A 69,255-nucleotide genomic window follows, 5' to 3' on the forward strand; every position below is an offset into this window, starting at 1 on the left:
GAGTGAGAGAGTGAGTGAGAGTGTGAGAGAGTGAGAGTGTGAGAGAGTGAGACTGTGAGAGCGAGTGAGACTGTGTGAGAGAGAGTGAGAGAGAGTGAGAGAGAGTGTGAGAGAGAATGTGAGAGAGTGAGACTGTGAGAGCGAGTGAGACTGTGTGAGAGAGAGTGAGAGAGAGTGAGAGAGAGTGTGAGAGAGAGTGTGAGAGAGTGAGACTGTGAGAGCGAGTGAGACTGTGTGAGAGAGAGTGTGAGAGTGTGAGAGAGTGAGACTGTGAGAGCGAGTGAGACTGTGTGAGAGAGAGTGAGAGAGAGTGAGAGAGAGTGTGAGAGAGAGTGTGAGAGAGTGAGACTGTGAGAGCGAGTGAGACTGTGTGAGAGAGAGTGTGAGAGAGTGAGACTGTGAGAGAGAGAGTGAGAGAGAGTGTGAGAGAGAGTGTGAGAGAGAGTGAGACTGTGTGAGAGAGAGTGTGAGACTGTGAGAGAGAGAGTGAGAGAGAGTGAGAGAGAGTGAGAGAGAGTGTGAGAGAGAGTGTGAGAGAGTGAGACTGTGAGAGCGAGTGAGACTGTGTGAGAGAAAGTGTGAGAGAGTGAGACTGTGAGAGAGAGAGAGAGTGTGAGAGCGTGAGAGAGTGAGAGAGAGTGAGAGACAGTGAGAGACAGTGAGAGAGTGAGAGAGTTTGAGAGAGTGAGACTGTGAGAGAGAGTGAGACATGAGAGAGAGTGAGATTGTGTGAGAGAGAGTTTGAGAGAGTGAGTGAGTGTGAGAGAGAGTGAGAGAGTGTGAGAGTGTGAGAGAGAGTTTGAGAGAGTGAGTGAGTGTGAGAGAGAGTGAGAGAGTGTGAGAGAGTGAGACTGTGAGAGAGAGTGAGACTGTGTGAGAGAGAGTGAGAGAGTGAGTGAGAGTGTGAGAGAGTGAGACTGTGAGAGCGAGTGAGACTGTGTGAGAGAGAGTGTGAGAGAGTAAGACTGTGAGAGAGTGAGTCTGTGCGAGAGAGAGTGTGAGAGAGTGAGAGAGTGTGAGAGTGTGAGAGAGTGAGACTGTGAGAGCGAGTGAGACTGTGTGAGAGAGAGTGTGAGAGAGTGAGACTGTGAGAGAGTGAGTCTGTGCGAGAGAGAGTGTGAGAGTGAGACTGTGAGAGAGAGAGTGAGAGAGTGAGAGAGAGTGAGACAGTGAGAGAGACTGTGAGAGAGAGAGTGTGAGACAGTGAGAGAGTGAGACTGTGAGAGAGAGAGTGAGAGAGTGAGTGAGAGTGTGAGAGAGTGAGACTGTGAGTGCGAGTGAGACTGTGTGAGAGAGAGTGAGAGAGAGTGAGAGAGAGTGTGAGAGAGAGTGTGAGAGAGTGAGACTGTGAGAGCGAGTGAGACTGTGTGAGAGAGAGTGTGAGAGAGTGAGACTGTGAGAGAGACTGTGAGATAGAGAGTGTGAGACAGTGAGAGAGTGAGACTGTGAGAGAGAGAGTGAGAGAGTGAGTGAGAGTGTGAGAGAGTGAGACTGTGAGAGCGAGTGAGACTGTGTGAGAGAGAGTGAGAGAGAGTGAGAGAGTGAGACTGTGAGAGAGACTGTGAGAGAGAGAGTGTGAGACAGTGAGAGAGTGAGACTGTGAGAGAGAGAGTGAGAGAGTGAGTGAGAGTGTGACAGAGTGAGACTGTGAGAGCGAGTGAGACTGTGTGAGAGAGAGTGAGAGAGAGTGTGAGAGAGAGTGTGAGAGTGTGAGACTGTGAGAGCGAGTGAGACTGTGTGAGAGAGAGTGTGAGAGAGTGAGACTGTGAGAGAGAGAGTGTGAGACAGTGAGAGAGTGAGACTGTGAGAGAGAGAGTGAGAGAGTGAGTGAGAGTGTGAGAGAGTGAGACTGTGAGAGCGAGTGAGACTGTGTGAGAGAGAGTGAGAGAGAGTGAGAGAGAGTGTGAGAGAGTGAGACTGTGATAGCGAGTGAGACTGTGTGAGAGAGAGTGTGAGAGAGTGAGACTGTGAGAGAGAGAGTGAGAGAGAGTGAGAGAGAGTGTGAGAGAGAGTGAGACTGTGTGAGAGAGAGTGTGAGAGAGTGAGACTGTGAGAGAGAGAGTGAGAGAGAGTGAGAGAGAGTGAGAGAGAGTGTGAGAGAGAGTGTGAGAGAGTGAGACTGTGAGAGCGAGTGAGACTGTGTGAGAGAAAGTGTGAGAGAGTGAGACTGTGAGAGAGAGAGTGAGAGAGTGAGAGAGAGTGAGACAGTGAGAGAGACTGTGAGAGAGAGTGTGAGAGAGAGTGTGAGAGAGTGAGACTGTGAGAGTGAGTGAGACTGTGTGAGAGAAAGTGTGAGAGAGTGAGACTGAGAGAGAGAGTGAGAGAGTGAGAGAGAGAGTGAGAGACAGTGAGAGAGTGAGACTGTGAGAGAGAGAGTGAGAGAGTGAGAGAGAGTGAGACAGTGAGAGAGAGTGAGACAGTGAGAGAGTGTGAGAGGATGAGAGAGAGTGAGACAGTGAGATTGAGAGAGAGAGAGAGTGAGACTGAGAGAGTGAGACTGTGTGAGAGAGAGAGTTTGAGAGAGTGAGTGAGTGTGAGACAGTGAGAGAGTGAGAGAGAGTGTGAGAGAGTGAGACTGAGAGAGAGTGTGAGACAGTGAGAGAGTGTGACAGAGTGAGACTGTGAGAGAGAGAGTGTGAGACAGTGAGAGAGTGAGACTGTGAGAGAGAGAGTGAGAGAGTGAGTGAGAGTGTGAGAGAGTGAGACTGTCAGAGCGAGTGAGACTGTGTGAAAGAGAGTGAGAGAGAGTGAGAGAGAGTGTGAGAGAGTGAGACTGTGATAGCGAGTGAGACTGTGTGAGAGAGAGTGTGAGAGAGTGAGACTGTGAGAGAGAGAGTGAGAGAGAGTGAGAGAGAGTGTGAGAGAGAGTGAGACTGTGTGAGAGAGAGTGTGAGAGAGTGAGACTGTGAGAGAGAGAGTGAGAGAGAGTGAGAGAGAGTGAGAGAGAGTGTGAGAGAGAGTGTGAGAGAGTGAGACTGTGAGAGCGAGTGAGACTGTGTGAGAGAAAGTGTGAGAGAGTGAGACTGTGAGAGAGAGAGTGAGAGAGTGAGAGAGAGTGAGACAGTGAGAGAGACTGTGAGAGAGAGTGTGAGACAATGAGAGAGTGAGACTGTGAGAGCGAGTGAGACTGTGTGAGAGAGTGAGTGAGAGAGTGAGACTGTGAGAGAGAGAGTGAGAGAGTGAGAGAGAGTGAGACAGTGAGAGAGAGTGAGACAGTGAGAGAGTGTGAGAGGATGAGAGAGAGTGAGACAGTGAGATTGAGAGAGAGAGAGAGTGAGACTGAGAGAGTGAGACTGTGTGAGAGAGAGAGTTTGAGAGAGTGAGTGAGTGTGAGACAGTGAGAGAGTGAGAGAGAGTGTGAGAGAGTGAGACTGAGAGAGAGTGTGAGACAGTGAGAGAGTGTGACAGAGTGAGACTGTGAGAGAGAGAGTGTGAGACAGTGAGAGAGTGAGACTGTGAGAGAGAGAGTGAGAGAGTGAGTGAGAGTGTGAGAGAGTGAGACTGTCAGAGCGAGTGAGACTGTGTGAGAGAGAGTGAGAGAGAGTGAGAGAGAGTGTGAGAGAGTGAGACTGTGATAGCGAGTGAGACTGTGTGAGAGAGAGTGTGAGAGAGTGAGACTGTGAGAGAGAGAGTGAGAGAGAGTGAGAGAGAGTGTGAGAGAGAGTGAGACTGTGTGAGAGAGAGTGTGAGAGAGTGAGACTGTGAGAGAGAGAGTGAGAGAGAGTGAGAGAGAGTGAGAGAGAGTGTGAGAGAGAGTGTGAGAGAGTGAGACTGTGAGAGCGAGTGAGACTGTGTGAGAGAAAGTGTGAGAGAGTGAGACTGTGAGAGAGAGAGTGAGAGAGTGAGAGAGAGTGAGACAGTGAGAGAGACTGTGAGAGAGAGTGTGAGAGAGAGTGTGAGAGAGTGAGACTGTGAGAGTGAGTGAGACTGTGTGAGAGAAAGTGTGAGAGAGTGAGACTGAGAGAGAGAGTGAGAGAGTGAGAGAGAGTGAGACAGTGAGAGAGACTGTGAGAGAGAGTGTGAGACAATGAGAGAGTGAGACTGTGAGAGCGAGTGAGACTGTGTGAGAGAGTGAGTGAGAGAGTGAGACTGTGAGAGAGAGAGTGAGAGAGTGAGAGAGAGTGAGACAGTGAGAGAGAGTGAGACAGTGAGAGAGTGTGAGAGGATGAGAGAGAGTGAGACAGTGAGATTGAGAGAGAGAGAGAGTGAGACTGAGAGAGTGAGACTGTGTGAGAGAGAGAGTTTGAGAGAGTGAGTGAGTGTGAGACAGTGAGAGAGTGAGAGAGAGTGTGAGAGAGTGAGACTGAGAGAGAGTGTGAGACAGTGAGAGAGTGTGACAGAGTGAGACTGTGAGAGAGAGTGAGTGAGACTGTGAGAGAGAGTGAGACTGTGTGAGAGAGAGAGTTTGAGAGAGTGAGTGAGAGTGTGAGACAGTGAGAGTGAGAGAGAGTGAGACAGTGAGAGAGTGTGAGAGGATGAGAGAGAGTGAGACAGTGAGATTGTGAGAGAGAGAGAGAGTGAGACTGAGAGAGTGAGACTGTGTGAGAGAGAGAGTTTGAGAGAGTGAGTGAGTGTGAGACAGTGAGAGAGTGAGAGAGAGTGTGAGAGAGTGAGACTGAGAGAGAGTGAGAGAGAGTGTGAGACAGTGAGACAGTGTGAGACAGTGAGGGAGTGTGACAGAGTGAGACTGTGAGAGAGAGTGAGTGAGACTGTGAGAGAGAGTGAGACTGTGTGAGAGAGTGAGAGAGTGTGAGAGAGTGAGACTGTGAGAGAGTGAGTCTGTGCGAGAGAGAGTGAGTGAGAGTGTGAGAGAGTGAGAGAGAGAGTGTGAGAGAGTGAGATAGTGAGAGAGACTGTGAAAGAGAGAGTGAGAGAGAGTGTGAGAGAGAGTGAGACAGAGAGAGTGAGAGAGAGTGTGAGACAGTGAGAGAGTGTGAGACAGTGAGAGAGTGAGACTGTGTGAGAGAGTGAGACTGTGTGAGAGAGTGAGGCTGTGAGAGAGAGTGAGAGTGAGACTGTGAGAGAGAGAGAGAGTGTGAGAGAGTGAGACAGTGAGAGAGTGAGACAGTGAGAGAGAGTGAGACTGTGAGAGAGTCTGTGAGAGTGAGAGAGAGTGTGAGACAGTGAGAGAGAGAGTGAGACTCTGAGAGAGAGAGAGAGTGAGAGAGTGAGACAGTGAGAGAGAGTGAGACAGTGAAAGAGAGTGAGACAGTGTGAGAGAGTGAGTGAGAGTGTGAGACAGTGAGAGAGAGAGAGTGTGAGACAGTGAGAGAGAGTGAGACTGTGAGAGAGAGTGAGACTGTGTGAGAGAGTGAGTGAGAGTGTGAGACAGTGAGAGAGAGTGAGACTGAGAGAGAGAGTGAGAGAGAGTGTGAGGCAGTGAGAGAGTGTGAGAGAGTGAGACTGTGAGAGAGAGTGAGTGAGACTGTGAGAGAGAGTGAGACTGTGTGAGAGAGTGAGAGTGTGAGACAGTGAGAGAGTGAGAGAGTGTGAGACTGAGAGAGTGAGAGAGAGTGTGTGAGAGAGTGAGTGAGAGTGTGAGACAGTGAGTGAGTGAGAGAGAGTGAGACTGAGAGAGAGAGTGAGAGAGAGTGAGAGTGAGTGAGAGAGTGTGAGAGAGTGAGTGAGAGTGTGAGACAGTGAGAGAGTGAGAGAGAGTGTGAGAGAGTGAGAGAGTGAGTGAGAGTGAGACTGTGAGAGAGATTGAGTGAGAGTGAGACTGAGAGAGAGTGAGTGAGAGTGAGAGAGTGAGACAGTGAGAGAGAGTGTGAGAGCGTGAGAGAGTGAGAGAGAGAGAGAGAGTGAGAGACAGTGAGAGAGTGAGACTGTGAGAGAGAGTGAGACTGTGAGAGAGAGTGAGTGAGAGTGAGACTGAGAGAGAGTGAGTGAGAGTAAGAGAGTGAGACAGTGAGAGAGAGAGAGTGTGAGAGCGTGAGAGAGTGAGAGAGAGAGTGAGAGAGAGTGAGAGAGTGAGACTGTGAGAGAGAGTGAGAGTGTGAGAGAGAGTGAGTGAGAGTGAGACTGTGAGAGAGAGTGAGACTGTGTGAGAGAGAGAGTTTGAGAGAGTGAGTGAGAGTGTTAGACAGTGAGAGAGTGAGAGAGAGTGTGAGAGGACGAGAGAGAGTGAGACAGCGAGAGAGAGAGAGTGAGAGAGAGTGTGAGAGAGTGAGACTGTGAGAGAGAGAGTTTGAGAGTGTGAGACAGTGAGAGTGAGTGAGAGTGAGAGAGAGAGAGTGTGAGAGAGAGTGTGAGAGAGTGAGACTGTGAGAGCGAGTGAGACTGTGTGAGAGAGAGTGTGAGAGAGTGAGACTGTGAGAGAGACTGTGAGAGAGAGAGTGTGAGACAGTGAGAGAGTGAGACTGTGAGAGAGAGAGTGAGAGAGTGAGTGAGAGTGTGAGAGAGTGAGACTGTGAGAGCGAGTGAGACTGTGTGAGAGAGAGTGAGAGAGAGTGAGTGAGAGTGTGAGAGAGTGAGACTGTGAGAGCGAGTGAGACTGTGTGAGAGAGAGTGAGAGAGAGTGAGAGAGTGAGACTGTGAGAGAGACTGTGAGAGAGAGAGTGTGAGACAGTGAGAGAGTGAGACTGTGAGAGAGAGAGTGAGAGAGTGAGTGAGAGTGTGAGAGAGTGAGACTGTGAGAGCGAGTGAGACTGTGTGAGAGAGAGTGAGAGAGAGCGAGAGAGAGTGTGAGAGAGAGTGTGAGAGAGTGAGACTGTGAGAGCGAGTGAGACTGTGTGAGAGAGAGTGTGAGAGAGTGAGACTGTGAGAGAGAGAGTGTGAGACAGTGAGAGAGTGAGACTGTGAGAGAGAGAGTGAGAGAGTGAGTGAGAGTGTGAGAGAGTGAGACTGTGAGAGCGAGTGAGACTGTGTGAGAGAGAGAGAGAGAGTGAGAGAGAGTGTGAGAGAGAGTGTGAGAGAGTGAGACTGTGAGAGCGAGTGAGACTGTGTGAGAGAGAGTGTGAGAGAGTGAGACTGTGAGAGAGAGAGTGAGAGAGAGTGAGAGAGAGTGTGAGAGAGAGTGAGACTGTGTGAGAGAGAGTGTGAGAGAGTGAGACTGTGAGAGAGAGAGTGAGAGAGAGTGAGAGAGAGTGTGAGAGAGAGTGTGAGAGAGTGAGACTGTGAGAGCGAGTGAGACTGTGTGAGAGAAAGTGTGAGAGAGTGAGAGAGAGTGAGAGAGAGTGAGACAGTGAGAGAGAGTGAGAGAGAGTGAGAGAGAGTGTGAGACAATGAGAGAGTGAGACTGTGAGAGCGAGTGAGACTGTGTGAGAGAGTGAGTGAGAGAGTGAGACTGTGAGAGAGAGAGTGAGAGAGAGTGAGACAGTGAGAGAGAGTGAGACAGTGAGAGAGTGTGAGAGGATGAGAGAGAGTGAGACAGTGAGATTGAGAGAGAGAGAGAGTGAGACTGAGAGAGTGAGACTGTGTGAGAGAGAGAGTTTGAGAGAGTGAGTGAGTGTGAGACAGTGAGAGAGTGAGAGAGAGTGTGAGACAATGAGAGAGTGTGACAGAGTGAGACTGTGAGAGAGAGTGAGTGAGACTGTGAGAGAGAGTGAGACTGTGTGAGAGAGAGAGTTTGAGAGAGTGAGTGAGTGTGAGACAGTGAGAGAGTGAGAGAGTGTGACAGAGTGAGACTGTGAGAGAGAGTGAGTGAGACTGTGAGAGAGAGTGAGACTGTGTGAGAGTGAGACAGTGTGAGAGAGTGAGTGAGAGTGTGAGACAGTGAGAGTGAGAGAGAGTGAGACAGTGAGAGAGAGTGAGACAGTGAGAGAGTGTGAGAGGATGAGAGAGAGTGAGACAGTGAGATTGAGAGAGAGAGAGAGTGAGACTGAGAGAGTGAGACTGTGTGAGAGAGAGAGTTTGAGAGAGTGAGTGAGTGTGAGACAGTGAGAGAGTGAGAGGGAGTGAGAGAGAGTGTGAGAGAGAGTGTGAGACAGTGAGAGAGTGTGACAGAGTGAGACTGTGAGAGAGAGTGAGTGAGACTGTGAGAGAGAGTGAGACTGTGTGAGAGAGTGAGAGAGTGAGTGAGAGTGAGACTGTGAGAGAGTGAGTCTGTGCGAGAGAGAGTGAGTGAGAGTGTGAGAGAGTGAGACTGAGAGAGAGTGTGAGACAGTGAGAGAGTGTGACAGAGTGAGACTGTGAGAGAGAGTGAGTGAGACTGTGAGAGAGAGTGAGACTGTGTGAGAGAGTGAGAGAGTGTGAGAGTGTGACAGAGTGAGACTGTGAGAGAGAGTGAGTGAGACTGTGAGAGAGAGTGAGACTGTGTGAGAGAGTGAGAGAGTGTGAGAGAGTGAGACTGTGAGAGAGTGAGTCTGTGCGAGAGAGAGTGAGTGAGAGTGTGAGAGAGTGAGAGAGAGAGTGTGAGAGAGTGAGACTGAGAGAGAGTGTGAGACAGTGAGAGAGTGAGAGGGAGTGTGAGAGAGTGAGACTGAGAGAGAGTGTGAGACAGTGAGAGAGTGTGACAGAGTGAGACTGTGAGAGAGAGTGAGTGAGACTGTGAGAGAGAGTGAGACTGTGTGAGAGAGTGAGAGAGTGTGAGAGAGTGAGACTGTGAGAGAGTGAGTCTGTGCGAGAGAGAGTGAGTGAGAGTGTGAGAGAGTGAGAGAGAGAGTGTGAGAGAGTGAGACAGTGAGAGAGACTGTGAAAGAGAGAGTGAGAGAGAGTGTGAGAGAGAGTGAGACAGAGAGAGTGAGAGAGAGTGTGAGACAGTGAGAGAGTGTGAGACAGTGAGAGAGTGAGACTGTGTGAGAGAGTGAGGCTGTGAGAGAGAGTGAGAGTGAGACTGTGAGAGAGAGAGAGAGTGTGAGAGAGTGAGACAGTGAGAGAGTGAGACAGTGAGAGAGAGTGAGACTGTGAGAGAGTCTGTGAGAGTGAGAGACAGTGTGAGACAGTGAGAGAGAGAGTGAGACTGTGAGAGAGAGAGAGAGTGAGCGAGTGAGACAGTGAGAGAGAGTGAGACAGTGAAAGAGAGTGAGACAGTGTGAGAGAGTGAGTGAGAGTGTGAGACAGTGAGAGAGAGAGAGTGTGAGACAGTGAGAGAGAGTGAGACTGTGAGAGAGAGTGAGACTGTGTGAGAGAGTGAGTGAGAGTGTGAGACAGTGAGAGAGAGTGAGACTGAGAGAGAGAGTGAGAGAGAGTGTGAGGCAGTGAGAGAGTGTGAGAGAGTGAGACTGTGAGAGAGAGTGAGTGAGACTGTGAGAGAGAGTGAGACTGTGTGAGAGAGTGAGAGTGTGAGACAGTGAGAGAGTGAGAGAGAGTGAGACTGAGAGAGTGAGAGAGAGTGTGTGAGAGAGTGAGTGAGAGTGTGAGACAGTGAGTGAGTGAGAGAGAGTGAGACTGAGAGAGAGAGTGAGAGAGAGTGAGAGTGAGTGAGAGAGTGTGAGAGAGTGAGTGAGAGTGTGAGACAGTGAGAGAGTGAGAGAGAGTGTGAGAGAGTGAGAGAGTGAGTGAGAGTGAGACTGTGAGAGAGAGTGAGTGAGAGTGAGACTGAGAGAGAGTGAGTGAGAGTGAGAGAGTGAGACAGTGAGAGAGAGTGTGAGAGCGTGAGAGAGTGAGAGAGAGAGAGAGAGTGAGAGACAGTGAGAGAGTGAGACTGTGAGAGAGAGTGAGACTGTGAGAGAGAGTGAGTGAGAGTGAGACTGAGAGAGAGTGAGTGAGAGTAAGAGAGTGAGACAGTGAGAGAGAGAGAGTGTGAGAGCGTGAGAGAGTGAGAGAGAGAGTGAGAGAGAGTGAGAGAGTGAGACTGTGAGAGAGAGTGAGAGTGTGAGAGAGAGTGAGTGAGAGTGAGACTGTGAGAGAGAGTGAGACTGTGTGAGAGAGAGAGTTTGAGAGAGTGAGTGAGAGTGTTAGACAGTGAGAGAGTGAGAGAGTGTGTGAGAGGACGAGAGAGAGTGAGACAGCGAGAGAGACTGTGAGAGAGAGTGTGAGAGAGTGAGACTGTGAGAGAGAGAGTTTGAGAGTGTGAGACAGTGAGAGTGAGTGAGAGTGAGAGAGAGAGAGTGTGAGAGAGTGAGTGAGAGAGAGAGTGTGAGACAATGAGAGAGAGTGAGTGAGAGTGTGAGACAGTGAGAGAGAGTGTGAGACAGTGAGAGAGAGTGAGTGAGAGTGTGAGACAGAGAGAGAGTGTGAGAGAGTGAGACTGTGAGAGTGTGAGAGAGTGAGAGAGAGTGAGTGAGAGTGAGAGAGAGTGAGTGAGAGAGAGTGTGAGAGAGTGAGAGAGAGTGAGTGAGAGTGAGAGAGTGAGTGAGTGAGAGTGTGAGAGAGTGAGAGAGAGTGAGTGAGAGTGAGAGAGAGTGAGTGAGAGAGAGTGTGAGAGCGTGAGTGAGAGAGAGTGTGAGACAGTGAGAGAGAGTGTGAGAGAGTGAGACTGTGAGAGTGTGAGAGAGTGAGAGAGAGTGAGTGAGACAGTGAGAGAGAGTGAGACAGTGAGAGAGAGTGAGACAGTGTGAGAGAGTGAGACTGTGTGAGAGTGAGACAGTGAGAGAGAGTGAGACTGTGAGAGAGTGAGAGAGTGTGAGACAGTGAGAGAGAGAGAGAGTGTGAGAGAGTGAGACAGCGAGAGAGTGAGACTGTGAGAGAGAGTGAGACTGTGAGAGAGTCTGTGAGAGTGAGAGACAGTGTGAGACAGTGAGAGAGAGTGAGAGTGAGACTGTGAGAGAGAGAGTGTGAGAGAGTGAGACAGTGAGAGAGAGTGAGACTGTGAGAGAGAGTGAGTGAGAGAGAGTGTGAGACAGTGAGAGAGAGAGAGAGATCACTTGAACCCAGGTTCGATTCCCGGCTTGGGTCACTGTCTGTGCGGAGTCTGCACGTCCTCCCCGTGTGTGCGTGGGTTTCCTCCGGGCGCTCCGGTTTCCTCGCACAAGTCCCGAAAGATGAGCTTGTTAGGTGGATTGGACATTCTGAATTCTCCCTCTGTGTACCCGAACAGGCGCCGGAGTGTGGCGACTAGGGGGGCTTTTCACAGTAACCGCATTGCAGTGTCAATGTAAGCCTACTGGTGACAATAATGAAGATTATTAGCATTATGCTGGCCCTCCAGCTGAGGGAGCAGGAGGTGGCGAGGGAGATTGGTCGGGTGAAGGACCGTAGGGGTGGGGTGGTACTGGACCCGGTTGGGGTGGTGGGGGGGGGGGGGGGGGGGCGGGGGGGGGGGGGGGGGGGGGGTGGTGAGCGGGGTGTTTGAGGGTTTTTACAGGAGGCTTTATGAATCGGAGCCCTCGGCAGGTGGGGGAAGGAATGGAGCAATCCCTGGAAGGCCTGGACTTCCCCGAGCTGGAGCAAGGGCAGGCAGAGGGGTTGGCGAGGAACCCTCAGTAACGACGCTTAGAGATTAAACGGTCAAGAAGGCTTTATTAGCCTAAGAACTATGTTCGAGCTGAGACGTGCGCTGACTGCTACACGCCCATGAGGCAGCCCTTTATATATGGCTCACAGGTGGGCGGAGCCAGAGGCGGAGTTCCCAGGGTTCCAAGCCCGGTCTTAAAGGGGACATCACCTTACATGATGATAAGGCAGTAACCGTTCATCACTGTTGGGAATGACATACTTGCCTGGAAAGCATTATTGGTTGTCACCAGAGTCACCAGTTGTAACTGGTGATTAAGTCTGAATGGTTGCAGCTTCCAGAATTGGTAACACGGTGATTATCGAATGCCATTGATGTAAAGCGAGCACTCATGTTTTGAAGGGTGTGCAACATTGTTTCGTCCCAACACCGTGGACACGTGTCTTCCCAGAACCTGAAACACATTCTGCAAAGCGAATCCTGCATTCATTTAGCGCCTTCACTCCCTCTCATGGCTCTTGCTGGCCAACGCGGGGCTTTATTAATGTAAAAAAAAATCTTTATTGTCAGGAGTAGGTTTAAATTAACAGCGCAATGCGGTTGCTGTGAAAAGCCCCTAGTCGCCACACTCCGGCGCTCCCTCAGTACTGACCCTCTGACAGTGCGGCACTCCCTCAGTACTGACCCTCTGACAGTGCGGCACTCCCTCAGTACTGACCCTCTGACAGTGCGGCGCTCCCTCAGTATTGACCCTCTGACAGTGCGGCTCTCCCTCAGTACTGACCCTCCGACAGTGCGGCGCTCCCTCAGCACTGACCCTCTGACAGTGCGGCACTCCCTCAGTACTGACCCTCCCACAGTGCGGTGCTCCCTCAGTACTGACCCTCTGACAGTGCGGCACTCCCTCAGTACTGACCCTCCCACAGTGCGGCGCTCCCTCAGTACTGACCCTCCGACAGTGCGGCACTCCCTCAGTACTGACCCTCCCACAGTGCGGCACTCCCTCAGTACTGACCCTCCCACAGTGCGGCGCTCCCTCAGTACTGACCCTCTGACAGTGCGGCACTCCCTCAGTACTGACCCTCCCACAGTGCGGCGCTCCCTCAGTACTGACCCTCCGACAGTGCGGCACTCCCTCAGTACTGACCCTCCCACAGTGCGGCACTCCCTCAGTACTGACCCTCCCACAGTGCGGCGCTCCCTCAGTACTGACCCTCTGACAGTGTGGCGCTCCCTCAGTACTGACCCTCCCACAGTGCGGCGCTCCCTCAGTGCTGACCCTCTGACAGTGCGGCACTCCCTCAGTACTGACCCTCCCACAGTGCGGCGCTCCCTCAGTACTGACCCTCCCCATCCTTCGAACTGCTGTGGCAAGATTTGCGACGCTTGAAACGTCTCACACGGTTCAACGGAATGTTGTGAGACATCGCAATGTGGACCGCGCTCTCGCCGGGCGTGGCCCAGATAAGCATATTTAAAATCTGAAGTCGTCAGATTCGCTCAGGGGCCGGAATCCACTGGCCGCAGCTGTGAGGCCTCGCCAGGGGGCTGTTTACTCCTCGTCCACACAAACGTGGCTCTCCCAGGGTGTAGGACTGCAGGGGCAGGGTGTCCGGTCAGCGATGCCAAGGGCTGGGGCCAGAGCGATGCCATGCCCATGAAGGGGGGGGGGGGGGGGGGGTTGAGTGGGAATATGAACTGGGGGTGGGTGACGGGGTATGAAGGGACCTCATAAAATTTGGAAGATGAAGTGGCGGGGGGAGGGGGGGGGGATTTTGAAAGGAGGGGAGGGGGCCAGAAAATGACGGGGGTCTCCTCACTTCGAGTGGGGGTGGGGGGGGTTAATGCCCATGCGTGCGCACTGGGGATGGGGGGTTGGGGGGTGACATTACCCGTCGGTGGGGGCTGGTGGGATGGGTGGAGGGGATATGAGGGGGGCCCTAAAGCTCACTTAGAGGGTGGGGCCCCCTCTGATAATGTAGGCCGGACCTCGGAGGAGCCGGTCTCGCCGGTGGTGAAAGCATTTCCACTGTGTTGCTAACTTTGGTTGGCTCTTAATTCATTGCCCGTTGGGTCTTCACTGAATTTTCTCTGTTTCTATAACCTTTGCTCTCGAGTCGCCAGGTATCTTTATGATACCGCCACAAGGTTCAAGTTCAAGTACTGATCAATAACTCAACACACCAATTGGTAAGATTCAAATCAAAACACATTTATTATACACGGTAAACCACTATTCATGCATAAACTCTACTTTCCAAACTATCTCTATCGCTACAAGGCCTATACTTAGCTTCGGAACTGGCCCACCAGGTCAGGGGAACAAATGGCCTTTCGTTCGATTCTGAGTCTGCGGGATTCAAAAGCTGGTCTGGACTGGTAGCTCAGAGCGCCTATCTCGTAGCGTGCGTTGACTGGAGACTTACTTGGTTGATGCGGCAGCTTGGGCAGTTCACTCTCGAGGGTTGATTCGAGTTGCTGAGTGACCCTGCCAAGAAGACCGATTTGAACTTGGGGGCTCTACCTTATAGTCCCCAGGGGCTTCCCGCCCTTCGGGGCGGACCCCGTACCTGGTTCCAAGTGATTGGACTGCGTTCCGATCACTTGGATCGATTTCTCCAATACTGGAGTTGTTCCCTGATCGCTGGGCGGTCCCTGAGTGTCCGTCGGCCTTCCTTTGTCTTGGCTCCTGCTGGCGCCGAGGAGTCTGGCTTGGCTTTATTCACCTTAAGTGTTTCAATTGTGCCCGGGGATCGCTCATTAATATGCAGATGACTGTGAGTTTCAGTGCTGTCTGGGCTTTTGCAAGTTCTAATACACAGGAGATTTTGCACTTGCTAGTTTTTCCTGGCTTGGCTGAATTTCCCTGCAGTCTTTGCGGACCTCCATTTTAAGTCGGGAAGTGGCCACCCCAGCTGGCCACACGCGCGCGGGCTGGGCCCGGGAGAATGCCAGCGTGGGTGACACCCAAGAAGCCGGCGCAAGACTTATCGATAGTTTCACAGACCAGCGTCCAACCGCAGAGCGCGGACTCCGCTTCGAGGCCTCTGCCGCCGTTCCGTTTCGCTCGGGCGGTCGAGTCATAACGCTTTGAACTGAACTCCTCCACTGTGTCTTGCGGCGTTTTGCTTTGTGTGCGTGTGAGGGAGTTTCCAGTGTTTCGATTCACGGTGCCAGGGACCCGGGTGTTATATTACGCTGTGTAATATCTTGTTACTCATTTGCTTTCAGGCATAATGGTCGTTGCCTGTTCAGTAACACTCGAAGTCTTGGAATAAAGCAAATACTGTTTATTGAGTAACGATAATAATTTATCTAAGAGTTTGTTCACCCTTCAATAGTTATAACTATTACTACAGATAATATTAACAAGATTAAATATATATAATAATGATTAACTACACCTGCGCACTAAGCTGTCTCTCTCGAACTCTATTCACTGTCACTCCCTTTTTTTAAAAAGAAATGTTTATTCAAAGTTTTTCAATAATTTTTACAAAACACTCCAAAAGAAAATATACAAAAGAAAAGTAGAATGGGCAATTCGCCCACAAACAAAGCAACTTAATCCTCTTACCCTTAAACGATTTAGCAAATTAAGAACAAAATGGGACAAACGCCCCTTACAAAAACCAAAAATAGCCCGCCCCCAGGTTGCTGCTGACCTCCAGCTAATGTGTAGTCCAGGAACGACTGCCACCGCCCGGGGAACCCCTGCAAGGACCCCTCGCGAGGCAAACTGTATCTTCTCCAGCCTGAGAGTCCCCGCCATGTCGTTGATCCAGGCCTCTACGCTTGGGGGCTTCGCGTCCCTCCACATTGCTAAGAACCTTCTCCGGGCTACCAAGGAGGCAAAGGCCGGAATTCCGGCCTCTTTCGGCTCCTGCTCTCCCGGCTCGTCCGACACCCCAAATATCGCTATCCCCCAGCTGGGTTTCAACCCGACTATCCAAGACCTTGGACACAGCCTTTGCAAAGCCCTTCCAAAATTCCACAAGTGCCCGGCACGTCCAGAACATATGGGTGAGGTTTGCTGGGCTCTCCAAACACCTCACACACCTGTCCTCTACCCCAAAAAACTCGCCCCTGTCATATGCGCCCTGTGCACCACTTCAAACTGGACCAGGCTGAGCCTGGCGCAAGACGAGGAATTAACCCTGCCCAAGGCGTCAGCCCACAGGCCCTCACCCAGCTCCTCCTCCCACTTGGCCTTCAGCTCCTCCACCGAGCCTTCCTCCGCCTCCTGCAGCTCCTGGTAAATCGCCGAGACCTTACCCTCCCCGCCCACACACGCCCAAAACCACCCTGTCCTGTACCCTCCGGGCCGGCAGCTGCGGGAAGTCCCCTACCTGCCTCCTCACGAACGGCCCGAACCTGCAGATACCTGAAGGCATTCCCCGGGGGTAACCCAAATTTCTCCTCCAGCGCCCTCAGACTGGCAAAAGTCCCGTCAATGAATCATAGAGTCATAGAATTTACAGTGCAGAGGGAGGCCATTCAGCCCATCGAGTCTGCACCGGCTCTTGGAAAGAGCACCCTACCCAAGGTCAACACCTCCACCCTATCCCCATAACCCAGTAACCCCACCCAACACTAAGGGAAATTTTGGACACTAGGGGCAATTTCTCACGGCCAATCCACCTAACCTACACATCTTTGGACTGTGGGAGGAAACCGGAGCACCCGGAGGAAACCCACGCACACACGGGGAAGGACGTGCAGACTCCGCACAGACAGTGACCCAAGCCGGGAATCGAACCTGGGACCCTGGAGCTGTGAAGCAATTGTGCTAACCACCGTGCTACCGTGCTGCCCCCTAATGGAGGGGGTTGGTCCGGGGAGGGGAGGAGCATCGGGTCCCATTATATGCGGATGACCTGCTTTTGTATATCGCGGATCCAGTGGCGGCGAGCCCCCACATGATGGGGAATAAATCCCCCATCCTTATAATTCCCGCCCGATGCCAACTCAGGAATCCGCCATCCACCCTGCCTGGTGCCAACCTATGGTGGTTCCGTATCGGGGACCAGATTGAGGCCCCCACCTCCTCCCTGTGCCGCCTCAACTGCCCCCAGATCCTCAATGTCGCCGCCACCACCGGGCTCGTGGTGTACCGCGTCGGCGGTAGCGGCAACGGTGCGTCACCAGTGCCCCCAGGCTGGTACCTACACATGACGCCGCCTCTAGTCTTTTCCACGCCTCTCCCTCCATTACCCATTTCCAAATCAGTGCCACATTTGCTGCCCACTAATACCTACACAAATTCGACAGCGCCAGCCGCCCCCCACCCCCGCGACTGCGCTCCAAGAACAGTCTCTTAACCCTCGGGGTCTTACTCGCCCATACGAACCCCATAATGCTCTTGCTCACTCGCTTGAAAAAGGCCTTAGTGATGAGAATGGGCAGGCACTGGAACACGAACAAGAACCGAGGGAGGACCGTCATCTTAACGGACTGCACCCTCCTCGCCAGGGAGAGTGGCAACACGTCCCACCCCCTAAAGTCCTCCTCCATCTGGCCACCAACCGCACCAAGTTGAGCTGGTGCAGGACCCCCCAACTCCTGGCCACCTGGATACCCAAATACCGGAAACTCCTCTCCGCCCTCTTGAGCGGCAGCTCCTCCAGCCTCCTCTCCTGGCCCCTCGCATGCACCACAAAGAGCTCGCTCTTCCCAACATTGAGCTTGTAGCCCGAGAAGTCTCCAAACTCCCCAAGGGTCTGCATGACCTCTGCCATCCTCTCCACTGGATCCGCGATATACAAAAGCAGGTCATCCGCATGTAACGAGACCCGATGCCCCTCCCCTCCCCGGACCAACCCCCTCCAGTTTCTAGACTCCCTTAGTGCCATGGCTAGCGGCTCAATTGCCAGAGAAACAGCAGGGGGGACAGGGGGCACCCCTGTCTCGTCCCGCGGTACAGTCTGAAGTACTCTAACCTCAGCCCATTTGTCGATACGCTCCCCACGGGGCCTGGTACAACAATTTGACCCACCCAATGAACCCCTCCCCTAACCCAAATGTGCCCAGCACTTCCCACAGGTACTCCACTCCACCCGATCAAAGGCCTTCTCCGCGTCCATTGCCGCCACCACTTCCGCCTCCCCCCCCCCCCCCCCCCCCCCCCCGCCTCCGAGGGCATCATGATCACATTCAGGAGCCTCCGCACATTTGCATTCAACTGCCTGCCCTTCACAAACCCCGTCTGGTCCTCGTGTATCACTCCCGGGACACAGTCCTCAATCCTAGTGGCCAGGACCTTCGCCAGCAACTCAGCGTCCACATTGAGGAGCGAAATCGGCCTATACGGGCCACACTGCAGCGGGTCCTTGTCCCGCTTGAGGATCAGCGCCCGAGACATCGTCGGGGAAGAATCCCTTCTCCCTTCGCCTCGTTGAAGGTTCTCACCAGCAACGGGACCCAACAGTTCCACAAACTTCCTATAGAACTCGACCGGAAACCCTCCCGGCCCCGGGGCCTTGCCCGCCTGCATGCTCCCCAACCCCTGAACCAGCTCCTCCATCCCGATCGGGGGGCCCCCACACCTGCGACCTGTCCCTCCTCCACCCTCGGGAACCTCAATCGGTCCAGGAACCGCCGCATCCCCTTCCCCCCCCCCCCCCCCCCCCCCCCCCCCCCCCTCGAGGGTTCCCATAGAGATCCCTAAAGACCTCATTTATTTTGGCTGGATTCCGCACTCCGTTTGGAGGCTCCGGCTCTCCTTCAGGGGATTCCACGTATCTCCTATCCACCCTCAGTATCTCCCCCACCAATCTCTCCCTCTCCATCCTCTCCCTCTTCTCCCTGTGAGCCCTGATTGAGATTAGCTCCCCCCTGACCACCGCCTTCAGCGCCCTCCCAGACCACACTCACCGACACCTCCCCATTATCATTGGCCTCTATGTACCTTCGAATGCAGTCCCGGACCCGCCCACAGACCTCCTCATCCGCCAGCAGTCCCACATCCATGCGCCACAGCGGGCGCTGGCCCCTCTCCTCCCCCAGCTCCACCCAGTGCGGGGCGTGATCCGAAATCGCTATGGCTGAGCACCCCGTCCCCTCCACTCTCGGGATCAGTGCCCTGCTTACCACGAAGAGGTCTATCCGTGAATAGGCCTCGTGCACATGGGGAGAAGAAGGAGAACTCTCTCGCCGCTGGCCTGGCAAACCTCCACGGGTCCACTCCCCCCCGTCTGATCCATAAACCCCTCGGACCCTTGGCCGCAGCCGGCCTCCTGCCCGACGTCGACCTAGATCGATCCAGTGCCGGGTCCAGTACGGTATTGAAGTCCTCCCCCCCCCCCCCCACCATTATCAGGTTCCCCGCCTCCAGATCCGGGGTCCAGCTCAGCGTGCATTTCATGAACCCTGCATCGTCCCAGTTCGGGGCATAGACATTCACCAGCACCACCCGGGCCCCCTGCAGCCTACCCCTCACCATCACATAACGGCCCCCTTTATCCGCCTCAATTCTCGCCGCCTCGGAAGTCACCCGCTTGCTCACCAGGATTGCGACCACCCCCCCCCCTTGTTCTTCGCATCCAGCCCAGAGTGAAAGACCCGCCCCACCCATCCCTTCCTCAGCCTGATCTGATCCGCCACCTTCAAGTGCGTCTCCTGCAACATAGCGACGTCTGACTTCAGTCCCTTTAAGCGCGGAAACACCCAGCAGAGGACAGTAGAGCAGAGCTGCTGATTGGCTGTTGCGGGGGAAATTTGCATGCGTGCATTGTGGTCACCCTAACTTGAAGGTGTACCTGTGCAAGGGACCTTAGCTGTTCAAGTGAAGGCAAGCCTCCAGCAGAGGGCAGTAGAGCGGAGCTGCTGATTGGCTGTTGCGGGGGTAAGCTTTCTTTCTTTTTCTTTTGTTATCTAGAGGGGATGAAATGAAATGAAATGAAAATTGCTTATTGTCACAAGTAGGCTTCAAATGAAGTTACTGTGAAAAGCCCCTAGTCGCCACATTCCGGCGCCTGTTCGGGGAGGCTGTTACGGGAATCGAACCGTGCTGCTGGCCTGCCTTGGTCTGCTTTCAAAGCCAGCGATTTAGCCCTGTGCTAAACAGCCCCTGTTAGATAGAACAACGAACAAAGAACAAAGAAATGTACAGCACAGGAACAGGCCCTTCGGCCCTCCAAGCCCGTGCCGACCATGCTGCCCGACTAAACTACAATCTTCTACACTTCCTGGGTCTGTATCCCTCTATTCCCATCCTATTCATGTATTTGTCAAGATGCCCCGTAAATGTCACTATCGTCCCTGCTTCCACCACCTCCTCCGGCAGCGAGTTCCAGGCACCCACATACCCTCTGTGTAAAAAACTTGCCTCGTACATCTCCTCTAAACCTTGCCCCTCGCACTTTAAACCTATGCCCCCTAGTAATTGACCCCTCTACCCTGGGGAAAAGCCTCTGACAATCCAACATGGCAGGGATGACAGGGAAAGGCAGTGCAATGTTCTTCCTGCAGAATGTTTGAGGTGAGGGACGCCGTCAGTGTCCCTGCTGATTAGTGCACCCACCTCCAGCTCCTCAGAAACTGCGTTAGGGAACCGGAGCTGGAGCTGGATGAACTTCAGATCATTCGGGAGGCAGAGGTGGTTTTAGATAGAAGCTTCAGGGATGTAGTTACTCCGAAGAATAAAGGTAGATGGGTGACGGTGAGAGGGGCTGGGAGGAAGCAGTCAGTACAGGGATCCCCTGTGGTCGTTCCCCTTAGTAACAAGTATACCGCTTTGGATACTGTTGGGGCGGGGGACTTACCAGGGGTGAGCCATGTAGGACAGGTCTCTGGCACAGAGTCTGTCCCTGTTGCTCAGAAGGGAAGGGGTGAGAGGAGTAGAGCATTAGTCATTGGAGACTCCATAGTTAGGGGGATAGATAGGAGATCCTGTGGGAACGAGAGAGACTCGCGGTTGGTGTGTTGCCTCCCAGGTGCCAGGGTGCGTGATGTCTCGGATCGTGTTTTCGGGATTCTTAAGGGGGAGGGGGAGCAGCCCCAAGTCGTGGTCCACATAGGTACCAACGACATAGGTAGGAAAAGGGATAGGGATATAAGGCAGGAATTCAGGGAGCTAGGGTGGAAACTTAGATCTAGGACAAACAGAGTTATTATCTCTGGGTTGTTACCCGTGCCACGTGCTAGCGAGACGAGGAATAGGGAGAGAGAGGAGTTGAACACGTGGCTACAGGGATGGTGCAGGAGGGAGGGTTTCAGATTCCTGGATAATTGGGGCTCATTCTGGGGTCGGTGGGACCTCTACAAACGAGATGGTCTACACCTGGACCAGAGGGGTACTAATATCCTGGGGGGGGGGGGATTGCTAATGCTCTTCGGGAGGGTTTAAACTAGTTCAGCAGGGACCTGGGAACCTGAATTGTAGCTCCAGTATACAGGAGGTTGAGAGTAGTGAGGTCATGACTAAGGTTTTAAAGTTGCAGGAGTGTACCGGCAGGCAGGAAGGTGGTTTAAAGTGTGTCTTCTTCAATGCCAGGAGCATCCGGAATAAGGTGGGTGAACTTGCAGCATGGGTTGATACCTGGGACTTCGATGTTGTGGCCATTTTGGAGACATGGATAGAGCAGGGACAGGAATGGTTGTTGCAGGTGCCGGGGTTTAGATATTTCAGTAAGATCAGGGAAGGTGGTAAAAGAGGGGGTGGGGTGGCATTGTTAGTCAAGGACAGTATTACGGTGGCAGAAAGGACGTTTGATGAGGACTCGTCTACTGAGGTAGTATGGGCTGAGGTTAGAAACAGGAAAGGAGAGGTCACCCAGTTCGGGGTTTTCTATAGGCCTCTGAAAAGTTCCAGAGATGTAGAGGAAAGGATTGCAAAGATGATTCTGGATAGGAGCGAAAGCAACAGTGTAGTTGTTATGGGGGACTTTAACTTTCCAAATATTGACTGGAAACGCTAAAGTTTGAGTACTTTAGATGGGTTTGTTTTTGTCCAATGTGTGCAGGAGGGTTTCCTGACACAGTATGTAGATAGGCCAACGAGAGGCGAGGCCATATTGGATTTGGTACTGGGTAATGAACCAGGACAGGTGTTAGATTTGGAGGTAGATGAGCACTTTGGTGATAGTGACCATAATTCGATTACGTTTACTTTAGTGATGGGAAAGGATAGGTATATACCGCAGGGCAAGAGTTATAGCTGGGGGAAAGGCAATTATGATGCGATTAGGGCATTACTTAGGATGCATCGGATGGAGAGGAAAACTGCAGGGGATGGGCACAATGGAAATGTGGAGCTTGTTCAAGGAACAGCTCCTGCATGTCCTTTATACGTATGTACCTGTCAGGCAGGGAGGAAGTGGTCGAGCAAGGGAACCGTGGTTTACTAAAGCTGTCGAAACACTTGTCAAGAGGAAGGAGGAGGCTTATGTAAAGATGAGACATGAAGGTTCAGTTAGGGCGCTCGAGAGTTACAAGTTAGCTAGGAAGGACCTAAAGAGAGAGCTAAGAAGAGCCAGGAGGGGACATGAGAAGTCTTTGGCAGGTAGGATCAAGGATAACCCTAAAGCTTTCTATCGATATGTCAGGAATAAACGAATGACTAGGGTAAGAGTAGGGCCAGTCAAGGACAGTAGTGGGAAGTTGTGCTTGGAGTCCGAGGAGATTGGAAAGGTGCCAAATGAATATTTTGCGTCAGTGTTCACACAGGACAAAGACAATGTTGTCGAGGAGAATACTGAGATGCAGGCTACTAGACTAGAAGGGCTTGAGGTTCATAAGGAGGAGGTGTTAGCAATTCTGGAAAGTGTGAAAATAGATAAGTCCCCTGGGCTGGATGGGATTTATCCTAGGATTCTCTGGGAAGCTAGGGAGGAGATTGCTGAGCCTTTGGCTTTGATCTTTAAGTCATCTTTGTCTACAGAAATAGTGCCAGAAGACTGGAGGATAGCAAATGTTGTCCCCTTGTTCAATAAGAGAAATAGAGACAACCCCGGTAACTATAGACCAGTGAGCCTTACTTCTGTTTTGGGCAAAATCTTGGAAAGGTTTATAAGAGATAGGATGTATAATCATCTGGAAAGGAATAATTTGATTAGAGATAGTCAACACGGTTTTGTGAAGGGTAGGTCGTACCTCACAAACCTTATTGAGTTCTTTGAGAAGGTGACCAAACAGCTGGATGAGGGTAAAGCAGTTGATGTGGTGTATATGGATTTCAGTAAAGCGTTTGATAAGGTTCCCCACAGTAGGCTACTGCAGAAAATACAGAGGCATGGGATTCAGGGTGATTTTGCAATTTGGATCAGAAATTGGCTAGCTGGAAGAAGACAAAGGATGGCGGTTGATGGGAAATGTTCAGACTGGAGTTCAGTTACTAGTGGTGTACCACAAGGATCTGTTTTGGGGCCACTGCTGTTTGTCATTTTTATAAATGACCTAGAGGAGGGTGTAGAAGGATGGGTGAGTAAATTTGCAGATGACACTAAAGTCGGTGGAGTTGTGGACAGTGCGGAAGGATGTTACAAGTTACAGAGGGACATAGATAAGCTGCAGCGCTGGTCTGAGAGGTGGCAAATGGAGTTTAATGCAGAAAAGTGTGAGGTGATTCATTTTGGAAGGAATAACAGGAAGACAGAGTACTGGGCTAATGGTAAGATTCTTGGCAGTGTGGATGAGCAGAGAGATCTCGGTGTCCATGTACATAGATCCCTGAAAGTTGCCACCCAGGTTGGGAGGGTTGTTAAGAAGGCGTACGGTGTGTTAGCTTTTATTGGTAGAGGGATTGAGTTTCGGAGCCAAGAGGTCATGTCGCAGCTGGACAAAACTCTGGTGCGGCCGCATTTGGAGTATTGCGTGCAATTCTGGTCGCCGCATTATAGGAAGGATGTGGGAGCATTGGAAAGGGTGCAGAGGAGATTTACCACAATGTTGCCTGGTATGGAGGGAAGATCGTATGAGGGACTTGAGGCTATTTTTGTTCGAGAGAAGAAGGTTAAGAGGTGACTTAATTGAGGCATACAAGATGATCAGAGGATTGGATAGGGTGGACAGTGAGAGCCTTTTTCCTCGGATGGTGATGTCTAGCACGAAAGGACATAGCTTTAAATTGCGAGGAGATAGATATAGGACAGATGTCGGAGGTAGGTTCTTTACTCAGAGAGTAGTAAGGGTGTGGAATGCCCTGCCTGCAACAGTAGTGGACTCGCCAACACTAAGGGCATTCGAATGGTCATTGGATAGACATATGGACGATAAGGGAATAGTGTAGATGGGCTTTAGAGTGGTTTCACAGGTCGGCGCAACATCGAGGGCTGAAGGGCCTGTACTGCGCTGTAATGTTCTATGTTCTATGCGGGGATTCTACGATTGGACAACAGTGACCGCACTTTGAAAGAGTAAGTGCCTGACTGAGTATAAAGCTCTTTGGGACCTCCCAAGGCCACAGTAGGTGCTATAGAAATGCAAGGTCTTTGGGTGGTTGGTGTGAAGGACGTGTCGGGGGTGACAGAGGGATTTGTGTCCAGGGATACCGATTGGACAATTGTGAAGTCATAGTGAGGCTGACGGCCTGTGACCTCGCCACGAGGTGCTGTGATTGGTCAGAAGGCTGGCACAGCCCCAGCAAGCCCGTGGCTGGCGGTCAGTCTGAAGTGACCGTCAGCGAGGATTCAGGCCTCCTGCGCTGCTGAACGATGCCGCTGAACTGTGGCCCCAGAGAGGGCGCCCACTCAGGGCACGGGGTCTCCCCCAAGCCCTCCTGCTGTGCCACCCACGGGTCGGGGTCGCGGTCGGGGTCGCGGTCGGGCTCGACCTCGGACGCCAGTCCGGTCTGCGACTTCCGCTGCAAGTGGAACAAAGTGACGGATTGCAGCTTCCACCGCTGGTACACAGCAGCTTCAGATTCGGGTGAGGAGGGGCCTACATCCACGTGAGGCCTCCCCCGGGGGCCACCCCGAGGAGGGGCCTACATCCTGGTGAAGCCTCTCCCGGTGGGCCACCCAGAGGCGGGGCCTACATCCCGGTGAAGCCTCTCCCGGTGGGCCACCCCGAGGAGGGGCCTACATCCTGGTGAAGCCTCTCCCGGTGGGCCACCCAGAGGCGGGGCCTACATCCTGGTGGAGCCTCTCCCAGTGGGCCACCCCGAGGCGGGGCCTACATCCTGGTGGAGCCTCTCCCAGTGGGCCACCCCGAGGAGGGGCCTACATCGTGATGAAGCTCTCCCCCCGGGGGCCACCCCTCACCCTGTTGGCTGGCCCAGGCCTGGCGGCTGATTGTCCCAGGCTGCTCCCACCCCACAGGCTTCTCAATCCAGCCCCTTTCCAGAAACAATCTGCCGAACCCGGATCCCACGCTCGCCCGTACTGTCACACTCACACACTCACTCACGCTCACTCACGCTCACACACTCACACCAACATTCATACACACACCCACACATCCACACACATGCTCACACACACTCCCTCACTCACACAGTCACACTCTCACACACAGACACATACTCACACACACTCTCAAACACACACACTTATAACACACATTCTGACACACATACTTACACACACTCACATACGCACACTCAGACACACACACATACAGACACACACAGTCAGACACACACAGTCAGACACACACAGTCAGACGCACACACAGTCAGACACACACACAGTCAGACACACACACAGTCAGAGACACACAGTCACACACACACAGTCAGACGCACACACAATCAGACACACACACAGTCAGACACACACACAGTCAGAGACACACAGTCAGAGACACACAGTCAGAGACACACAGTCACACAGTCACACACACAGTCAGACGCACACACAGTCAGGCACACACAGTCAGACACACACACAGTCAGACACACACACAGTCAGACACACACACAGTCAGACACACACAGTCAGGCACACACACAGTCAGGCACACACACACAGTCAGGCACACACACACAGTCAGGCACACACACACAGTCAGGCACACACAGTCAGGCACACACAGTCAGAGAGACACACAGTCAGACACACACACAGTCAGACACACACACAGTCAGACACACACAGAGTCAGACACACACAGAGTCAGACACACACAGAGTCAGAGACTCACACAGTCAGACACACACAGTCAGACACACACAGAGTCAGAGACACACATGCACATCCACCTCTGGCAACACCTGCAATCGTGGATTTACGTTATTAATTCCCGGGAAGTGGGCGTCGCTCGCCGGACCCAGCATTTTTGCCCCCTCCCTAATTGCCCCTCGAGGAGGTGGTGGGTGAGCCGCCACCTTGAACCCGCTGTGTGGTGTAGGTGCACCCACCGTGCTGTTAGGGAGGGAGTTCCGGGATTTTGACCCCGGCGACAGCGAAGGAACGGCCGATATATTCCCGAGTCGGGATGGCGAGCGGCTCGGAGGGGGGGGAACTTGCAGGTGGGGGGTGAATGGGCCTGGTCCCTGCAGCCTGAGTCACGGTGAGAGTTGCTGATTTTGAAGAGTGTGGGGCTGGGGGGGGGGGTGAATGATTGTAGCTTCCAGTTTCCACTCGTCTAAAACAAGAGGTCCCCCTCAGAGCTCTGCTACCCCCCTCCCTCCCGCCCCCCAGCCGCGTTCCCCCCTATCGCCCCGCTAGGGGGGGCGTCGTAGCCGTCGTCCCTGGATTAGAAATCCGCAGATGAGTAGTGCTGACTCGGTCTTTAATTTCTCTCCTCCCCCACCCCCCCCCGCCCTCCCCCTCCCCTCCCCTCCCCTCTTCCCTCCTCCCCTCCCCTCCCCTCCGACTCCCGCCCCGCCAGAGAGGAGATCCGTCATCAACTTCCTGGGCCGGGTATCCGCGGGGAAGGAGACGTTCAAGAGGCAGCTGCAGGCCGCCATGGAGAAGCCCGTCGAGGACCCCACCGTGATGCCGGGCCAAGCCGTCCGCCGGGTTTACGAGTAAGAATTAAATCGAGGAGATCAAATTAACGGAGGGGTAAACGAGAGCGGGGGGGGGGGGGGGGGGGCGAGGGGGCCGGCGACCCCAGCCCCTGCGGGGCCCACTCAGCACGGGAGGTTTCGAGAGTGCCCGAGGACCAAGGCCCACTCCCGGCTCCAGGGCGGGGTGTTGGCGGCGAGGGCGGAGGATCGGGAGGGCACGGCGACAATGAGGGGGCGGGGAAGGAAAGGGCGCTTCAGAAAATACAAAATGGGGAGGATTGGCCTTTACCGAGGCTGCCATGTGGTCGGGATTGAGGGCCAACGTCTGCCCCAAGCTTGGGCAGTTCTGGGCAGTGCATCTCACGAAAGATACACCACCTCCCCCAGCCCCGACACCCCCTCCCTATCTCTGTAACCTCCTCCAGCCCCTACACCCCCTCCCTATCTCTGTAACCTCCTCCAGCCCCGACACCCCCTCCCTATCTCTGTAACCTCCTCCAGCCCCCTACACCCCCTCCCTATCTCTGTAACCTCCTCCAGTCCCTACACCCCCTCCCTATCTCTGTAACCTCCTCCAGCCCCTACACCTCCTCCCTATCTCTGTAACCTCCTCCAGCCCCTACACCCCCTCCCTATCTCTGTAACCTCCTCCAGCCGCTACACCCTCTCCCTATCTCTGTAACCTCCTCCAGCCCCTACACCCCCTCCCTATCTCTGTAACCTCCTCCAGCCCCCACACCCCCTCCCTATCCCTGTAATCTTCTCCAGCCCCGACACCCCCTCCCTATCACTGTAACCTCCTCCAGTCCCCTACACCCCCTCCCTATCTCTGTAACCTCCTCCAGCCCCGACACCCCCTCCCTATCTCTGTAACCTCCCCCAGCCCCGACACCCCCTCCCTATCTCTGTAACCTCCTCCAGCCCCGACACCCCCTCCCTATCTCTGTAACCTCCTCCAGCCCCTACACACCCTCCCTATCTCTGTAACCTCCTCCAGCCCCTACACCCCCTCCCTATCTCTGTAACCTCCTCCAGCCCCGACACCCCCTCCCTATCTCTGTAACCTCCTCCAGCCCCTACACACCCTCCCTATCCCTGTAACCTCCTCCAGCTCCCTACACCCCCTCCCTATCTCTGTAACCTCCTCCAGCCCCTACACCCCCTCCCTATCTCTGTAACCTCCCCCAGCCCCTACCCCCTCCCTATCTCTGTAACCTCCTCCAGCCCCTACACCCCCTCCCTATCTTTGTAACCTCCTCCAGCCCGTACACCCCCTCCCTATCTCTGAAACCTCCTCCAGCCCCTACACCCCCTCCCTATCTCTGTAACCTCCTCCAGCCCCTACACCCCCTCCCTATCTCTGTAACCTCCTCCAGCCCCTACACCCCTCCCTATCTCTGTAACCTCCTCCAGCCCCTACACCCCCTCCCTATCTTTGTAACCTCCTCCAGCCCGTACACCCCCTCCCTATCTCTGAAACCTCCTCCAGCCCCTACCCCCCTCCCTATCTCTGTAACCTCCTCCAGCCCCTACACCCCCTCCCTATCCCTGTAACCTCCTCCAACCCCTACCCCCTCCCTATCTCTGTAACCTCCTCCAGCCCCTACACCCCCTCCCTATTCCTGTAACCTCCTCCTACCCCTACCCCCTCCCTATCTCTGTAACCACCTCCAGCCCCTACACCCCCTCCCTATCTCTGTAACCTCCTCCAGCCCCTACCCCCTCCCTATCTCTGTAACCTCCTCCAGCCCCTACACCCCCTCCCTATCTCTGTAACCTCCTCCAGCCCCGACACCCCCTCCCTATCTCTGTAACCTCCTCCAGTCCCTACACCCCCTCCCTATCTCTGTAACCTCCTCCAGCCCCTCCACCCCACCCTGTCTCTGTAATCTCCTCCAGCCCCTACACCCCCTCCCTATCTCTGTAACCTCCTCCAGCCCCGACACCCCCTCCCTATCTCTGTAACCTCCTCCAGCCCCGACACCCCCTCCCTATCTCTGTAACCTCCTCCAGCCCCTACACCCCCTCCCTATCTCTGTAACCTCCTCCAGCCCCTACACCCCCTCCCTATCTCTGAAACCTCCCCCAGCCCCTATACCCCCTCCCTATCTCTGTAACCTCCCCCAGCCCCTACACCCCCTCCCTATCTCTGTAACCTCCTCCAGCTCCTACGCCCCCTCCCTATCGCTGTAACCTCCTCCAGCCCCTACAGCCCCTCCCTATCTCTGTAACCTCCTCCAGCCCCGATACCCCCTCTCTATCTTTGTAACCTCCTCCAGCCCCTACACCCCCTCCCTATCTCTGTAACCTCCTCCAGCCCCTACACCCACTCCCTATCTCTGTAAACCTCTCCAGCCCCTACAACCCCTCCCTATCTCTGTAACCTCCCCCAGCCCCTATACCCCCTCCCTATCTCTGTAACCTCCCCCAGCCCCTACACCCTCTCCCTATCTCTGTAACCTCCTCCAGCCCCTACACCCTCTCCCTATCTCTGTAACCTCCTCGAGCCCCTAGACCCCCTCCCTATCTCTGTAACCTCCCCCAGCCCCTACACCCCCTCCCTATCTCTGTAACCTCCCCCAGCCCCTATACTTCCTCCCTATCTTTGTAACCTCCTCCAGCCCCTACACCCCCTCCCTATCTCTGTAACCTCCTCCAGCCCCTATACCCCCTCCCTATCTCTGTAACCTCCCCCAGCCCCTATACCCCCTCCCTATCTCTGTAACCTCCTCCAGCCCCTACACCCCCTCCCTATCTCTGTAACCTCCTCCAGCCCCTCCCTATCTCTGTAACCTCCTCCGGCCCCTACACCCCCTCCCTATCTCTGTAACCTCCTCCAGCCCCGACACCCCCTCCCTATCTCTGTAACTTCCTCCAGCCCCTACACCCCCTCCCTATCTCTGTAACCTCCTCCGGCCCCTACACCCCCTCCCTATCTCTGTAACCTCCTCCAGCCCCTACACCCCCTCCCTATCTCTGTAACATCCCCCAGCCCCTACACCCCCTCCCTATCTCTGAAACCTCCTCCAGCCCCTACACCCCCTCCCTATCTCTGTAACCTCCCCCAGCCCCTATACCCCCTCCCTATCTCTGTAACCTCCCCCAGCCCCTACACCCCCTCCCTATCTCTGGAACCTCCTCCAGCCCCTACACCCGCTCCCTATCTCTGTAACCTCCTCCAGCCCCGACACCCCCTCCCTATCTCTGTAACCTCCTCCAGCCCCGACACCCCCTCCATATCTCTGTAACCTCCTCCAGCCCCTACACCCCCTCCCTATCTCTGTAACCTCCTCCAGCCCCTACACCCCCTCCCTATCTCTGTAACCTCCCCCAGCCCCTATACCCCCTCCCTATCTCTGCAACCTCCCCCAGCCCCTACACCCCCTCCCTATCTCTGTAATCTCCTCCAGCCCCTACACCCCCTCCCTATCGCTGTAACCTCCTCCAGCCCCTACAGCCCCTCCCTATCTCTGTAACCTCCTCCAGCCCCTACACCCCCTCCCTATCTTTGTAACCTCCTCCAGCCCCTACACCCCCTCCCTATCTCTGTAACCTTCTCCAGCCCCTACACCCACTCCCTATCTCTGTAACCCTCTCCAGCCCCTACACCCCCTCCCTATCTCTGTAACCTCCCCCAGCCCCTACACCCCCTCCCTATCTCTGTAACCTCCTCCAGCCCCTACACCCCTCTCCCTATCTCTGTAACCTCTTCCAGCCCCTCCACCCCCTCCCTATCTCTGTAACCTCCTCCAGCCCCTACACCCCGTCCCTATCTCTGTAACCTCCTCCAGCCCCTATACCCCCTCCCTATCTCTGTAACCTCCTCCAGCCCCTATACCCCCTCCCTATCTCTGTAACCTCCCCCAGCCCCTACACCCCCTCCCTATCTCTGTAACCTCCCCCAGCCCCTACATCCCCTCCCTATCTCTGAAACCTCCTCCAGCCCCTACACCCCCTCCCTATCTCTGTAACCTCCCCCAGCCCCTACACCCCCTCCCTATCTCTGAAACCTCCTCCAGCCCCTACACCCCCTCCCTATCTCTGTAACCTCCCCCAGCCCCTATACCCCCTCCCTATCTCTGTAACCTCCCCCAGCCCCTACACCCCCTCCCTATCTCTGTAACCTCCTCCAGCCCCTACACCCCCTCCCTATCTCTGTAACCTCCTCCAGCCCTGACACCCCCTCCCTATCTCTGTAACCTCCTCCAGCCCCGACACCCCCTCCCTATCTCTGTAACCTCCTCCAGCCCCTACACCCCCTCCCTATCTCTGTAACCTCCTCCAGCCCCTACACCCCCTCCCTATCTCTGTAACCTCCCCCAGCCCCTATACCCCCTCCCTATCTCTGCAACCTCCCCCAGCCCCTACACCCCCTCCCTATCTCTGTAACCTCCTCCAGCCCCTACACCCCCTCCCTATCGCTGTAACCTCCTCCAGCCCCTACAGCCCCTCCCTATCTCTGTAACCTCCTCCAGCCCCTACACCCCCTCCCTATCTTTGTAACCTCCTCCAGCCCCTACACCCCCTCCCTATCTCTGTAACCTCCTCCAGCCCCTACACCCACTCCCTATCTCTGTAACCCTCTCCAGCCCCTACACCCCCTCCCTATCTCTGTAACCTCCCCCAGCCCCTATACCCCCTCCCTATCTCTGTAACCTCCCCCAGCCCCTACACCCCCTCCCTATCTCTGTAACCTCCTCCAGCCCCTACACCCCTCTCCCTATCTCTGTAACCTCCTCCAGCCCCTATACCCCCTCCCTATCTCTGTAACCTCCCCCAGCCCCTATACCCCCTCCCTATCTCTGTAACCTCCTCCAGCCCCTACACCCCCTCCCTATCTCTGTAACCTCCTCCAGCCTCTATACCCCCTCCCTATCTCTGTAACCTCCCCCAGCCCCTATACCCCCTCCCTATCTCTGTAACCTCCTCCAGCCCCTACACCCCCTCCCTATCTCTGTAACCTCCTCCAGCCCCTACACCCCCTCCCTATCTCTGTAACCTCCTCCAGCCCCTCCCTATCTCTGTAACCTCCTCCGGCCCCTACACCCCCTCCCTATCTCTGTAACCTCCTCCAGCCCCTATACCCCCTCCCTATCTCTGTAACCTCCCCCAGCCCCTATACCCCCTCCCTATCTCTGTAACCTCCTCCAGCCCCTACACCCCCTCCCTATCTCTGTAACCTCCTCCAGCCCCTCCCTATCTCTGTAACCTCCTCCGGCCCCTACACCCCCTCCCTATCTCTGTAACCTTCTCCAGCCCCGACACCCCCTCCCTATCTCTGTAACCTCCTCCAGCCCCTACACCCCCTCCCTATCTCTGTAACCTCCTCCGGCCCCTACACCCCCTCCCTATCTCTGTAACCTCCTCCAGCCCCTACACCCCCTCCCTATCTCTGTAACATCCCCCAGCCCCTACACCCCCTCCCTATCTCTGAAACCTCCTCCAGCCCCTACACCCCCTCCCTATCTCTGTAACCTCCCCCAGCCCCTATACCCCCTCCCTATCTCTGTAACCTCCCCCAGCCCCTACACCCCCTCCCTATCTCTGTAACCTCCTCCAGCCCCTACACCCCCTCCCTATCTCTGTAACCTCCTCCAGCCCCGACACCCCCTCCCTATCTCTGTAACCTCCTCCAGCCCCGACACCCCCTCCCTATCTCTGTAACCTCCTCCAGCCCCTACACCCCCTCCCTATCTCTGTAACCTCCTCCAGCCCCTACACCCCCTCCCTATCTCTGTAACCTCCCCCAGCCCCTATACCCCCTCCCTATCTCTGCAACCTCCCCCAGCCCCTACACCCCCTCCCTATCTCTGTAATCTCCTCCAGCCCCTACACCCCCTCCCTATCGCTGTAACCTCCTCCAGCCCCTACAGCCCCTCCCTATCTCTGTAACCTCCTCCAGCCCCTACACCCCCTCCCTATCTTTGTAACCTCCTCCAGCCCCTACACCCCCTCCCTATCTCTGTAACCTTCTCCAGCCCCTACACCCACTCCCTATCTCTGTAACCCTCTCCAGCCCCTACACCCCCTCCCTATCTCTGTAACCTCCCCCAGCCCCTACACCCCCTCCCTATCTCTGTAACCTCCTCCAGCCCCTACACCCCTCTCCCTATCTCTGTAACCTCTTCCAGCCCCTCCACCCCCTCCCTATCTCTGTAACCTCCTCCAGCCCCTACACCCCATCCCTATCTCTGTAACCTCCTCCAGCCCCTATACCCCCTCCCTATCTCTGTAACCTCCTCCAGCCCCTATACCCCCTCCCTATCTCTGTAACCTCCCCCAGCCCCTACACCCCCTCCCTATCTCTGTAACCTCCCCCAGCCCCTACATCCCCTCCCTATCTCTGAAACCTCCTCCAGCCCCTACACCCCCTCCCTATCTCTGTAACCTCCCCCAGCCCCTACACCCCGTCCCTATCTCTGAAACCTCCTCCAGCCCCTACACCCCCTCCCTATCTCTGTAACCTCCCCCAGCCCCTATACCCCCTCCCTATCTCTGTAACCTCCCCCAGCCCCTACACCCCCTCCCTATCTCTGTAACCTCCTCCAGCCCCTACACCCCCTCCCTATCTCTGTAACCTCCTCCAGCCCTGACACCCCCTCCCTATCTCTGTAACCTCCTCCAGCCCCGACACCCCCTCCCTATCTCTGTAACCTCCTCCAGCCCCTACACCCCCTCCCTATCTCTGTAACCTCCTCCAGCCCCTACACCACCTCCCTATCTCTGTAACCTCCCCCAGCCCCTATACCCCCTCCCTATCTCTGCAACCTCCCCCAGCCCCTACACCCCCTCCCTATCTCTGTAACCTCCTCCAGCCCCTACACCCCCTCCCTATCGCTGTAACCTCCTCCAGCCCCTACAGCCCCTCCCTATCTCTGTAACCTCCTCCAGCCCCTACACCCCCTCCCTATCTTTGTAACCTCCTCCAGCCCCTACACCCCCTCCCTATCTCTGTAACCTCCTCCAGCCCCTACACCCACTCCCTATCTCTGTAACCCTCTCCAGCCCCTACACCCCCTCCCTATCTCTGTAACCTCCCCCAGCCCCTATACCCCCTCCCTATCTCTGTAACCTCCCCCAGCCCCTACACCCCCTCCCTATCTCTGTAACCTCCTCCAGCCCCTACACCCCTCTCCCTATCTCTGTAACCTCCTCCAGCCCCTATACCCCCTCCCTATCTCTGTAACCTCCCCCAGCCCCTATACCCCCTCCCTATCTCTGTAACCTCCTCCAGCCCCTACACCCCCTCCCTATCTCTGTAACCTCCTCCAGCCTCTATACCCCCTCCCTATCTCTGTAACCTCCCCCAGCCCCTATACCCCCTCCCTATCTCTGTAACCTCCTCCAGCCCCTACACCCCCTCCCTATCTCTGTAACCTCCTCCAGCCCCTACACCCCCTCCCTATCTCTGTAACCTCCTCCAGCCCCTCCCTATCTCTGTAACCTCCTCCGGCCCCTACACCCCCTCCCTATCTCTGTAACCCCCTCCAGCCCCTACACCCCCTCCCTCTCTCTGTAACCTCCTCCAGCCCCTACACCCCCTCCCTCTCTCTGTAACCTCCTCCAGCCCCTACACCCCCTCCCTATCTCTGTAACCTCCTCCAGCCCCTACACCCCCTCCCTATCTCTGTAACCTCCTCCAGCTCCCTACACCTCCTCCCTATCTCTGTAACCTCCTCCAGCCCCTACACCCCCTCCCTATCTCTGTAACCTCCTCCAGCCCCTACACCCCCTCCCTATCTCTGTAACCTCCTCCAGCCCCTACACCCCCTCCCTATCTCTGTAACCTCCTCCAGCCCCTACACCCTCTCCCTATCTCTGTAACCTCCTCCAGCCCCTATACCCCCCTCCCTATCTCTGTAACCTCCTCCAGCCCCTACACCCCCTCCCTATCTCTGTAACCTCCTCCAGCCCCTACACCCCCTCCCTATCTCTGTAACCTCCTCCAGCCCCTACACCCCCTCCCTATCTCTGTAACCTCCTCCAGCTCCCTACACCCCCTCCCTATCTCTGTAACCTCCCCCAGCCCCCACATCCCCTCCCTATCTCTGTAACCTCCTCCAACCCCAACACCCCCTTCCTCTCTGTAACCTCCTCCAGCCCCTACCCCCTCCCTATCTCTGTAACCTCCCCCAGCCCCTACACCCCCTCCCTATCTCTGTAACCTCCTCCAGCCCCTACACCCCCTCCCTATCTCTGTAACCTCCTCCAGCCCCTACACCACCTCCCTATCTCTGTAACCTCCTCCAGCCCCTACCCGTCGGGGTTAATTAATTAATGTCGGCGGTTAGCGTGTCGATCGAGCGGGGCTGCTTTGTCCTGGATGGTGTCGAGCTTCTCGAGTGTCGGGAGCCGCGCTCGTCCAGGCGAGTGGAGCGTCTCCCATTGCACTCCGGACTCGTGTCCTTGTCGATGGTGGACAGGCTCTGGGGGGGGGAGGGTCAGGAGGCGCGTTACTCCCCGAGGATTGTAGCTGCTGAGTTCTCCGCTCGAGCCGCGCGTTTAACTGTCGCCCCCCCCCCCCCCCCTCCACCCCGCTTCAATGCTTTTTCTTTTTGCCCTTGAAGGAACACAGAGGCGGCCGGGGGGACGATCAGGAAACCATGGCGACCGGATTACGTCATCCATCCCGGAATGGTGTCCGAAAACATCACCGTCAGAACCACGTTGCTAAACTGGCCCGTGCCCCCCAGCCGGGCTCTGCACTGACTGCGTCCCCGTGCGAGGGGGGGGGGGGGGGGGGGGCGAAGGTGGGCGAGCACCTTGATGGACAGCCTCCGTCCCCAGCTGGGCCTGCCCCCATCACCCCGGGGGGGGGGAGAAGGATTCAGGGGAACTTCGAACGTTCCAGCCACCGGGCCGAGGCTTCGGAGGCCGGCTTCCTGGATATTACATTTCAAACGGAGAGAGGCCTTCAGCAGCTGCCCGAGGCTGCGGGAGGCGCTATATAAATTCAAACCTTAATCTTCCTCAATCGAGATTGCTTCTGTCCAGGCATTGTGTGGAGCGGTGTGCAGGGGCGGGGGGGGGGCGACGACATTGCGGGTGCGAGGTTCTCCTCCCCCCGCGTCTGCGTGGGTTTCCTCCGGGCGCTCCGGTTTCCTCCCGCAGTCCAAAGATGTGCGGGTTAGGTGGATTGGCCGTGACAAATTGTCCCTCTGTGTCCAAAATTGGTGTTGGGTGGAGGTGTTGACCTTGGGTGGGGTGCTCTTTCCAAGAGCCGGTGCAGACTCGATGGGCCGAATGGCCTTCTTCTGCACTGTAAATTCTATGATAATCTATGATTAATCTAGGACAAAGGTTCGGCACAACATCGTGGGCCGAAGGGCCTGTTCTGTGCTGTATTTTCTATGTTCTATGAGGGGACACACACACACACACGCACACGCACGCACACACACACACACACACACACACACACACACACACGATGTTTGTGGGGGATTCAGCGACGGTAATGCCATTGAATGTCACGGGGCGATGGTTAGATCCTCTCTTGTCGGAGATGGTCATTGCGTGGCACTTGTGTGGCGCGAATGTAACTTGCCCCTTGCCAGCCCGAGCCTGGATATTGTCCGGGTCTTGCTGCATTTGGACAGGGACTGCTTCAGTATCTGGGGAGTCGCGAATGGTGCTGAACATTGCGCAGTCACCAGCGAACAGGGAGGCATGTAAGCACAGCACACTGCTGCCTCACAGCTCCAGGGACCCGGGTTCGATTCCCGGCTTGGGTCACTGTCTGTGCGGAGTCTGCACGTTCTCCCCGCGTCTGCGTGGGTTTCCTCCGGGCGCTCCCGCTTCCTCCCACAAGTCCCGGAAGAGCTGCTTGTTGGGCGAATTGGACATTCTGAATTCTCCCTCAGTGTACCCGAACAGGCGCCGGGAGTGTGGCGACTAGGGGCCTCACAGTTGAAAAAGAGAGTGCAGCATGGCGAGCTATACAGCCGGGGGTTACTTCCCGGCCTGATTATAATCCAATGACGAAATGGATAGACGGTCAGTCGTGTCCTGGAGGTGAAGACCGTTCCTCTTCTGAAGATCATTCCTCTGTGCTTCGAGGGAGCGCCATATTCCTCACAGGGTCCCGAGTTAGCCTATCGGCCCCCGAGTACCCCACAGGTTGACGATATCCGCCCTTCACCCTCGGAGCCGTCTTTCGTCCGATCGCCGCGGGCGCCCACGTCGTTTCGACAGCCGCACTCTGCTACCCCCGCTATGCAGCTGAATTGAGGTCCCGCTCCGACGACAACCCTTTTCCTCAGGGCCAAGACAGTATTCCCCCCCCCCTCCCCCGCCCACCGGCGTGCGACTTGAGGAGGGGGGTGAAGATTAGGAGCTGGGAGTCGGGGGTGGAGCTGTGGCTGGGGGAAAGAAGGGAGGAACGGGAAAGGTGCTATATGTAGCTTCATAATGTTGTTGAAAATTGGATGGTAGTATTAGAAGGAGGTTACAGGATAAAGGGTTAACAGACGGGTGCGCTGAATATAGGCATTTCAGATATATTGTGTTGAATGTTTTTGGTGCATTAAGGGTTAAAATTCTGGGTTAGTGTGCAGCGCACACTTTTTGGCGACGCAAGAGGTATTTGGAGGGAGTGTGAGGGATGTGGAGGGAGTGTGAGGGATTTGGAGGGAGTGTGAGGGATTTGGAGGGAGTGTGAGGGATTTGGTGGGAGCTTGAGGGATTTGGAGGGCGTGTGAGGGGAGTGTGAGGGATTTGGTGGGAGTGTGAGGGATTTGGAGGGAGTGTGAGGGATTTGGAGGGAGTGTGAGGGATTTGGAGGGAGTGTGAGGGATTTGGAGGGCGTGTGAGGGGAGTGAGGGATTTGGTGGGAGTGTGAGGGAGTGTGAGGGATTTGGAGGGAGTGTGAGGGATTTGGAGGGAGTGTGAGGGATTTGGAGGGAGTGTGAGGGATTTGGTGGGAGTGTGAGGGATTTGGAGGGAGTGTGAGGTATTTGGAGGGAGTGTGAGGGATTTGGAGGGAGTGTGAGGGATTTGGAGGGAGTGTGAGGGATTTGGTGGGAGTGTGAGGGGTTTGGAGGGAGTGGGAGGGATTTGGAGGGAGTGTGAGGGTTTTGGTGGGAGTGTGAGGGATTGTGAGGGATTTGGAGGGAGTGTGAGGGATTTGGAGGGAGTGTGAGGGATTTGGTGGGAGCTTGAGGGATTTGGAGGGCGTGTGAGGGGAGTGTGAGGGATTTGGTGGGAGTGTGAGGGATTTGGAGGGAGTGTGAGGGATTTGGAGGGAGTGTGAGGGATTTGGAGGGAGTGTGAGGTATTTGGAGGGAGTGTGAGGGATGTGGAGGGAGTGTGAGGGATTTGGAGGGAGTGTGAGGGATTTGGAGGGAGTGTGAGGGATTTGGTGGGAGCTTGAGGGATTTGGAGGGCGTGTGAGGGAGTGTGAGGGATTTGGTGGGAGTGTGAGGGATTTGGAGGGAGTGTGAGGGATTTGGAGGGAGTGTGAGGGATTTGGAGGGAGTGTGAGGGATTTGGAGGGAGTGTGAGGGATGTGGAGGGAGTGTGAGGGGAGTGAGGGATTTGGTGGGAGTGTGAGGGAGTGTGAGGGATTTGGAGGGAGTGTGAGGGATTTGGAGGGAGTGTGAGGGATTTGGAGGGAGTGTGAGGGATTTGGTGGGAGTGTGAGGGATTTGGAGGGAGTGTGAGGTATTTGGAGGGAGTGTGAGGGATTTGGAGGGAGTGTGAGGGATTTGGAGGGAGTGTGAGGGATTTGGTGGGAGTGTGAGGGGTTTGGAGGGAGTGGGAGGGATTTGGAGGGAGTGTGAGGGTTTTGGTGGGAGTGTGAGGGATTGTGAGGGATTTGGAGGGAGTGTGAGGTGACTGTGAGGGATCTGGAGGGAGTGTGAGGGATTTGGAGGGAGTGTGAGGGATTTGGAGGGAGTGTGAGGGGTTTGGAGGGAGTGTGAGGGGTTTGGAGGGAGTGTGAGGGATTTGGAGGGAGTGTGAGGGATTTGGAGGGAGTGTGAGGGATTTGGAGGGAGTGTGAGGTGAGTGAGGGATTTGGAGGGAGTGAGGGATTTGGAGGGAGTGTGAGGGATTTGGAGGGAGAGTGAGGGATTTGGAGGGAGTGTGAGGGGTTTGGCGGGAGTGTGAGGGATTTGGAGGGAGTGTGAGGGATTTGGAGGGAGTGTGAAGGATTTGGAGAGAGTGTGGGGTGAGTGTGAGGGATTTGGAGGGATTGTGAGGGATTTGGAGGGAGTGTGAGGTGAGTGAGGGATTTGGAGGGAGTGAGGGATTTGGAGGGAGTGCAATTAAAGCGTCGTATAAGTGAGGTCATCATTCGCCCCAGCCATGGGTACGGTTTGCTGAAATTGGGCGAATGGACTTTTGTCTATATTAAGAGGGGAGTAGATTGAGACATTGGGCGCGTTTCAGCGACCCCGTTGCGGCCGCCGTTAATCCGGCGCGGAACGGGCGAATCGCGCGCGAGCCCCCCCCCATCCATCGGGCTCCGCGCCAGGCCGATCGCCTGTCACCCAACTCGCTCCTCCGCATGATTAAATGAGCCATACAGCCGTGCCTGGGAGACCTCGCCTGCCGTTAAATAGCTGGGTGTTACTCGGTCCTGTAAGTGCCGAGGAATACCCCTCTGTGTTCAGCTTCGTAAGGTGATGTCGTTAAATGAGAAGAGCCAGGGGCTGCAGCAGTTCCTGGAGCTTCAGCTCAGGTTGGATCGATCTGTGAACATTAGCTTCTACCCTCAAGGCCGTGAGTTACCCAAGAACTAGGAGCAGGAGTGGGCCATTCGGCCCCTCGAGCCTGCTCCGCCATTCAATGAGATCGTGGCTGATCTTTTGTGGACTCAGCTCCACTTTCCGGCCCGAACACCATAACCCTTAATCCCTTTATTCTTCAAAAAACTCCCTATCTTTATCATAGATCATAGAATTTACAGTGCAGAAGGAGGCCATTCGGCCCATCGAGTCCGCACCGGTTCTTGGAAAGAGCACCCTACCCAAGGTCAACACCTCCACCCTATCCCCATAACCCAGTACCCCACCCAATACTAAGGGCAATTTTGGACACTAAGGGCAATTTATCATGGCCAATCCACCTAACCTGCACATCTTTGGACTGTGGGAGGAAACCGGAGCACCCGGAGGAAACCCACGCACACACGGGGAGGATGTGCAGACTCCACACAGACAGTGACCCAAGCCGGGAATCGAACCTGGGACCCTGGAGCTGTGAAGCGATTGTGCTATCCACAACGCTACCGTGCTGCCCCTTATCTTAAAAACATTTAATGAAGGAGCCCCTACTGCTTCACTGGGCAGGGAATTCCATAGATTCACAACCCTTTGGGTGAAGAAGTTCCTCCTAAACTCAGTCCTAAATCTACTTCCCCTTATTTTGAGGCTATGCCCCCTAGTTCTGCTTTCACCCGCCAGTGGAAACAACCTGCCCGCATCTATCCTATCTATTCCCTTCATAATCTTGTATGTTTCTATAAGATCCCCCCTCATCCGTCTAAATTCCAACGAGTACAGTCCCAGTCTACTCAACCTCTCCTCGTAATCCAACCCCTTCAGCTCTGGGATTAACCTAGTGAATCTCCTCTGCACACCCTCCAGTGCCAGTACGTCCTTTCTCAAGTAAGGAGACCAAAACTGAACACAATACTCCAGGTGTGGCCTCACGAACACCTTATACAGTTGCAGCATAACCTCCCTAGTCTTAAACTCCATCCCTCTAGCAATGAAGGACAAAATTCCATTTGCCTTCTTAATCACCTGTTGCACCTGTAAACCAACTTTTTGCGACTCATGCACTAGCACACCCAGGTCTCTCTGCACTGCAGCAAGTTTTAATATTTTATCATTTACATAATAATCGTTGTTGCTGTTATTCCGACCAAAATGGATAACCTCACATTTGTCAACATTGTATTCCATCTGCCAGACCCTAGCCCATTCACTTAGCCTATCCAAATCCCTCTGCAGACTTCCAGTATCCTCTGCACTTTTTGCTTTACCAAATGTGAAGGATTTGGAGGGTGTGAGGGATTTGGAGGGAGTGTGAGGGATTTGGAGCGAGTGTGAGGGATTTGGAGGGAGTGCGAGGGATTTGGGGGGAGTGTGAGGGATTTGGAGGGAGTGAGGGATTTGGAGGGAGTGTGAGGGGAGTGTGAGGGATTTGGAGGGAGTGTGAGGGATTTGGAGGGAGTGTGAGGGATTTGGAGGGAGTGTGTGGTGAGTGAGGGAATTGGAGGGAGTGAGGGATTTGGAGGGAGTGTGAGGGATTTGGAGGGAGTGTGAGGGATTTGGAGGGAGTGATGAGGGATTTGGAGGGAGTGATGAGGGATTTGGAGGGAGTGTGAGGGATTTGGAGGGAGTGTGAGGGATTTGGAGGGAGTGTGAGGGATTTGGAGGGAGTGAGGGATTTGGAGGGAGTGTGAGGGATGTGGAGGGAGTGTGGGGTGAGTGTGAGGGATTTTGAGGGGGTGAGGGATTTGGAGGGAGTGTGTGGGATTGAGTGTGAGGTGAGTGTGAGTGATTTGAAGGGAGTGAGTGATTTGGAGGGATTGTGTGGGATTTAGAGGGAGTGTGAGGGATTTGAAGGGAGTGTGAGGGATTTGGAGGGAGTGTGAGGGATTTGGAGGGAGTGTGAGGGATTTGGAGGGAGTGTGAGCGATTTGGAGGGAGTGTGAGCGATTTGGAGGGAGTGTGAGGCATTTGGAGGGAGTGTGAGGCATTTGGAGGGAGTGTGAGGGATTTGGAGGGAGTGTGAGGTGAGTGAAAGATTTGGAGGGAGTGTGAGGGAATTGGAGGGAGTGTGAGGGATTTGGAGGGAGTGTGAGGGATTTGGAGGGAGTGTGAGGGATTTGGAGGGAGTGTGAGGGATTTGGAGGGAGTGTGAGCGATTTGGAGGGAGTGTGAGGGATTTGGAGGGTGTACGCGGATTTGGAGGGAGTGTGTGGCATTTGGAGGGAGTGTGAGGGATTTGGAGGGTGTGTGAGGTGAGTGTGAAAAATTTGGAGGGAGTGTGAGGGAATTGGAGGGAGTGTGAGGGATGTGGAGGGAGTGTGAGGGATTTGGAGGGAGTGTGAGGGATTTGGAGGGAGTGTGAGCGATTTGGAGGGAGTGTGAGCGATTTGGAAGGAGTGTGAGCGATTTGGAGGGAGTGTGAGGCATTTGGAGGGAGTGTGAGGGATTTGGAGGGAGTGTGAGGGATTTGGAGGGAGTGTGAGGTGAGTGAAAGATTTGGTGGGAGTGTGAGGAAATTGGAGGGAGTGAGGGATTTGGAGGGAGTGTGAAGGATTTGGAGGGAGTGTGAGGGATTTGGAGGGAGTGTGAGCGATTTGGAGGGAGTGTGAGCGATTTGGAGGGAGTGAGCGATTTGGAGGGAGTGTGAGCGATTTGGAGGGAGTGTGAGCGATTTGGAGGGAGTGTGAGCGATTTGGAGGGAGTGTGCGGATTTGGAGGGAGTGTGAGGGATTTGGAGGGTGTGTGAGGTGAGTGTGAAAAATTTGGAGGGAGTGTGAGGGAATTGGAGGGAGTGTGAGGGATGTGGAGGGAGTGTGAGGGATTTGGAGGGAGTGTGAGGGATTTGGGGGAGTGTGAGGGATTTGGAGGGAGTGTGAGGCATTTGGACGGAGTGTGAGGGAATTGGAGGGAGGGTGAGGTGAGTGTGAAAGATTTGGAGGGAGTGTGAGGGGATTGGAGGGAGTGTGAGGGATGTGGAGGGAGTGTGAGGGATGTGGAGTGGGTGTGAGGGGAGTGTGAGGGATTTGGAGGGAGTGTGAGGGATTTGGAGGGAGTGTGAGGTGAGTGTGAGTGTGAGGGATTTGGAGGGAGAGTGAGGGATTTGGAGGGAGTGTGAGGGATTTGGAGGGAGTGAGGGTTGTGGAGGGAGTGTCAGGGATTTGGAGGGAGTGAGGGATTTGGAGGGAGTGTGAGGTGAGTGTGAGGGATATGGAGGGAGTGTGAGGTGAGTGTGAAAGATTTGGAGGGAGTGTTAGGGAATTGGAGTGAGTGTGAGGGATTTGGAGGGAGTGTGAGGGATTTGGAGGGAGTGTGAGCGATTTGGAGGGAGTGTGAGCGATTTGGAGGGAGTGTGAGCGATTTGGAAGGAGTGTGAGGGATTTGGAGGGAGTGTGAGCGATTTGGAGGGAGTGTGAGGGATTTGGAGGGAGTGTGAGGGATTTGGAGGGAGTGTGAGGGATTTGGAGGGAGTGTGAGGGATTTGGAGGGAGAGTGAGGGATTTGGAGGGAGTGTGAGGGATGTGGAGGGAGTGTGAGGGATGTGGAGGGAGTGTGAGGGATTTGGAGGGAGTGTGAGGGAGTTGGAGGGAGTGTGAGCGATTTGGAGGGAGTGTTAGGGATTTGGAGGGAGTGTGAGGGATTTGGAGGGAGGGTGAGGTGAGTGTGAAAGATTTGGAGGGAGTGTGAGGGAATTGGAGGGAGTGTGAGGGATGTGGAGGGAGTGTGAGGGATGTGGAGTGAGTGTGAGGGGAGTGTGAGGGATTTGGAGGGAGTGTGAGGGATTTGGAGGGAGTGTGAGGGATTTGGAGGGAGAGTGAGGGATTTGGAGGGAGAGTGAGGGATTTGGAGGGAGTGTGAGGGATTTGGAGGGAGTGAGGGTTGTGGAGGGTGTGTCAGGGATTTGGAGGGAGTGAGGGATTTGGAGGGAGTGTGAGGTGAGTGTGAGGGATTTGGAGGGAGTGTGAGGGATCTGGAGGGAGTGAGGGATTTGGAGGGAGTGTGAGGGATTTGGAGGGAGTGTGAGGTGAGTGAGAGTATTGGAGGGAGTGTGAGGGATTTGGAGGGAGAGTGAGGGATTTGGAGGGAGTGCGAGAGATTTAGAGGGAGTGTGGGCGATTTGGAGGGAGTGAGGGATTTGGAGGCAGTGTGAGGGATTTGGAGGGAGTGTGAGGGATTTGGAGGGAGTGTGAGGTATGTGGAGGGAGTGTGAGCGATTTGGAGGGAGTGTGAGCGATTTGGAGGGAGTGAGCGATTTGGAGGGAGTGTGAGCGATTTGGAGGGAGTGTGAGCGATTTGGAGGGAGTGTGAGCGATTTGGAGGGAGTGTGAGCGATTTGGAGGGAGTGTGAGCGATTTGGAGGGAGCGTGAGCGATTTGGAGGGTGTACGCGGATTTGGAGGGAGTGTGTGGCATTTGGAGGGAGTGTGAGGGATTTGGAGGGTGTGTGAGGTGAGTGTGAAAAATCTGGAGGGAGTGTGAGGGAATTGGAGGGAGTGTGAGGGATGTGGAGGGAGTGTGAGGGATTTGGAGGGAGTGTGAGGGATTTGGAGGGAGTGTGAGGGATTTGGAGGGAGTGAGGGATTTGGAGGGAGTGTGAGGGATGTGGAGGGAGTGTGGGGTGAGTGTGAGGGATTTTGAGGGGGTGAGGGATTTGGAGGGAGTGTGTGGGATTGAGTGTGAGGTGAGTGTGAGTGATTTGAAGGGAGTGAGTGATTTGGAGGGATTGTGAGGGATTTAGAGGGAGTGTGAGGGATTTGAAGGGAGTGTGAGGGATTTGGAGGGAGTGTGAGGGATTTGGAGGGAGTGTGAGGGATTTGGAGGGAGTGTGAGCGATTTGGAGGGAGTGTGAGCGATTTGGAGGGAGTGTGAGGCATTTGGAGGGAGTGTGAGGCATTTGGAGGGAGTGTGAGGGATTTGGAGGGAGTGTGAGGTGAGTGAAAGATTTGGAGGGAGTGTGAGGGAATTGGAGGGAGTGTGAGGGATTTGGAGGGAGTGTGAGGGATTTGGATGGAGTGTGAGGGATTTGGAGGGAGTGTGAGGGATTTGGAGGGAGTGTGAGCGATTTGGAGGGAGTGTGAGGGATTTGGAGGGTGTACGCGGATTTGGAGGGAGTGTGTGGCATTTGGAGGGAGTGTGAGGGATTTGGAGGGAGTGTGAGGGATTTGGAGGGAGTGTGAGGGATTTGGAGGGAGTGTGAGGGATTTGGAGGGAGTGCAATTAAAGCGTCGTATAAGTGAGGTCATCATTCGCCCCAGCCATGGGTACGGTTTGCTGAAATTGGGCGAATGGACTTTTGTCTATATTAAGAGGGGAGTAGATTGAGACATTGGGCGCGTTTCAGCGACCCCGTTGCGGCCGCCGTTAATCCGGCGCGGAACGGGCGAATCGCGCGCGAGCCCCCCCCCATCCATCGGGCTCCGCGCCAGGCCGATCGCCTGTCACCCGACTCGCTCCTCCGCATGATTAAATGAGCCATACAGCCGTGCCTGGAAGACCTCGCCTGCCGTTAAATAGCGGGGTGTTACTAGGTCCTGTAAGTGCCGAGGAATACCCCTCTGTGTTCAGCTTCGTAAGGTGATGTCGTTAAATGAGAAGAGCCAGGGGCTGCAGCAGTTCCTGGAGCTTCAGCTCAGGTTGGATCGATCTGTGAACATTAGCTTCTACCCTCAAGGCCGTGAGTTACCCAAGAACTAGGAGCAGGAGTGGGCCATTCGGCCCCTCGAGCCTGCTCCGCCATTCAATGAGATCGTGGCTGATCTTTTGTGGACTCAGCTCCACTTTCCGGCCCGAACACCATAACCCTTAATCCCTTTATTCTTCAAAAAACTCCCTATCTTTATCATAGATCATAGAATTTACAGTGCAGAAGGAGGCCATTCGGCCCATCGAGTCCGCACCGGCTCTTGGAAAGAGCACCCTACCCAAGGTCAACACCTCCACCCTATCCCCATAACCCAGTACCCCACCCAATACTAAGGGCAATTTTGGACACTAAGGGCAATTTATCATGGCCAATCCACCTAACCTGCACATCTTTGGACTGTGGGAGGAAACCGGAGCACCCGGAGGAAACCCACGCACACACGGGGAGGATGTGCAGAGTCCACACAGACAGTGACCCAAGCCGGGAATCGAACCTGGGACCCTGGAGCTGTGAAGCGATTGTGCTATCCACAACGCTACCGTGCTGCCCCTTATCTTAAAAACATTTAATGAAGGAGCCTCTACTGCTTCACTGGGCAAGGAATTCCATAGATTCACAACCCTTTGGGTGAAGAAGTTCCTCCTAAACTCAGTCCTAAATCTACTTCCCCTTATTTTGAGGCTATGCCCCCTAGTTCTGCTTTCACCCGCCAGTGGAAACAACCTGCCCGCATCTATCCTATCTATTCCCTTCATAATCTTGTATGTTTCTATAAGATCCCCCCTCATCCGTCTAAATTCCAACGAGTACAGTCCCAGTCTACTCAACCTCTCCTCGTAATCCAACCCCTTCAGCTCTGGGATTAACCTAGTGAATCTCCTCTGCACACCCTCCAGTGCCAGTACGTCCTTTCTCAAGTAAGGAGACCAAAACTGAACACAATACTCCAGGTGTGGCCTCACGAACACCTTATACAGTTGCAGCATAACCTCCCTAGTCTTAAACTCCATCCCTCTAGCAATGAAGGACAAAATTCCATTTGCCTTCTTAATCACCTGTTGCACCTGTAAACCAACTTTTTGCGACTCATGCACTAGCACACCCAGGTCTCTCTGCACTGCAGCAAGTTTTAATATTTTATCATTTACATAATAATCGTTGTTGCTGTTATTCCGACCAAAATGGATAACCTCACATTTGTCAACATTGTATTCCATCTGCCAGACCCTAGCCCATTCACTTAGCCTATCCAAATCCCTCTGCAGACTTCCAGTATCCTCTGCACTTTTTGCTTTACCAAATGTGAAGGATTTGGAGGGTGTGAGGGATTTGGAGGGAGTGTGAGGGATTTGGAGCGAGTGTGAGGGATTTGGAGGGAGTGCGAGGGATTTGGGGGGAGTGTGAGGGATTTGGAGGGAGTGAGGGATTTGGAGGGAGTGTGAGGGGAGTGTGAGGGATTTGGAGGGAGTGTGAGGGATTTGGAGGGAGTGTGAGGGATTTGGAGGGAGTGTGTGGTGAGTGAGGGAATTGGAGGGAGTGAGGGATTTGGAGGGAGTGTGAGGGATTTGGAGGGAGTGTGAGGGATTTGGAGGGAGTGATGAGGGATTTGGAGGGAGTGATGAGGGATTTGGAGGGAGTGTGAGGGATTTGGAGGGAGTGTGAGGGATTTGGAGGGAGTGTGAGGGATTTGGAGGGAGTGAGGGATTTGGAGGGAGTGTGAGGGATGTGGAGGGAGTGTGGGGTGAGTGTGAGGGATTTTGAGGGGGTGAGGGATTTGGAGGGAGTGTGTGGGATTGAGTGTGAGGTGAGTGTGAGTGATTTGAAGGGAGTGAGTGATTTGGAGGGATTGTGAGGGATTTAGAGGGAGTGTGAGGGATTTGAAGGGAGTGTGAGGGATTTGGAGGGAGTGTGAGGGATTTGGAGGGAGTGTGAGGGATTTGGAGGGAGTGTGAGCGATTTGGAGGGAGTGTGAGCGATTTGGAGGGAGTGTGAGGCATTTGGAGGGAGTGTGAGGCATTTGGAGGGAGTGTGAGGGATTTGGAGGGAGTGTGAGGTGAGTGAAAGATTTGGAGGGAGTGTGAGGGAATTGGAGGGAGTGTGAGGGATTTGGAGGGAGTGTGAGGGATTTGGAGGGAGTGTGAGGGATTTGGAGGGAGTGTGAGGGATTTGGAGGGAGTGTGAGCGATTTGGAGGGAGTGTGAGGGATTTGGAGGGTGTACGCGGATTTGGAGGGAGTGTGTGGCATTTGGAGGGAGTGTGAGGGATTTGGAGGGTGTGTGAGGTGAGTGTGAAAAATTTGGAGGGAGTGTGAGGGAATTGGAGGGAGTGTGAGGGATGTGGAGGGAGTATGAGGGATTTGGAGGGAGTGTGAGGGATTTGGAGGGAGTGTGAGCGATTTGGAGGGAGTGTGAGCGATTTGGAAGGAGTGTGAGCGATTTGGAGGGAGTGTGAGGCATTTGGAGGGAGTGTGAGGGATTTGGAGGGAGTGTGAGGTGAGTGAAAGATTTGGTGGGAGTGTGAGGAAATTGGAGGGAGTGAGGGATTTGGAGGGAGTGTGAAGGATTTGGAGGGAGTGTGAGGGATTTGGAGGGAGTGTGAGCGATTTGGAGGGAGTGTGAACGATTTGGAGGGAGTGAGCGATTTGGAGGGAGTGTGAGCGATTTGGAGGGAGTGTGAGCGATTTGGAGGGAGTGTGAGCGATTTGGAGGGAGTGTGCGGATTTGGAGGGAGTGTGAGGGATTTGGAGGGTGTGTGAGGTGAGTGTGAAAAATTTGGAGGGAGTGTGAGGGAATTGGAGGGAGTGTGAGGGATGTGGAGGGAGTGTGAGGGATTTGGAGGGAGTGTGAGGGATTTGGAGGGAGTGTGAGGGATTTGGAGGGAGTGTGAGGCATTTGGACGGAGTGTGAGGGAATTGGAGGGAGGGTGAGGTGAGTGTGAAAGATTTGGAGGGAGTGTGAGGGGATTGGAGGGAGTGTGAGGGATGTGGAGGGAGTGTGAGGGATGTGGAGTGGGTGTGAGGGGAGTGTGAGGGATTTGGAGGGAGTGTGAGGGATTTGGAGGGAGTGTGAGGTGAGTGTGAGTGTGAGGGATTTGGAGGGAGAGTGAGGGATTTGGAGGGAGTGTGAGGGATTTGGAGGGAGTGAGGGTTGTGGAGGGAGTGTCAGGGATTTGGAGGGAGTGAGGGATTTGGAGGGAGTGTGAGGTGAGTGTGAGGGATATGGAGGGAGTGTGAGGTGAGTGTGAAAGATTTGGAGGGAGTGTTAGGGAATTGGAGTGAGTGTGAGGGATTTGGAGGGAGTGTGAGGGATTTGGAGGGAGTGTGAGCGATTTGGAGGGAGTGTGAGCGATTTGGAGGGAGTGTGACGATTTGGAAGGAGTGTGAGGGATTTGGAGGGAGTGTGAGCGATTTGGAGGGAGTGTGAGGGATTTGGAGGGAGTGTGAGGGATTTGGAGGGAGTGTGAGGGATTTGGAGGGAGTGTGAGGGATTTGGAGGGAGAGTGAGGGATTTGGAGGGAGTGTGAGGGATGTGGAGGGAGTGTGAGGGATGTGGAGGGAGTGTGAGGGATTTGGAGGGAGTGTGAGGGAGTTGGAGGGAGTGTGAGCGATTTGGAGGGAGTGTTAGGGATTTGGAGGGAGTGTGAGGGATTTGGAGGGAGGGTGAGGTGAGTGTGAAAGATTTGGAGGGAGTGTGAGGGAATTGGAGGGAGTGTGAGGGATGTGGAGGGAGTGTGAGGGATGTGGAGTGAGTGTGAGGGGAGTGTGAGGGATTTGGAGGGAGTGTGAGGGATTTGGAGGGAGTGTGAGGGATTTGGAGGGAGAGTGAGGGATTTGGAGGGAGAGTGAGGGATTTGGAGGGAGTGTGAGGGATTTGGAGGGAGTGAGGGTTGTGGAGGGTGTGTCAGGGATTTGGAGGGAGTGAGGGATTTGGAGGGAGTGTGAGGTGAGTGTGAGGGATTTGGAGGGAGTGTGAGGGATCTGGAGGGAGTGAGGGATTTGGAGGGAGTGTGAGGGATTTGGAGGGAGTGTGAGGTGAGTGAGAGTATTGGAGGGAGTGTGAGGGATTTGGAGGGAGAGTGAGGGATTTGGAGGGAGTGCGAGAGATTTAGAGGGAGTGTGGGCGATTTGGAGGGAGTGAGGGATTTGGAGGCAGTGTGAGGGATTTGGAGGGAGTGTGAGGGATTTGGAGGGAGTGTGAGGTATGTGGAGGGAGTGTGAGCGATTTGGAGGGAGTGTGAGCGATTTGGAGGGAGTGAGCGATTTGGAGGGAGTGTGAGCGATTTGGAGGGAGTGTGAGCGATTTGGAGGGAGTGTGAGCGATTTGGAGGGAGTGTGAGCGATTTGGAGGGAGTGTGAGCGATTTGGAGGGAGCGTGAGCGATTTGGAGGGTGTACGCGGATTTGGAGGGAGTGTGTGGCATTTGGAGGGAGTGTGAGCGATTTGGAGGGTGTGTGAGGTGAGTGTGAAAAATCTGGAGGGAGTGTGAGGGAATTGGAGGGAGTGTGAGGGATGTGGAGGGAGTGTGAGGGATTTGGAGGGAGTGTGAGGGATTTGGAGGGAGTGTGAGGGATTTGGAGGGAGTGAGGGATTTGGAGGGAGTGTGAGGGATGTGGAGGGAGTGTGGGGTGAGTGTGAGGGATTTTGAGGGGGTGAGGGATTTGGAGGGAGTGTGTGGGATTGAGTGTGAGGTGAGTGTGAGTGATTTGAAGGGAGTGAGTGATTTGGAGGGATTGTGAGGGATTTAGAGGGAGTGTGAGGGATTTGAAGGGAGTGTGAGGGATTTGGAGGGAGTGTGAGGGATTTGGAGGGAGTGTGAGGGATTTGGAGGGAGTGTGAGCGATTTGGAGGGAGTGTGAGGCATTTGGAGGGAGTGTGAGGCATTTGGAGGGAGTGTGAGGGATTTGGAGGGAGTGTGAGGTGAGTGAAAGATTTGGAGGGAGTGTGAGGGAATTGGAGGGAGTGTGAGGGATTTGGAGGGAGTGTGAGCGATTTGGAGGGAGTGTGAGGGATTTGGAGGGAGTGTGAGGGATTTGGAGGGAGTGTGAGCGATTTGGAGGGAGTGTGAGGGATTTGGAGGGTGTACGCGGATTTGGAGGGAGTGTGTGGCATTTGGAGGGAGTGTGAGGGATTTGGAGGGTGTGTGAGGTGAGTGTGAAAAATTTGGAGGGAGTGTGAGGGAATTGGAGGGAGTGTGAGGGATGTGGAGGGAGTGTGAGGGAATTGGAGGGAGTGTGAGGGATTTGGAGGGAGTGTGAGCGATTTGGAGGGAGTGTGAGCGATTTGGAAGGAGTGTGAGCGATTTGGAGGGAGTGTGAGGCATTTGGAGGGAGTGTGAGGGATTTGGAGGGAGTGTGAGGTGAGTGAAAGATTTGGTGGGAGTGTGAGGAAATTGGAGGGAGTGAGGGATTTGGAGGGAGTGTGAAGGATTTGGAGGGAGTGTGAGGGATTTGGAGGGAGTGTGAGCGATTTGGAGGGAGTGTGAGCGATTTGGAGGGAGTGAGCGATTTGGAGGGAGTGTGAGCGATTTGGAGGGAGTGTGAGCGATTTGGAGGGAGTGTGAGCGATTTGGAGGGAGTGTGCGGATTTGGAGGGAGTGTGAGGGATTTGGAGGGTGTGTGAGGTGAGTGTGAAAAATTTGGAGGGAGTGTGAGGGAATTGGAGGGAGTGTGAGGGAATTGGAGGGAGTGTGAGGGATGTGGAGGGAGTGTGAGGGATTTGGAGGGAGTGTGAGGGATTTGGAGGGAGTGTGAGGGATTTGGAGGGAGTGTGAGGGATTTGGACGGAGTGTGAGGGAATTGGAGGGAGGGTGAGGTGAGTGTGAAAGATTTGGAGGGAGTGTGAGGGGATTGGAGGGAGTGTGAGGGATGTGGAGGGAGTGTGAGGGATGTGGAGTGGGTGTGAGGGGAGTGTGAGGGATTTGGAGGGAGTGTGAGGGATTTGGAGGGAGTGTGAGGTGAGTGTGAGTGTGAGGGATTTGGAGGGAGAGTGAGGGATTTGGAGGGAGTGTGAGGGATTTGGAGGGAGTGAGGGTTGTGGAGGGAGTGTCAGGGATTTGGAGGGAGTGAGGGATTTGGAGGGAGTGTGAGGTGAGTGTGAGGGATATGGAGGGAGTGTGAGGTGAGTGTGAAAGATTTGGAGGGAGTGTTAGGGAATTGGAGTGAGTGTGAGGGATTTGGAGGGAGTGTGAGGGATTTGGAGGGAGTGTGAGCGATTTGGAGGGAGTGTGAGCGATTTGGAGGGAGTGTGAGCGATTTGGAAGGAGTGTGAGGGATTTGGAGGGAGTGTGAGCGATTTGGAGGGAGTGTGAGGGATTTGGAGGGAGTGTGAGGGATTTGGAGGGAGTGTGAGGGATTTGGAGGGAGTGTGAGGGATTTGGAGGGAGAGTGAGGGATTTGGAGGGAGTGTGAGGGATTTGGAGGGAGTGTGAGGGAGTTGGAGGGAGTGTGAGCGATTTGGAGGGAGTGTTAGGGATTTGGAGGGAGTGTGAGGGATTTGGAGGGAGGGTGAGGTGAGTGTGAAAGATTTGGAGGGAGTGTGAGGGAATTGGAGGGAGTGTGAGGGATGTGGAGGGAGTGTGAGGGATGTGGAGTGAGTGTGAGGGGAGTGTGAGGGATTTGGAGGGATTTGGAGGGAGTGTGAGGGATTTGGAGGGAGAGTGAGGGATTTGGAGGGAGAGTGAGGGATTTGGAGGGAGTGTGAGGGATTTGGAGGGAGTGAGGGTTGTGGAGGGTGTGTCAGGGATTTGGAGGGAGTGAGGGATTTGGAGGGAGTGTGAGGTGAGTGTGAGGGATTTGGAGGGAGTGTGAGGGATCTGGAGGGAGTGAGGGATTTGGAGGGAGTGTGAGGGATTTGGAGGGAGTGTGAGGTGAGTGAGAGTATTGGAGGGAGTGTGAGGGATTTGGAGGGAGAGTGAGGGATTTGGAGGGAGTGCGAGAGATTTAGAGGGAGTGTGGGCGATTTGGAGGGAGTGAGGGATTTGGAGGCAGTGTGAGGGATTTGGAGGGAGTGTGAGGGATTTGGAGGGAGTGTGAGGTATGTGGAGGGAGTGTGAGCGATTTGGAGGGAGTGTGAGCGATTTGGAGGGAGTGAGCGATTTGGAGGGAGTGTGAGCGATTTGGAGGGAGTGTGAGCGATTTGGAGGGAGTGTGAGCGATTTGGAGGGAGTGTGAGCGATTTGGAGGGAGTGTGAGCGATTTGGAGGGAGCGTGAGCGATTTGGAGGGTGTACGCGGATTTGGAGGGAGTGTGTGGCATTTGGAGGGAGTGTGAGGGATTTGGAGGGTGTGTGAGGTGAGTGTGAAAAATCTGGAGGGAGTGTGAGGGAATTGGAGGGAGTGTGAGGGATGTGGAGGGAGTGTGAGGGATGTGGAGGGAGTGTGAGGGATTTGGAGGGCGTGTGAGGGACTTGGAGGGAGTGTGAGGGAATTGGAGGGAGTGTGAGGGATGTGGAGTGGGTGTGAGGGGAGTGTGAGGGATTTGGAGGGAGTGTGAGCGATTTGGAGGGAGTGTGAGCGATTTGGAGGGAGTGCGAGGGATTTGGAGGGAGTGTGAGGCATTTGGAGGGAGTGTGAGGGATTTGGAGGGAGTGTGAGGTGAGTGAAAGATTTGGTGGGAGTGTGAGGGAATTGGAGGGAGTGAGGGATTTGGAGGGAGTGTGAGGGATTTGGAGGGAGTGTGAGGGATTTGGAGGGAGTGTGAGCGATTTGGAGGGAGTGAGCGATTTGGAGGGAGTGTGAGCGATTTGGAGGGAGTGTGAGCGATTTGGAGGGAGTGTGAGGGATTTGGAGGGAGAGTGAGGGATTTGGAGGGAGTGTGAGGGATTTGGAGGGAGTGAGGGTTGTGGAGGGAGTGTCAGGGATTTGGAGGGAGTGAGGGATTTGGAGGGAGTGTGAGGTGAGTGTGAGGGATATGGAGGGAGTGTGAGGTGAGTGTGAAAGATTTGGAGGGAGTGTTAGGGAATTGGAGTGAGTGTGAGGGATTTGGAGGGAGTGTGAGGGATTTGGAGGGAGTGTGAGCGATTTGGAGGGAGTGTGAGCGATTTGGAGGGAGTGTGAGCGATTTGGAAGGAGTGTGAGGGATTTGGAGGGAGTGTGAGCGATTTGGAGGGAGTGTGAGGGATTTGGAGGGAGTGTGAGGGATTTGGAGGGAGTGTGAGGGATTTGGAGGGAGTGTGAGGGATTTGGAGGGAGAGTGAGGGATTTGGAGGGAGTGTGAGGGATGTGGAGGGAGTGTGAGGGATGTGGAGGGAGTGTGAGGGATTTGGAGGGAGTGTGAGGGAGTTGGAGGGAGTGTGAGCGATTTGGAGGGAGTGTTAGGGATTTGGAGGGAGTGTGAGGGATTTGGAGGGAGGGTGAGGTGAGTGTGAAAGATTTGGAGGGAGTGTGAGGGAATTGGAGGGAGTGTGAGGGATGTGGAGGGAGTGTGAGGGATGTGGAGTGAGTGTGAGGGGAGTGTGAGGGATTTGGAGGGATTTGGAGGGAGTGTGAGGGATTTGGAGGGAGAGTGAGGGATTTGGAGGGAGAGTGAGGGATTTGGAGGGAGTGTGAGGGATTTGGAGGGAGTGAGGGTTGTGGAGGGTGTGTCAGGGATTTGGAGGGAGTGAGGGATTTGGAGGGAGTGTGAGGTGAGTGTGAGGGATTTGGAGGGAGTGTGAGGGATCTGGAGGGAGTGAGGGATTTGGAGGGAGTGTGAGGGATTTGGAGGGAGTGTGAGGTGAGTGAGAGTATTGGAGGGAGTGTGAGGGATTTGGAGGGAGAGTGAGGGATTTGGAGGGAGTGCGAGAGATTTAGAGGGAGTGTGGGCGATTTGGAGGGAGTGAGGGATTTGGAGGCAGTGTGAGGGATTTGGAGGGAGTGTGAGGGATTTGGAGGGAGTGTGAGGTATGTGGAGGGAGTGTGAGCGATTTGGAGGGAGTGTGAGCGATTTGGAGGGAGTGAGCGATTTGGAGGGAGTGTGAGCGATTTGGAGGGAGTGTGAGCGATTTGGAGGGAGTGTGAGCGATTTGGAGGGAGTGTGAGCGATTTGGAGGGAGTGTGAGCGATTTGGAGGGAGCGTGAGCGATTTGGAGGGTGTACGCGGATTTGGAGGGAGTGTGTGGCATTTGGAGGGAGTGTGAGGGATTTGGAGGGTGTGTGAGGTGAGTGTGAAAAATCTGGAGGGAGTGTGAGGGAATTGGAGGGAGTGTGAGGGATGTGGAGGGAGTGTGAGGGATTTGGAGGGCGTGTGAGGGACTTGGAGGGAGTGTGAGGGAATTGGAGGGAGTGTGAGGGATGTGGAGTGGGTGTGAGGGGAGTGTGAGGGATTTGGAGGGAGTGTGAGCGATTTGGAGGGAGTGTGAGCGATTTGGAGGGAGTGCGAGGGATTTGGAGGGAGTGTGAGGCATTTGGAGGGAGTGTGAGGGATTTGGAGGGAGTGTGAGGTGAGTGAAAGATTTGGTGGGAGTGTGAGGGAATTGGAGGGAGTGAGGGATTTGGAGGGAGTGTGAGGGATTTGGAGGGAGTGTGAGGGATTTGGAGGGAGTGTGAGCGATTTGGAGGGAGTGAGCGATTTGGAGGGAGTGTGAGCGATTTGGAGGGAGTGTGAGCGATTTGGAGGGAGTGTGAGCGATTTGGAGGGAGTGTGAGCGATTTGGTGGGAGTGTGAGGGGTTTGGAGGGAGTGGGAGAGATTTGGAGGGAGTGTGAGGGTTTTGGTGGGAGTGTGAGGGATTGTGAGGGATTTGGAGGGAGTGTGAGGTGACTGTGAGGGATTTGGAGGGAGTGTGAGGGATTTGGAGGGAGTGTGAGGGATTTGGAGGGAGTGTGAGGCGTTTGGAGGGAGTGTGAGGGGTTTGGAGGGAGTGTGAGGGATTTGGAGGGAGTGTGAGGGGTTTGGAGGGAGTGTGAGGGGTTTGGAGGGAGTGTGAGGGGTTTGGAGGGAGTGTGAGGGATTGTGAGGGATTTGGAGGGAGTGTGAGGTGAGTGAGGGATTTGGAGGGAGTGAGGGATTTGGAGGGAGTGTGAGGGATTTGGAGGGAGTGTGAGGGATTTGGAGAGAGTGTGGGGTGAGTGTCAGGGATTTGGAGGGATTGTGAGGGATTTGGAGGGAGTGTGAGGGATTTGGAGAGAGTGTGGGGTGAGTGTGAGGGATTTGGAGGGATTGTAAGGGATTTGGAGGGAGTGTGAGGTGAGTGAGGGATTTGGAGGGAGTGAGGGATTTGGAGGGAGTGAGGGATTTGGAGGGAGTGTGAGGGATTTGGAGGGAGTGTGAGGGATTTTGAGGGAGTGTGAGGTATTTGGAGGGAGTGTGAGGGATTTGGAGGGAGTGTGAGGGATTTGGAGGGAGTGTGAGGGATTTGGTGGGAGTGTGAGGGGTTTGGAGGGAGTGGGAGAGATTTGGGAGTGTGAGGGTTTTGGTGGGAGTGTGAGGGATTGTGAGGGATTTGGAGGGAGTGTGAGGTGACTGTGAGGGATTTGGAGGGAGTGTGAGGGAGTTGGAGGGAGTGTGAGGGATTTGGAGGGAGTGTGAGGGGTTTGGAGGGAGTGTGAGGGGTTTGGAGGGAGTGTGAGGGATTTGGAGGGAGTCTGAGGGGTTTGGAGGGAGTGTGAGGGGTTTGGAGGGAGTGTGAGGGGTTTGGAGGGAGTGTGAGGGATTTGGAGGGATTGTGAGGGATTTGGAGGGAGTGTGAGGTGAGTGAGGGATTTGGAGGGAGTGAGGGATTTGGAGGGAGTGAGGGATTTGGAGGGAGTGTGAGGGATTTGGAGGGAGTGTGAGGGATTTGGAGAGAGTGTGGGGTGAGTGTGAGGGATTTGGAGGGATTGTGAGGGATTTGGAGGGAGTGTGAGGTGAGTGAGGGATTTGGAGGGAGTGAGGGATTTGGAGGGAGTGAGGGATTTGGAGGGAGTGTGAGGGATTTGGAGGGAGTGTGAGGGATTTGGAGGGAGTGTGAGGGATTTGGAGGGAGTGTGAGGGATTTGGAGGGAGTGTGAGGGATTTGGAGGGAGTGCAATTAAAGCGTCGTATAAGTGAGGTCATCATTCGCCCCAGCCATGGGTACGGTTTGCTGAAATTGGGCGAATGGACTTTTGTCTATATTAAGAGGGGAGTAGATTGAGACATTGGGCGCGTTTCAGCGACCCCGTTGCGGCCGCCGTTAATCCGGCGCGGAACGGGCGAATCGCGCGCGAGCCCCCCCCCATCCATCGGGCTCCGCGCCAGGCCGATCGCCTGTCACCCGACTCGCTCCTCCGCATGATTAAATGAGCCATACAGCCGTGCCTGGAAGACCTCGCCTGCCGTTAAATAGCGGGGTGTTACTAGGTCCTGTAAGTGCCGAGGAATACCCCTCTGTGTTCAGCTTCGTAAGGTGATGTCGTTAAATGAGAAGAGCCAGGGGCTGCAGCAGTTCCTGGAGCTTCAGCTCAGGTTGGATCGATCTGTGAACATTAGCTTCTACCCTCAAGGCCGTGAGTTACCCAAGAACTAGGAGCAGGAGTGGGCCATTCGGCCCCTCGAGCCTGCTCCGCCATTCAATGAGATCGTGGCTGATCTTTTGTGGACTCAGCTCCACTTTCCGGCCCGAACACCATAACCCTTAATCCCTTTATTCTTCAAAAAACTCCCTATCTTTATCATAGATCATAGAATTTACAGTGCAGAAGGAGGCCATTCGGCCCATCGAGTCCGCACCGGCTCTTGGAAAGAGCACCCTACCCAAGGTCAACACCTCCACCCTATCCCCATAACCTAGTACCCCACCCAATACTAAGGGCAATTTTGGACACTAAGGGCAATTTATCATGGCCAATCCACCTAACCTGCACATCTTTGGACTGTGGGAGGAAACCGGAGCACCCGGAGGAAACCCACGCACACACGGGGAGGATGTGCAGAGTCCACACAGACAGTGACCCAAGCCGGGAATCGAACCTGGGACCCTGGAGCTGTGAAGCGATTGTGCTATCCACAACGCTACCGTGCTGCCCCTTATCTTAAAAACATTTAATGAAGGAGCCTCTACTGCTTCACTGGGCAAGGAATTCCATAGATTCACAACCCTTTGGGTGAAGAAGTTCCTCCTAAACTCAGTCCTAAATCTACTTCCCCTTATTTTGAGGCTATGCCCCCTAGTTCTGCTTTCACCCGCCAGTGGAAACAACCTGCCCGCATCTATCCTATCTATTCCCTTCATAATCTTGTATGTTTCTATAAGATCCCCCCTCATCCGTCTAAATTCCAACGAGTACAGTCCCAGTCTACTCAACCTCTCCTCGTAATCCAACCCCTTCAGCTCTGGGATTAACCTAGTGAATCTCCTCTGCACACCCTCCAGTGCCAGTACGTCCTTTCTCAAGTAAGGAGACCAAAACTGAACACAATACTCCAGGTGTGGCCTCACGAACACCTTATACAGTTGCAGCATAACCTCCCTAGTCTTAAACTCCATCCCTCTAGCAATGAAGGACAAAATTCCATTTGCCTTCTTAATCACCTGTTGCACCTGTAAACCAACTTTTTGCGACTCATGCACTAGCACACCCAGGTCTCTCTGCACTGCAGCAAGTTTTAATATTTTATCATTTACATAATAATCGTTGTTGCTGTTATTCCGACCAAAATGGATAACCTCACATTTGTCAACATTGTATTCCATCTGCCAGACCCTAGCCCATTCACTTAGCCTATCCAAATCCCTCTGCAGACTTCCAGTATCCTCTGCACTTTTTGCTTTACCAAATGTGAAGGATTTGGAGGGTGTGAGGGATTTGGAGGGAGTGTGAGGGATTTGGAGCGAGTGTGAGGGATTTGGAGGGAGTGCGAGGGATTTGGGGGGAGTGTGAGGGATTTGGAGGGAGTGAGGGATTTGGAGGGAGTGTGAGGGGAGTGTGAGGGATTTGGAGGGAGTGTGAGGGATTTGGAGGGAGTGTGAGGGATTTGGAGGGAGTGTGTGGTGAGTGAGGGAATTGGAGGGAGTGAGGGATTTGGAGGGAGTGTGAGGGATTTGGAGGGAGTGTGAGGGATTTGGAGGGAGTGATGAGGGATTTGGAGGGAGTGTTGAGGGATTTGGAGGGAGTGTGAGGGATTTGGAGGGAGTGTGAGGGATTTGGAGGGAGTGTGAGGGATTTGGAGGGAGTGAGGGATTTGGAGGGAGTGTGAGGGATGTGGAGGGAGTGTGGGGTGAGTGTGAGGGATTTTGAGGGGGTGAGGGATTTGGAGGGAGTGTGTGGGATTGAGTGTGAGGTGAGTGTGAGTGATTTGAAGGGAGTGAGTGATTTGGAGGGATTGTGAGGGATTTAGAGGGAGTGTGAGGGATTTGAAGGGAGTGTGAGGGATTTGGAGGGAGTGTGAGGGATTTGGAGGGAGTGTGAGGGATTTGGAGGGAGTGTGAGCGATTTGGAGGGAGTGTGAGCGATTTGGAGGGAGTGTGAGGCATTTGGAGGGAGTGTGAGGCATTTGGAGGGAGTGTGAGGGATTTGGAGGGAGTGTGAGGTGAGTGAAAGATTTGGAGGGAGTGTGAGGGAATTGGAGGGAGTGTGAGGGATTTGGAGGGAGTGTGAGGGATTTGGAGGGAGTGTGAGGGATTTGGAGGGAGTGTGAGGGATTTGGAGGGAGTGTGAGCGATTTGGAGGGAGTGTGAGGGATTTGGAGGGTGTACGCGGATTTGGAGGGAGTGTGTGGCATTTGGAGGGAGTGTGAGGGATTTGGAGGGTGTGTGAGGTGAGTGTGAAAAATTTGGAGGGAGTGTGAGGGAATTGGAGGGAGTGTGAGGGATGTGGAGGGAGTGTGAGGGATTTGGAGGGAGTGTGAGGGATTTGGAGGGAGTGTGAGCGATTTGGAGGGAGTGTGAGCGATTTGGAAGGAGTGTGAGCGATTTGGAGGGAGTGTGAGGCATTTGGAGGGAGTGTGAGGGATTTGGAGGGAGTGTGAGGTGAGTGAAAGATTTGGTGGGAGTGTGAGGAAATTGGAGGGAGTGAGGGATTTGGAGGGAGTGTGAAGGATTTGGAGGGAGTGTGAGGGATTTGGAGGGAGTGTGAGCGATTTGGAGGGAGTGTGAGCGATTTGGAGGGAGTGAGCGATTTGGAGGGAGTGTGAGCGATTTGGAGGGAGTGTGAGCGATTTGGAGGGAGTGTGAGCGATTTGGAGGGAGTGTGCGGATTTGGAGGGAGTGTGAGGGATTTGGAGGGTGTGTGAGGTGAGTGTGAAAAATTTGGAGGGAGTGTGAGGGAATTGGAGGGAGTGTGAGGGATGTGGAGGGAGTGTGAGGGATTTGGAGGGAGTGTGAGGGATTTGGAGGGAGTGTGAGGGATTTGGAGGGAGTGTGAGGCATTTGGACGGAGTGTGAGGGAATTGGAGGGAGGGTGAGGTGAGTGTGAAAGATTTGGAGGGAGTGTGAGGGGATTGGAGGGAGTGTGAGGGATGTGGAGGGAGTGTGAGGGATGTGGAGTGGGTGTGAGGGGAGTGTGAGGGATTTGGAGGGAGTGTGAGGGATTTGGAGGGAGTGTGAGGTGAGTGTGAGTGTGAGGGATTTGGAGGGAGAGTGAGGGATTTGGAGGGAGTGTGAGGGATTTGGAGGGAGTGTGAGGGATTTGGAGGGAGTGAGGGTTGTGGAGGGAGTGTCAGGGATTTGGAGGGAGTGAGGGATTTGGAGGGAGTGTGAGGTGAGTGTGAGGGATATGGAGGGAGTGTGAGGTGAGTGTGAAAGATTTGGAGGGAGTGTTAGGGAATTGGAGTGAGTGTGAGGGATTTGGAGGGAGTGTGAGGGATTTGGAGGGAGTGTGAGCGATTTGGAGGGAGTGTGAGCGATTTGGAGGGAGTGTGAGCGATTTGGAAGGAGTGTGAGGGATTTGGAGGGAGTGTGAGCGATTTGGAGGGAGTGTGAGGGATTTGGAGGGAGTGTGAGGGATTTGGAGGGAGTGTGAGGGATTTGGAGGGAGTGTGAGGGATTTGGAGGGAGAGTGAGGGATTTGGAGGGAGTGTGAGGGATGTGGAGGGAGTGTGAGGGATGTGGAGGGAGTGTGAGGGATTTGGAGGGAGTGTGAGGGAGTTGGAGGGAGTGTGAGCGATTTGGAGGGAGTGTTAGGGATTTGGAGGGAGTGTGAGGGATTTGGAGGGAGGGTGAGGTGAGTGTGAAAGATTTGGAGGGAGTGTGAGGGGATTGGAGGGAGTGTGAGGGATGTGGAGGGAGTGTGAGGGATGTGGAGTGAGTGTGAGGGGAGTGTGAGGGATTTGGAGGGAGTGTGAGGGATTTGGAGGGAGTGTGAGGGATTTGGAGGGAGAGTGAGGGATTTGGAGGGAGAGTGAGGGATTTGGAGGGAGTGTGAGGGATTTGGAGGGAGTGAGGGTTGTGGAGGGTGTGTCAGGGATTTGGAGGGAGTGAGGGATTTGGAGGGAGTGTGAGGTGAGTGTGAGGGATTTGGAGGGAGTGTGAGGGATCTAGAGGGAGTGAGGGATTTGGAGGGAGTGTGAGGGATTTGGAGGGAGTGTGAGGTGAGTGAGAGTATTGGAGGGAGTGTGAGGGATTTGGAGGGAGAGTGAGGGATTTGGAGGGAGTGCGAGAGATTTAGAGGGAGTGTGGGCGATTTGGAGGGAGTGAGGGATTTGGAGGCAGTGTGAGGGATTTGGAGGGAGTGTGAGGGATTTGGAGGGAGTGTGAGGTATGTGGAGGGAGTGTGAGCGATTTGGAGGGAGTGTGAGCGATTTGGAGGGAGTGAGCGATTTGGAGGGAGTGTGAGCGATTTGGAGGGAGTGTGAGCGATTTGGAGGGAGTGTGAGCGATTTGGAGGGAGTGTGAGCGATTTGGAGGGAGCGTGAGCGATTTGGAGGGTGTACGCGGATTTGGAGGGAGTGTGTGGCATTTGGAGGGAGTGTGAGGGATTTGGAGGGTGTGTGAGGTGAGTGTGAAAAATCTGGAGGGAGTGTGAGGGAATTGGAGGGAGTGTGAGGGATGTGGAGGGAGTGTGAGGGATTTGGAGGGCGTGTGAGGGACTTGGAGGGAGTGTGAGGGAATTGGAGGGAGTGTGAGGGATGTGGAGTGGGTGTGAGGGGAGTGTGAGGGATTTGGAGGGAGTGTGAGCGATTTGGAGGGAGTGTGAGCGATTTGGAGGGAGTGCGAGGGATTTGGAGGGAGTGTGAGGCATTTGGAGGGAGTGTGAGGGATTTGGAGGGAGTGTGAGGTGAGTGAAAGATTTGGTGGGAGTGTGAGGGAATTGGAGGGAGTGAGGGATTTGGAGGGAGTGTGAGGGATTTGGAGGGAGTGTGAGGGATTTGGAGGGAGTGTGAGCGATTTGGAGGGAGTGAGCGATTTGGAGGGAGTGTGAGCGATTTGGAGGGAGTGTGAGCGATTTGGAGGGAGTGTGAGCGATTTGGAGGGAGTGTGAGCGATTTGGAGGGAGTGTGCGGATTTGGAGGGAGTGTGGCATTTGGAGGGAGTGTGAGGGATTTGGAGGGTGCGTGAGGTGAGTGAAAAATTTGGAGGGAGTGTGAGGGATTTGGAGGGAGTGTGAGGGATGTGGAGGGAGTGTGAGGGATGTGGAGGGAGTGTGAGGGATTTGGAGGGAGTGTGAGGCATTTGGAGGGAGTGTGAGGCATTTGGAGGGAGTGTGAGGTAATTGGAGGGAGGGTGAGGTGAGTGTGAAAGATTTGGAGGGAGTGTGAGGGGATTGGAGGGAGTGTGAGGGATGTGGAGGGAGTGTGAGGGATGTGGAGTGGTTGTGAGGGGAGTGTGAGGGATTTGGAGGGAGTGTGAGGGATTTGGAGGGAGTGTGAGGTGAGTGTGAGTGTGAGGGATTTGGAGGGAGAGTGAGGGATTTGGAGGGAGTGTGTGGGATTTGGAGGGAGTGAGGGTTGTGGAGGGAGTGTCAGGGATTTGGAGGGAGTGAGGGATTTGGAGGGAGTGTGAGGTGAGTGTGAGGGATATGGAGGGAGTGTGAGGTGAGTGTGAAAGATTTGGAGGGAGTGTTAGGGAATTGGAGTGAGTGTGAGGGATTTGGAGGGAGTGTGAGGGATTTGGAGGGAGTGTGAGCGATTTGGAGGGAGTGTGAGCGATTTGGAGGGAGTGTGAGCGATTTGGAGGGAGTGTGAGGGATTTGGAGGGAGTGTGAGGGATCTGGAGGGAGTTTGAGGGATCTGGAGGGAGTGTGAGGGATTTGGAGGGTGTGTGAGGTGAGTGTGAAAGAATTGGAGGGAGTGTGAGGGAATTGGAGGGAGAGTGAGGGATTTGGAGGGAGTGTGAGGGATGTGGAGGGAGTGTGAGGGATGTGGAGGGAGTGTGAGGGATTTGGAGGGAGTGTGAGGGATTTGGAGGGAGTGTGAGCGATTTGGAGGTTGTGTTAGGGATTTGGAGGGAGTGTTAGGGATTTGGAGGGAGTGTGAGGGATTTGGAGGGAGGGTGAGGTGAGTGGGAAAGATTTGGAGGGAGTGTGAGGGAATTGGAGGGAGTGTGAGGGATGTGGAGTGAGTGTGAGGGGAGTGTGAGGGATTTGGAGGGAGTGTGAGGGATTTGGAGGGAGTGTGAGGTGAGTGTGAGGGATTTTGAGGGAGAGTGAGGGATTTGGAGGGAGAGTGAGGGATTTGGAGGGAGTGTGAGGGATTTGGAGGGAGTGTGAGGGATTTGGAGGGAGTGAGGGTTGAGGAGGGAGTGTCAGGGATTTGGAGGGAGTGAGGGATTTGGAGGGAGTGTGAGGTGAGTGTGAGGGATTTGGAGGGAGTGTGAGGGATCTGGAGGGAGTGAGGGATTTGGAGGGAGTGTGAGGGATTTGGAGGTAGTGTGAGGTGAGTGAGAGTATTGGAGGGAGTGTGAGGGATTTGGAGGGAGAGTGAGGGATTTGGAGGGAGTGTGGGCGATTTGGAGGGAGTGTGAGGGATTTGGAGTCAGTGTGAGGGATTTGGAGGGAGTGTGAGGGATTTGGAGGGAGTGTGAGGTATGTGGAGGGAGTGTGAGGATGTGGAGGGAGTGTGAGGGATTTGGAGGGAGTGTGAGGGATTTGGAGGGAGGGTGAGGGATGTGGAGGGAATGTGAGGTGAGTATGAGGGATTTGGAGGGAGTGGGGGATTTGCACGGAGTGTGAGGGATTTGGAGGGAGTGAGGGATTTGGAGGGAGTGTGAGGGATGTGGAGGGAGTGTGAGGGATGTGGAGGGAGTGTGAGGATGTGGAGGGAGTGTGAGGATGTGGAGGGAGTGTGAGGATGTGGAGGGAGTGTTTGGGATTTGGAGGGTGTGTGGAATTTGGAGGGAGTGTGAGGGGAGTGTGAGGGATGTGGAGGGAATGTTAGGGCATTGGAGGGAGTGTGAGGGATTTGGAGGGAGTGTGAGGTGATTGTGAGGGATTTGGAGGGAGTGAGGGATTTGGAGGAAGTGTGAGGGATTTGGTGGGAGTGTGAGGGATTTGGAGTGTGAGGGATTTGGAGGGATTGTGAGGGATTTGGAGGGAGTGTGAGGGATTTGGAGGGAGTGTGAGGGATTTGGAGGAAGTGTGAGGGATTTGGAGGGAGTGTGAAGGTTGTGGAGGGAGTGTGAGGGATTTGGAGTGTGAGGGATTTGGAGGGAGTGTGAGGGATTTGGAGGGAGTGTGAGGTGAGTGAGGGATTTTGAGGGAGTGTGAGGTATATGGAGGGATTGTGATGGATTTGGAGGGAGTGTGAGGTGAGGGGGATTCGGAGGGAGTGAGGGATTTGGAGGGAGGTTGAAGCGAGTGTGAGGGATTTGGAGGGAGTGTGAGGGACTTGGAGGGAGTGTGGTGTGAGTGTGAGGTGAGTGAGGGATTTGGAGGGAGTGAGGGATTTGGAGGGAGTGTGAGGGATTTGGAGGGAGTGTGAGGGATTTGGAGGGAGTGTGAGGGATTTGGAGGGAGTGTGAGGGATTTGGAGGGAGTGTGAGGTGAGTGTGAGGGACTTGGAGGGAGTGTGAGGGATTTGGAGGGAGTGTGAGGGATTTGGAGGGATTGTGAGGGAGTGTGAGGGATTTGGAGGGAGTGTGAGGGATTTGGAGGGAGTGTGAGGTGAGTGTGAGGGACTTGGAGGGAGTGTGAGGGATTTGGAGGGAGTGTGAGGAATTTGGAGGGAATGTGAGGGATTTGGAGGGAGTGTGAGGTGAGTGTGAGGGATTTGGAGGTAGTGGATTTGGAGGGATTGTGAGGGAGTGTGAGGGATTTGGAGGTAGTGCGAGGATTTGGAGGGAGTGTGAGGGATTTGGAGGGAGTGTGATGGATTTGGTGGGAGTGTGAGGGATTTGGAGGGAGTGTGAGGGATTTGGAGGGAGTGTGAGGGATTTGGAGGGAGTGTGAGGTGAGTGTGAGGGATTTGGAGGGTGTGTGAGAATTCGGAGGGAGTGTGAGGGATTTGGAGGGAGTGTGAGGGATTTGGAATGAGTGTGGGATTTGGAGGGAGTGTGAGGGATTTGGAGGGAGTGTGAGGAATTTGGAGGCAGTGTGAGGGATTTGGAATGAGTGTGGGATTTGGAGGGAGTGTGAGGGATTTGGAGGGAGTGTGAGGGATTTGGTGTGAGCGTGAGGGATTTGGAGGGAGTGTGTGGTGAGTGTGATGGATTTGGAGGGAGTGTGAGGAATTTGGAGGGAGTGAGGGATTTGGAGGGAGTGTGAGTAATTTGGAGGGAGTGTGAGGGATTTGGAGTGAGTGTGTGGGATTTGGAGGGAGTGTGCGGGATTTGGAGGGAGTGTGAGGGATTTGGAGGGATTGTGAGGGAGTGTGAGGGATTTGGAGGGAGTGTGAGGAATTTGGAGGGAGTGTGAGGTGAGTGTGTGGGACTTGGAGGGAGTGTGAGGGATTTGGAGGGAGTGTGAGGGATTTGGAGGGATTGTGAGGGAGTGTGAGGGATTTGGAGGGAGTGTGAGGAATTTGGAGGGAATGTGAGGGATTAGGAGGGAGTGTGAGGTGAGTGTGAGGGATTTGGAGGTAGTGGATTTGGAGGGATTGTGAGGGAGTGTGAGGGATTTGGAGGTAGTGCGAGGATTTGGAGGGAGTGTGAGGGATTTGGAGGGAGTGTGATGGATTTGGTGGGAGTGTGAGGGATTTGGAGTGTGAGGGATTTGGAGGGAGTGTGAGGGATTTGGAGGGAGTGTGAGGTAAGTGTGAGGGATTTGGAGGGTGTGTGAGGGATTCGGAGGGAGTGTGAGGTGAATGTGAGGGATTTGGAGGGAGTGTGAAGGATTTGGAATGAGTGTGGGATTTGGAGGGAGTGTGAGGGATTTGGAGGGAGTGTGATGGATTTGGAGGGAGTGAGGGATTTGGAGTGAGTGTGTGGGATTTGGAGGGAGTGTGCGGGATTTGGAGGGAGTGCGGGATTTGGAGGGAGTGCGGGATTTGGAGGGAGTGCGGGATTTGGAGGGAGTGTGAGGGATTTGGAGGGAGTGTGAGGGATTTGGAGGGAGTGTGTGGTGAGTGTGAGGGAATTGGAGGGAGTGTGAGGGATTTGGAGGGAGTGAGGGGTTTGGAGGGAGTGTGAGGGATGTGGAGGGAATGTGAGGGATTTGGAGGGAGTGTGAGGTGAGAGGGAATTGGAGGGACTGTTAGGGATTTGGAGGGAGTGTGAGGTGAGTGAGGGATTTGGAAGGAGTGTGAGGGATTTGGAGGGAGTGTGAGGGATTTGGTGGGAGCATGAGGGATTTGGAGGGAGAGTGAAGTGAGTGTGAGGGATTTGGAGGGAGTGTGATGGATTTGGAGGGAGTTTGAGGTGAGTGTGAGGGATTTGGAGGGAGTGTGAGGAACTTGGAGGGAGTGTGAGGGATTTGGAGGGAGTGAGAGGGATTTGGAGGGAGTGTGAGGGATTTGGAGGGAGTGTGAGGTGAGTGTGAGGGATTTGGAGGGAGTGTGAGGGATTTGGAGGGAGTGTGAGGGATTTGGAGGGAGTGTGAGGTGAGTGTGAGGGATTTGGAGGGAGTGTGATGGATTTGGAGGGAGTGTGAGGGATTCGGAGGGAGTGTGAGGAATTTGGAGGGAGTGTGAGGGATTTGGAGGGAGTGTGATGGATTTGGAGGGGGTGTGATGGATGTGGAGGGAGTGCGAGGGATTTGGAGGGAGTGTGAGGAATTTGGAGGGAGTGTGAGGGATTTGGGTGGAGTGTGAGGTGAGTGAGAGAATTGGAGGGAGTGTGAGGGATTTGGAGGGAGAGTGAGGGATTTGGAGGGAGTGTGAGGGATTTGGAGGGAGTGTGAGGTGCATGTGAGGGATTTGGAGGGAGTGTGAGGGATTTGGAGGGAGGGGGGTTTGGAGGGAGTGAGGGATTTGGAGGGAGTGTGAGGGATTTGCAGGGAGTGTGTGGGATTTCAAGGGAGTGTGAGGGGAGTGTCAGGGATTTGGAGGGAGTGTGAGGGATTTGGAGTGAGTGAGAGGTGAGTGTGAGGGAATTGGAGGGAGTGTGAGGGATTTGGAGGGAGTGTGAGGTGAGTGTGAGGTATTTGGAGGAAGTGTGAAGGATTTGGAGGAAGTGTGAAGGATTTGGAGGGATTGTGAGGGATTTGGAGGGAGTGTGAGGGATTTGGAGGGAGTGTGAGGGATGTGGAGGGAGTGTGAGGGTTTTGGAGGGAGTGTGAGGGATTTGGAGGAAGTGTGACGCATTTGGAGGGAGTGTGAGGGATTTGGAGGGAGTGTGAGGGATTTGGAGGGAGTGTGAGGGATTTGGAGGGAGTGTGAGTGTTTTGGAGGGAGTGTGAGGGATTTGGAGGGAGTGTGACGGATTTGGAGGGAGTGTGAGGGATTTGGAGGGAGTGTGAGGGATTTGGAGGGAGTGTGAGGGATTTGGAGGGAGTGTGAGGGATTGCGAGGGAGTGTGAGGGATTTGGAGGGAGTATGAGGGATTTGGAGGGAGTGTGAGGTGAGTGTGAGGGATTTGGAGGGAGTGTGAGGGATTTGGAGGGAGTGTGAGGGATTTGGAGGGACTGTGGGGGATTTGGAGGGAGTGTGAGGGATTTGGAGGGAGGGATTTGGAGGGAGTGTGAGGGATGTGGAGGGAGTGTGAGGGATGTGGAGGGAGTGTGAGGGATGTGGAGGGAGTGTGAGGGATGTGGAGGGAGTGTGAGGGATTTGGTGTGAGCGTGAGGGATTTGGAGGGAGTGTGTGGTGAGTGTGATGGATTTGGAGGGAGTATGAGGGATTTGGAGGGAGTGAGGGATTTGGAGGGAGTGTGAGTAATTTGGAGGGAGTGTGAGGGATTTGGAGTGAGTGTGTGGGATTTGGAGGGAGTGTGCGGGATTTGGAGGGAGTGCGGGATTTGGAGGGAGTGCGGGATTTGGAGGGAGTGTGAGGGATTTGGAGGGAGTGTGAGGGATTTGGAGGGAGTGTGTGGTGAGTGTGAGGGAATTGGAGGGAGTGTGAGGGATTTGGAGGGAGTGAGGGGTTTGGAGGGAGTGTGAGGGATGTGGAGGGAATCTGAGGGATTTGGAGGGAGTGTGAGGTGAGTGAGGGATTTGGAAGGAGTGTGAGGGATTTGGAGGGAGTGTGAGGGATTTGGAGGGAATGTGATGGAGTTGATGGGAGTATGAGGGATTTGGAAGGAGAGTGAAGTGAGTGTGAGGGATTTGGAGGGAGTGTGAAGGATTTGGAGGGAGTTTGAGCTGAGTGTGAGGGATTTGGAGGGAGTGTGAGGGATTTGGAGGGAGTGTGAGGGATTTGGAGGGAGTGTGAGGGATTTGGAGGGAGTGTGAGGGATTTGGAGGGAGTGTGAGGTGAGTGTGAGGGATTTGGAGGGAGTGTGATGGATTTGGAGGGAGTGTGAGGGATTTGGAGGGAGTGTGAGGAATTTGGAGGGAGTGCGAGGGATGTGGAGGGAGTGTGATGGATTTGGAGGGAGTCTGAGGGATTTGGAGGGAGTGTGAGGAATTTGGAGGGAGTGCGAGGGATTTGGAGGGAGTGTGAGGGATTTGGAGGGAGTGTGAGGGATTTGGGTGGAGTGTGAGGTGAGTGAGAGAATTGGAGGGAGTGTGAGGGATTTGGAGGGAGAGTGAGGGATTTGGAGGGAGTGCGAGGGATTTGGAGGGAGTGTGAGGTGCATGTGAGGGATTTGGAGGGAGTGTGAGGGATTTGGAGGGAGAGGGGTTTGGAGGGAGTGAGGGATTTGGAGGGAGTGAGGGATTTGGAGGGAGTGTGAGGGATTTGCAGGGAGTGTGAGGTGCATGTGAGGGATTTGGAGGGAGTGTGAGGGATTTGGAGGGAGAGGGGTTTGGAGGGAGTGAGGGATTTGGAGGGAGTGTGAGGGATTTGCAGGGAGTGAGGGATTTCAAGGGAGTGTGAGGGGAGTGTGAGGGATTTGGAGGGAGTGTGAGGGATTTGGAGGGAGTGAGAGGTGAGTGTGAGGGAATTGGAGGGAGTGTGAGGGATTTGGAGGGAGTGTGAGGTGAGTGTGAGGGATTTGGAGGGGGTGTGAGGGATTTGGAGGGAGTGTGAGGGATTTGGAGGGAGTGTGAGGGATTTGGAGGCAGTGTGAGGGATCTGGTGGGAGTGTGAGGGATCTGGTGGGAGTTTGAGGGATTTGGAGGGAGTGTGAGGGATTTGGTCGGTGTGAGGGATTTGGAGGGATTGTGAGGGATTTGGAGCGAGTGTGAGGGTTTTGGAGGGAGTGTGAGGGATTTGGAGGGAGTGTGAGGGATTTGGAGGGAGTGTGAGGGATTTGGAGGGAGTGTGAGGGATTTGGAGGCAGTGTGAGGGATCTGGTGGGAGTGTGAGGGATTTGGAGGGAGTGTGAGGGATTTGGTCGGTGTGAGGGATTTGGAGGGAGTGAGAGTGCTTTGGAGGGAGTGTGAGGTGAGTGTGAGGGATTTGGAGGGAGTGTGAGGGATTTGGAGGGAGTGTGAGGTGAGTGTGAGGGATTTGGAGGAAGTGTGAGTGATTTGGAGGGAGTGTGAGGGAGTGGGAGGGACTTGGAGGGAGTGTGAGGGATTTGGAGGGAATGTGAGGGATATGGAGGGAGGGATTTGGAGGGAGTGTGAGGTATGTGGAGGGAGTGTGAGGATGTGGTGGGAGTGTGAGGCATTTGGAGGCAGTGAGGGATTTGGAGGGAGTGTGAGGCATTTGGAGGGAGTGTGAGGGATTTGGAGGGAGTGTGATGGATTTGGAGGGGGTGTGATGGATGTCGTGGGAGTGCGAGGGATTTGGAGGGAGTGTGAGGAATTTGGAGGGAGTGTGAGGGATTTGGGTGGAGTGTGAGGTGAGTGAGAGAATTGGAGGGAGTGTGAGGGATTTGGAGGGAGAGTGAGGGATTTGGAGGGAGTGCGAGGGATTTGGAGGGAGTGTGAGGTGCATGTGAGGGATTTGGAGGGAGTGTGAGGGATTTGGAGGGAGAGGGGTTTGGAGGGAGTGAGGGATTTGGAGGGAGTGAGGGATTTGGAGGGAGTGTGAGGGATTTGCAGGAAGTGTGAGCTGCATGTGAGGGATTTGGAGGGAGTGTGAGGGATTTGGAGGGAGTGAGAGGTGAGTGTGAGGGAATTGGAGGGAGTGTGAGGGATTTGGAGGGAGTGTGAGGTGAGTGTGAGGGATTTGGAGGGAGTGTGAGGGATTTGGAGGGAGTGTGAGGGATTTGGAGGGAGTGTGAGGGATTTGGAGGCAGTGTGAGGGATCTGGTGGGAGTGTGAGGGATCTGGTGGGAGTTTGAGGGATTTGGAGGGAGTGTGAGGGATTTGGTCGGTGTGAGGGATTTGGAGGGATTGTGAGGGATTTGGAGCAAGTGTGAGGGTTTTGGAGGGAGTGTGAGGGATTTGGAGGGAGTGTGAGGGATTTGGAGGGAGTGTGAGGGATTTGGAGGCAGTG

At 54.6% G+C, this 69,255-nt stretch overlaps 1 long non-coding RNA gene across 1 annotated transcript; it reads left to right on the top strand.

The window, feature by feature from the left end:
* The first annotated feature begins 23,902 nt into the window (after positions 1 to 23,902).
* LOC140402977 (uncharacterized) lies at positions 23,903 to 34,893 on the top strand. Its single transcript, XR_011938203.1, has 3 exons — positions 23,903 to 24,139; positions 26,045 to 26,183; positions 34,733 to 34,893. It is a non-coding gene; the product is annotated as an uncharacterized lncRNA (long non-coding RNA).
* Positions 34,894 to 69,255: the final 34,362 nt, after the last annotated feature.

The sequence above is a fragment of the Scyliorhinus torazame genome, chromosome 26, assembly GCF_047496885.1.
Source record: "Scyliorhinus torazame isolate Kashiwa2021f chromosome 26, sScyTor2.1, whole genome shotgun sequence".
NCBI classification, from domain to species: domain Eukaryota; kingdom Metazoa; phylum Chordata; class Chondrichthyes; order Carcharhiniformes; family Scyliorhinidae; genus Scyliorhinus; species Scyliorhinus torazame.